General features: G+C 40.2%; 2 pseudogenes; one reads left to right on the top strand and one right to left on the bottom strand.

Moving 5' to 3' along the window:
- Nucleotides 1-33,444: 33,444 nt before the first annotated feature.
- LOC134363224 (synaptonemal complex central element protein 1-like) lies at nucleotides 33,445-42,078 on the bottom strand (annotated as a pseudogene).
- Nucleotides 42,079-42,799: 721 nt separating this feature from the next.
- On the top strand, nucleotides 42,800-43,784 carry LOC134362814 (branched-chain-amino-acid aminotransferase, cytosolic-like; annotated as a pseudogene).
- Nucleotides 43,785-72,089: the final 28,305 nt, after the last annotated feature.

The following is a 72,089-nucleotide window of genomic DNA, read 5'->3' as shown; positions in this document are numbered from 1 at the left end:
CAGCTATAAGGGACTGCCCATTAGAAAAACAGCAGACCTCTTTACAGAAATTCTACAACCGAGAAGAGAATGGGATGATATATTGAAAGTATTAAGAGAAAAGAACTTCCAGCCAAAAGTACTATAGCCAGCAAGGCTATACGTCAGGTATGAAGAAGAAATAGCATATTTCTGAAACAAACAAAATCTTTCAGAGTTCACCACCACATGATCAACCCTACAAGATATCCTCAAAGAAGTCCTACATCTGAAATCCAAAATAAAATGTAATCACTGCCATGAATACACAAGAAAGAACAAAACTCACTGGTAGAACAAAAATGCAAATGAGAAAGAGAAAGAAACTAAATCTTACCATGTCAAAAAACCAGCAAACACCGAAGACAAACAATAAAAGGGAAAGAAATAAAGAAGATATTTAAAACATCCAAATGAAAATCAATAAAATACTAGAAGAAAGACAGTACCTTTCGGTATCACCCCTAAATGTAAATAGACTAAATATCCCACTCAAAAGACACAGACTTGCTGATTGCACTAAAAAGCTAGATACAACTCTATGCTGTCTACAAGAGACTCTCCTCACCTGTAAAGACATACACACAGAAAAGGGATGGAAAATGATTTACCACACAAATTGAAATCAAAATCAAGCAAGAGTTTCTATTCTTATATCAGATAAAATAGGCTTCAAACCAAAAATTATAAAAAGAGACAAAGAAGGCCACTATATAATGATAAAAGGATCTGTCCACCAAGAAATCAACAATCATAAATATATATGCACCCAACATCAAAGTACCCAGATATATAAAGCAAACACTATTAGATCTAAGCAAAGACTTGGACCCAAGTATGATCAGAGTTAGGGTCCTCAACATCCCTCTCTCAATATTGGACAGATCATCTAGGCAGCAAACCAACAGAAAAAGAAAAGATTTATACCACTCGTTAGACCAATTGGACTTGGCATATATTGGCAGAACATTTCATCCAACACTCACAGAATATACATTCTTCTCATCGGGACATGAAACATTCACAAATGAAGTCTCAGCAAATTTTGAAAAATGGAAATCATTCCAAGAATCTTTTCCCAGCACAATGGATTAAAACTAGAAATAAATAACAAGCAAAACTCTGGAAACTATACAAATACATGGAAATTAAACAAGTTGATATTCCTGAACAACATATGGGTCCAAGAAGAAATTAAAAAGGTAATAAAAAAATTTCTTGTAACTAATGAAAATAAAGACACATCATACCAAAAGCTGTGAGATGCTGCAAAAGCAGTTTTAAGAGGGAAGATTATTGCACCAAATGCTTCTTTAAACGAATAGAAAGATTTTAAATAAACAACTCTAAGAATTAGAAAAACAAGAACAATCCAATACCAAAAGTAGTAGATGGAAAGAAATAATTAGATCATAGCAGAACTAAATGCAGTAGAAACCCCCAAAATGAAATAAAAGATCAATGAAACAAAAGGTTAGTTTTTTTGAGAAGATAAACAAAATAATTAGCTAGACTAATTTTTTAAAAAGAGACAAGACACAAATAATAAAAATTAGAAATGAAAATGAAGACTTTACAACCAATACCACAAAAATGCAAAACATCATTAGAGACTAGTGTAAACAAATATATGCCAACAAATTTGAAAACCTGGAGGAAATGCATAAATTTCTGGACACATACAAAGTACAAAGACTGAATCAAGAAGAAATAGAAAACCTGAACAGACCAATAACTAGCAAAAAGATTGAAGCAGTAATCAGCAATCTCACAACAAAGGAAAGCCCCAGACTAGATAGTTTACTGCTGAATTTTACCAAGAATTTAAAAATTAGTTAATATCAAGCATCCCAAAAATTGGAACAGAGGCCATTCTCCGAATTTCATTTTATGAGATCAGCATCTGATACCAAAACTAGACAAAGACATAACAAAAAATGAAAACTATAGGCCAATATCTTTGATGAACATTGACACAAAAATCCCCAATAAATTGTTAGCAAATAGAATACAGCAACACATGCAAAAAATTATACACCTCAATTAAGTGGGATTCATCCCAGGGATGTGAGGATGGTTCAACATACACAAGTCAATAAATGTGATACACCCCATCAATAAAATCAAGGACAAAAACCATATGATTTTCTCAACAAACAAAAACATTTGACAAAATTTGATATCCTTTCATGATAAAGTCTCTCAATGAATTAGGTATAGAAGGAAAATATCTCAACAAAATAAAAGTCATGTATGATAATCCCATTTCCAAGAACCCCCTGAATGGAAAATAAATAAATTAAAAATAAAGCTGGAGGCATAATACTAGCTCACCTCAAATTATACTACAAAGCTATAGCAATTAAAGCAGCATAGTACTGGTATAAAAACAGACACTCAGGACAATGGAAGAGAATAGAGAACCCAGGAAAACCAAGCCAAAAACTGACAGCCAACTGATCTTTGAAAAGGCAGGAAGAACATATATTAAGGAAAACACTGCCTCTAGGGTGTTTGAAAAACTGGACATCTATATGTAGAGGAATGAAGCTAGACTTGTACCTCTAACCATATACCCAAATCAACTCAAAATGGGTTAAAGACTTAATTTTAAGACCCCCAAACTATAAAGCTTCTAAAAGAAAGTATAAGGGAACTACTTGAGGATGTAGGACTGGGCAATGACTTTATGAATATGAGCCCCAAAGCACAGGCAACAAAAGGAAAAATAAACAAATGGGCTTTATCAAACTAAAAAGCTTCTGCATAGCAAAAGAAACAATTAACAAAGTGAAAAGACAACCTACAGAAAATATTTGCAAACTATGCATTCAACAAAGGATTAATATCCAGAATATACAAGGAACTCAGCATCATGGAAATGCAAAGCAAAACCACATTGTGATATAATGTCACCCCAGTTAGACTGGCTATTATCAAAAAGACAGATAATAACAGATGCTCAGAGGATGTGGGGAAAGGGAACCCACCTACACTGTTAGTGGGTCTGTAAATTGGTGCAGCCATTATGCAAAATGGTATGGAGATTCCACAAGCAAATACAGGTAGAACTGTCATACAATTGAGCAATTGCAGTGCTGGGTATATACCCAAAGAAATGGAAATGATTAGGTTGGAGGGGTAACTGTACCCCCATGTTTATCACAGTTTTATTTACAATAGCTATGAGTTGGAGCCAACCTAAATGTCCATCATTGGATGACTAGATAAGGAAAATATGGTATATATACACAATGGAGTACTACTTTGCCATAATAAACAATGAAACTGCCATTTGCAGTAACATGGATGAACTTAGAGAAAATTATGTTCAGTGAAATAAGCCAGGCACAGAAAGAGAAATACCTCTGTCCTCACTCATAAGAGGGAGCTAAAAATTAAACAAATAAATAGAAAAAGAAAGATACAACAATGACAATAATACATTGAACTATCAAAAGGAGAGAACAGAACTTAGATTACCACAGGTGGGAAATGGGGAGGAAGAAAAAAGGAAAGGCAGGATTCATAAAAGGCCATGAAAACAATTACATTGTATATTTTTGAATATACTTATTATCCTGATTTGAGCATCACGATCACATGCAGGTATTGATATGTAAAATATGTACAATCAACTATGTTAAAATAAAAAATAAAATCAGAAATGAAAAATAAGACAGTACAACTGATACCCTAGAAATACTAAGGACCTTAAGAAACTGCCACAAAAAATTATATATGAACAAACTAGAAAACCTAGAAGAAATGGATAAATTTCTGGGTGTATACAACTTACCAGCATTGAGTCATAAAGCACTAGGAAACATAAACAGACCAATAACAAGTAGTAAGATTGAAGTCCTAATAAAATGTCTCCCAACAACAAAAATAACACTAGAAAACCAGACAGCTTTACTGCCAAATTCTATCAAACATTAAAGAAGAAAGAATACCATTTCTTCTCAAACTCTTTCAAACATTAGAAGAGTAGAGAATACATTCAAACACATTCTATGAGGCCAGCATTGCCCTCATACCAAAAAGGGGGAAAAACTCAACAACAACAAGCAAACTACAGACCATACCCCTAATGAACGTACATGCAAAGATTCTCATCAAAATACTAGCAAACAAAATCAAACAACAGATTTAAAAGATCATTCACCATAACAAAGTGGGATTTATCCCAGAGATGAATAGATAGTTCAACATATGCAAATCAATAAATGTGGTACATCACATAAACAGAATGAGGGGAAAAAAACAACACTGAATGATAATTTCAATAGGTGCAGAAAAGGCATTTAATAAAATCCAAAAATGCTTTACGATAAAAACACTCAACAAATTAGGTATAGAAGAAATGTACCTAAACACAATAAAGGCCATAATATGACAAACCCACAGCTAATATCATACTGAATGGAACCTTTTTCTCTAAGATCTGAAACAAGGCAGGATGCCACTTTCCCCACTGTTATTCAATATAATACTGGAAGTTCTAGCCAGGGAAATAAGGCAAGAGAAAGCAATAAAGGGTCACCACATCAGAAAGAAGGAAGTAAAATTATGCCCATTTGCAGATGACAAAATCATATACATAGGAAACCCAAAAGACTCCCTCAAAAAATTACTAGAAATAATAAATGAATTCAGAAAAAGAGGCAGGATACAAAATCAGCACAAAAAAATCAACAGCCTTCCTATGTGCCAACAACAAAATATCTGAAGAAGAAACCAAGAAAGCAAACCCATTCATAATAGATACAAAAAATAAAATACCTAGGAGTAAATATAACCAAGGAGGTAAAAGATCTCTACAATGAAAATTATAAAACATTGGTGGGAAAAAAACTGAAAAGAACACAAATAAATTGAAAGATATCCTATGTTAATAGTTGGAAGAATGGATGTCATCAAACTGTCCATATTACCCAAAGTGACTGACACATTCAATGCAATCCCTATAAAATACCAATGACATTCTTAACAAAAATAGAAAAAATGATCTTAAAATTTGTATGAAACTACAAAAGAACCCATATAATTAAAGCAATCTTGAACAAAAAGAACAAAGCTCTTGAGATCACACTTTGACTTTAAAATATATTATAAAGCTGTAGTAACCAAACAGCATAGTGATGGCATAAAAAAGAAAAAAGATCAATAGACAAAAAGAACAGAATAGAGACCCCAGTAATAAAACCATGCATTTAAGCCAATATTCTTTAGAGAAAGCTTCCACGAATACACAATGGGAAAAGAACAGCCATTTCAATAAATTGTGATGGAAAAACTGGATATCAACATGCAGAAGATTGAAGCTAGTCCCATTTCTCACCATACACAAAAATCAGCTCAAGATAGATTCAGCACCTAAATTTAAGATCCCAAACTATGAAACTACTAGAAGAAAACATAGAGGAAACGCTGCACAAAATGGGAGAAGACAGCACTTTTTGATCAAGACTACAAGGGACAGACAACTAAAGCAAAAATACACAAATGGTACTACAGCAAACTAAATATTTTCTACTCAGTATAGGATACTGTCTACAAAGCAAAGAGACAACCTACAGAATGGGAAAATGTGTTTCCAAACTATGCACCAAACTTGGGGCTAATATCCAAAATACATAAGAAGCTCAAGCAAATTAACAGAAAAAAAAAATTAATTAATTAAAAAATGAGCAAAGAACCTGAGCAGGCATCTCTCCAAAGAAGACATACAAATGCCCAACAAGCACATTTTTAAAAATTCTCAAAATTACTAATCATCAGAGAGATAGAAATTCAAATCAAAATGAGATACTATCTTACCCCTGTTAGAATGGTTATTATTGACAAGACAGAAAATAACGAATTCTGGTGAGGATGAGGAGAAAAGGGAACTCCTATACACGGTTCTAGGTGTGTAAATTGGTACAGCCATTGTGGAAAACAGTATTAAGCTTCCTCAAAGATCTAAAAATAGAACTACCTTACAACCAGCTCTTCCCCTACTGGGTATATACCATCATGTTAAGTGAAGAAAATCAGGCACAGAAAGACTAGCGTTGCATGATCTCATCCATTCATATGTGATTTTTTCTTTTTAAAGCCATTCTTCTTGAAGTAAAGAGTAGAATAATGGTTACCATATGCTTGTAGGATGGGGGTGATGAGAGAGAAAAGGAGAAGTGATAGATTGGTACAATGGTACAAAATTATGCTCTCTACCCTAAGTAAATAATTGTTCAATATATGCATGTATTGAAATGACACACTGTACTATGAAAATATGTGCAAATAAATAAAATTAAATGAAAAAAATTGGAAAAAGTGAAGTTTTCCTCCATGAAATTTTATTTTGCTTTATTTTTTATTATATTTTATTTTATTAATATTATTTTTTTACAGTCTATGATGTGGTTGCAGAGCAGTTGGGAGGGAGGGGGAGAAGGGAAGGGGAAGGAAATGTGATGGAAGAAGGAGGAAAAAGGAGGGGCAAGATCAAGGCCTGTGGCATCCCACTCATTCCCACAGGGGAGACAGGGGGGCCTCCAGCAGTGGCTCAGTCATTACCGGGCTGGGTGCAGGTGTCAGGGGGTGTGTGGCAACAACCCTTACCCCCCACCTCCCCAGCTCAGGAACCCAGGGCGCTTATTGCTGCAGCTTGGTGGTCATCACTGGGCTGGCTGTGGGTGTTGGGGGTGTGTGACTGAGGCCCTCAGCCCCCAACTGCCCCAGCTCAGGAGAGCCTAGGGCACTTCCTGTGGTTGCTTGTTGATCACTTCTTGGCTGGCTATGGTTTGGGGGATGTGGCCAAGGCCCTCAGCCCACCACCACCCCAGCTCAGGAAAGCCCAGAGCACTTCCTGTATTGGCTCAATGGTCATTGCTGGGGTGGCTGTGCTTGTTGGAGTGGTGTGGCCAAGGCCCTTGGTCCCCACCCTTGGGACTGGTTCTGGGTGTCAGGGGGCATGGTAGAGGTTGCTGGCCCTCCCCCTTTTCTGGTTTGGTAGCCCAGGGGACTTTCAGTCCTTCTAAGTGTTATAGGCATTCATTGGTGAAATGAGAGCTTTACTAGTTAATATCAAACTTTGTCTCTGGTTGTGGGTACTTTGTTTTTTCTTTCAGTTCTGTGTTGGATTATTTGCTGTTCCCACCACTCAAATGCTGCACTGGAACTACTTTGTTGTCCTTTGCTTACTTCTAAAGTGGGAGAACTTCCTGTGGGAACCAGTACTTGAGCTGTGTGGTTGAGCTGAATTGCTGCTTTGCTGCTGATTCCCTAGGAAAGGCTTTTTGGGCAGCTCAGGTTTTAATGGTTGACTTTATAAGTACTTCCAGTTCTAGTAAAATCTGGTGCACCTGAGTTGTGTAGAAACACTGGTCTGGGCCTGAGCCTTTTCATCAAACTGCACCCATGCAATTCTATATTCCTGATCAGTCTCCTCTGAGTTGTCCTGTGCTGATTGGGGGGTAGATCAGCTGTCCTTGCTGTGCACCAGTGTTCCCCTGGTGGGCCTGTCTCCCCCATGGCCCATGCTCCAAACATTTCCTATAGGATGGGCCATGCTCTGGTCCCTTGTGATGACTCACAGGCCTCTGGGTGTCTCCTTCTTTTCAGTTGCTGTGACTCCTCGGTCCTTCGTGTGTCCATAGGAATCCTATTAGTGGTATTGCTGGCCTGGGGCCACCAAGGCCCTCTTTTCTTCTGCTACCTCCAAGCAACCTCATCTGAAAGGCACGGCTATCGCTTTTTGTCAGCTCCTGCTCTGTGCGCCCAGCAGCTCCAGCCTGGCAATGGCCAGGATTCAAAATGGTTGGAAGGGTTTTTTTTTTCTTTATCTCGTCATGGCTTCTCCCACCTTCATGCACTCCATAGGTCTCGCCTCCATTTCCCCTGAGCTCTAGCAGCCCCAGCTTGGCTGTTGTTGCTTTGTTATGGTTGTAAATTGGTTGATTTGTGGGAGGGGGTTATGCTAAGGACTATCTTCCACCATCTTGACTGGAAGTTGCAAAAAGTGAATTTTAATGTCTTATTCCTAACCTAATGTGACAAACATCCAGCTATTCAGGATTAAGTGTAATGTTTAGTTTTTCATAGGAGCTCTTTGTCAGATTGTGGAGGTTTTCATTAATTCTGAGTCTGTTTAGGGTTTCAATCACAAATAGGTGATTAATTTAATCATTATTTTTCAGTGTCAATTAAGATAATATCATGTTTTGTTTTGTTTTTAATGTTATGTTGCAATAATTGTTTTTTAGATCATAAACAAACTATGTATTTGTGGCATAAGCCCAAGTGCTTGATATATGTTATTCAATTAAATTTTTTAATATTATATTGAAGATTTTTTTTTTTTGTATTCAAGAAAGATATTGTTCTGTAGTTTCTTTTCTTGTGGATGCCATTCTGTGGTTTTTGTATTCTGGTAATCTTGGACAAATAGAATAAAATAGATGGTGTTTTCTTCTGTACTATTTCTTTGAAAGTGTTTTTGAAGCATTTGGCTTTATTTTTTCTTAAAAGTTGGTAGGATTTATCCCCAATACCATCTGTTTCTAAGATATTCTTTGCATAAATATTTTTAATTAATATAATCTGTTTACATGGCATAGGTCTATTAATATATTTTATCTATTCTAATCTGTTTTAATCACTTTGTCTTATATACATTTGATTACAATTTGTATTTCATGTTTCTAAATTGTCTTTGCAATGGATGTAAAAAAATAATATGAAAAATTAGGCTTTGAAGCAATCAATTTTTTATTACTGGTAAACAGAATACACATTATTTTCAAATACTAGAAAATAAAATCTTGAAAGTTTCAAGGTTTTAGGGTCTAAAAGTGTCAATAATGTCTTGAAAGCAGGAATCCTACAGATTGTATTTTCTATCAATGCTGAAGTAACAATTGAAACTACTAATTAAAGTGTAAACAGCAAGTATTTAGCCACATGCAAATTTTAAACAGCATAAAAGCTGGATTAAATGAAAAATCCAAATTAAGATCAATTTTAAGGGGTCAGGGCACTGCTAAGGAGAAGCATGGTAACTGAAGCCAAAACCTGAATCCAAGTAACTACATCAGGTAATTAATTCCACAAAACTATCTTAATATGACTGAAAAAATATTAATTCTAGCCATATTCAAGGACTCATCACTAAAATGAGGGTTAGAATTTCATAAATTTTTTCATAACAAAATTATTTATCAAATATTTAACGTTAAAAATAAGTTGCACCATATAAATCATTGTTTATTTCTTTTTTTTAACAATTTTTTAAAAAAATTTTATTTTTATTTTGTCGATATACATTGTGCCTGATTATTGTTCCCCATCACCAAAACCTCCCTCCCTCCCCCCTCCCCCTCCCTCCCCCCTCCCCCTCCCTCCCAACAATGTCCTTTCTGTTTGCTTGTCGTATCAACTTCAAGTAATTGTGGTTGTTATATCTTCTTCCCCCCCCCGGTTGTGTGTGTGTGTGTGTGTGTGTGTGTGTGTGTGTGTGTGTGTGTGTGTGTGAATTATATATTAATTTTTGGCTCCCACCAACAAGTGAGAACATGTGGTATTTCTCTTTCTGTGCCTGACTTGTTTCACTTAATATAATTCTCTCAAGGTCCATCCATGTTGTTGCAAATGGCAGTATTTCATTTGTTTTTATAGCTGAGTAGTATTCCATTGTGTAGATGTACCACATTTTCCGTATCCACTCATCTGATGATGGACATTTGAGCTGGTTCCAACTCTTGGCTATTGTAAAGAGTGCTGTGATGAACATTGGGGAACAGGTATACCTTCGACTTGATGATTTCCATTCCTCTGGGTATATTCCCAACAGTGGGATAGATGGGTCGTATGGTAGATCTATCTGCAATTGTTTGAGGAACCTCCATACCATTTTCCATAGAGGCTGCACCATTTTGCAGTCCCACCAACAATGTATGAGAGTTCCTTTTTCTCTGCAACCTCGCCAGCATTTATCGTTCAGGGTCTTTTGGATTTTAGCCATCCTAACTGGGGTTAGATGGTATCTCAGTGTGGTTTTGATTTGCATTTCCCGGATGCTGAGTGATATTGAGCATTTTTTCATATGTCTGTTGGCCATTTGTATATCTTCCTTAGAGAAATGCCTACTTAGCTCTTTTGCCCATTTTTTAATTGGGTTGCTTGTTTTCTTCTTGTACAGTTGTTTGAGTTCCTTATATATTCTGGATATTAATCCTTTGTCAGATGTATATTTTGCAAATATTTTCTCCCACTCTGTTGGTTGTCTTTTAACTCTGTTAATTGTTTCTTTTGCTGTGCAGAAGCTTTTTAGTTTGATATAATCCCATTTGTTTATTTTTCCTTTGGTTGCCCGTGCTTTTGGGGTCATATTCATGAAGTCTGTGTCCAGTCCTATTTCCTGAAGTGTTTCTCCTATGTTTTCTTTAAGAAGTTTTATTGTTTCAGGGTGTATATTTAAATCCTTAATCCATTTTGAGTTGATTTTAGTATATGGTGAGAGGTATGGATCTAGTTTCCTTCTCCTGTATATGGATATCCAGCTATCCCAGCACCATTTGCTGAAGAGGCAGTCCCTTCCCCAGTGAATAGGCTTGGTGCTTTTCTCAAAGATCAGATGGCAGTAAGTGTGTGGGTTGATTTCTTGATTCTCTATTCTATTCCATTGATCAGTGTGTCTGTTTCTATGCCAGTACCATACTGTTTTGGTTATTATAGCTTTGTAGTATAGCTTAAAGTCAGGTAGTGTTATGCCTCCAGCTTTATTTTTTTTTGCTCAGCATTGCTTTGGCTATGCGTGGTCTTTTATTATTTCATATAAATGTCTGGATAGTTCTTTCCATTTCTGAGAAAAATGTCTTTGGAATTTTGATGGGGATTGCATTGAATTTGTATATCACTTTGGGTAGTATGGACATTTTCACTATGTTGATTCTTCCAATCCAAGAGCATGGGATATCTTTCCATCTTCTTGTGTCCTCTTTAATTTCTCTCAGCAGTGGTTTGTAGTTCTCATTATAGAGATTTTTCACCTCCTTGGTTAACTCAATTCCTAAGTATTTTATTTTTTTGGTGGCTATTGTAAATGGGCAGGCTTTCTTGATTTCTCGTTCTGCATGTTCACTATTGGAGAAAAGAAATGCTACTGATTTTTGTGTGTTGATTTTGTATCTTGCTACTGTACTGAAATCATTTATCAATTCCAAGAGTTTTTTTGTAGAGGTTTTAGGCTGTTCGATATATAGGATCATGTCATCTGCAAACAGGGACAGTTTGACTTCATCTTTTCCAATCTGGATGCCCTTTATTTCCTTCTCTTCTCTGATTGCTCTGGCTAGTACTTCCAACACTATGTTGAATAGGAGTGGTGAGAGTGGGCATCCTTGTCTAGTTCCTCATCTTAAAGGAAAAGCTTTCAGCTTCTCCCAATTCAGGATGATATTGGCAGTGGGTTTGTCATATATGGCTTTAAATATATTGAGATACTTTCCCTCTATACCTAACTTATAGAGGGTCTTTGTCATGAAGGAGTGCTGAACTTTATCAAATGCTTTTTCAGCATCTATAGAGATGATCATATGGTCCTTGTGTTTGACTTTATTAATATGGTGTATCACATTTATTGATTTGCATATGTTGAACCAACCTTGCATCCCTGGGATGAATCCCACTTGATCGTGGTGAATAATTTTACGTATGTGTTGCTGTATTCTGTTTGCTAGTATTTTATTGAGGATTTTTGCATGTATATTCATCAAGGATATCGGCCTGTAGTTTTCTTTTTTGGTTATATCTTTACCTGGTTTTGGTATCAGGATGATGTTTGCTTCATAGAATGAGTTTGGGAGATTTGCGTCTGTTTCAATCTTTTGGAATAGTTTGTAAAGAATTGGTGTCAATTCCTCTTTGAATGTTTGGTAAAATTCTGCTGTGAATCCATTTGGCCCTGGGCTTTTCTTTGTTGGGAGCCTTCTGATAACAGCTTCAATCTCCTTTATTGTTATTGGTCTGTTCAGATTTTCTACGTCTTCATGGTTCAGTTTTGGGAGCTTGTGTGTGTCCAGAAATTTATCCATTTCCTCCAGATTTTCAAATTTGTTGGCGTATAGTTGTTTATAGTAGTCTCGAATGATTCCTTGTATTTCAGATGAATCAGTTGTAATATCGCCTTTTTCATTTCTAATTTTGGTTATTTGAGTCTTCTCTATTCTCTTTTTTGTTAGGGTTAGGGTTAGGGTTAGCCATGCCATGGCTTGCCAATTTTATTTATCTTTTAAAAAAACCAACTTTTTGATTCATTGATCTTTTGAATTGTTTTTTTAGTTTCAATTTCATTCAGTTCAGCTCTGATCTTAATGACTTCTTTCCATCTGCTAAGTTGAGGTTTGGATTGTTCTTATTTTTCCAGTTCTTTAAGGTGAAGTGTTAGGTTGTTCACTTGCCATCTTTCCATTCTTCTGAGGTGAGCATTTAATGCAATAAATGTACCCCTTAATACTGCTTTTGCAGTATCCCGCAGGTTTTGGTATGATATATCATTATTTTCATTAGTTTCAATAAATTTTTTGATTTCCTGCTTGATTTCTTCTTGGACCCATATGTCATTAAGTAGAATGCTGTTTAATTTCCATGTGTTTGTATAGTTTCCAGAGTTTCGTTTGTTATTAATTTCTAGTTTTAATCCATTGTGGTCTGAGAAAATACATGGGATAATTCCAATTTTTTTGAATTTATTGGGACTTGATTTGTGACCTAACATGTGATCTATCCTGGAGAATGATCCATGTGCTGATGAGAAGAATGAATATTCTGAGGTTGTTGGATGGAATGTTCTGTAGAAATCTGCGAATTCCAATTGGTCTAGAGTATTGTTTAGATCTTGTGTTTCTCTACTGATTCTTTGCCTGGATGATCTGTCTAATATTGACAGTGGGGTGTTCAGGTCCCCTGCTATTATGGTATTAGTGTCTATTTCCTTCTTTAGGTCTAATAGAGTTTGTTTTATAAATCTGGCTGCTCCAACATTGGGTGCATACATATTTATGATTGTTATGTCTTCTTGATGGATCAGTCCTTTTATCATTAAGTAGTGTCCCTCATTGTCTCTTTTTATGGTTTTTAGTTTAAAGTCTATTTTGTCAGATATAAGAATAGCTACTCCAGCTCGTTTTTCTTTTCTGTTTGCATGGTAAATCTTTTTCCATCCTTTCACTCTTAGTCTATGTGAATCTTTATGGGTGAGGTGGGTCTCTTGTAGGCAGCATATAGTTGGGTCCTGCTTTTTGATCCAGTCAGCCAGTCTGTGTCTTTTGATTGGGGAATTTAAGCCTTTTACATTAAGGGTTGTTATTGAAAGGTGTTGATTTATTCCTAGCATATTATTGGTTGGTTGTTTGTCTTAGGTGTCTTTTGTTCCTTGCTTTCTGATTTACTGTTTGGTTTCTGTGTTTGTTGGTTCCTTGGGTTGTAGATAGCGTTTTTGTTTGTTTGTTTTCTCTTCATGAATGCCATTTTTATTTTACTAGTGGGTTTTTATTTTTCTTGGGTTTTTATGGCAGTGGTAGTTATTTTTCAGGAACCAAACCCAGTACTCCCTTGAGGATTTCTTGTAAGGGTGGTCATGTGGTAGTGAACTCCCACAGTTTTTGTTTGTCTGAGAAATATACTATTTGCCCTTCATTTCGGAAGGATAGCCTTGCAGGGTAGAGTATTCTTGGCTGGCAATCTTTTTCTTTTAGTATTTTGAATATATCATCCCATTCCTTTCTAGCTTTTAGGGTTTGTGATGAAAAGTCTGATGTAAGCCTGATTGGGGCTCCCTTATATGTGATTTGACACTTCTCTCTTGCAGCTTTTAAGATTCTCTCTTTGTCTTTGAGTTTTGCCAATTTGACTACAACATGTCTTGGAGAAGACCTTTTTGGGTTGAATACGTTTGGAGATCGCTGAGCTTCCTGGATCTGAAGATCTGTGATTTTTCCTATACCTGGGAAGTTTTCTGTCACTATCTTGTTGAATATGTTTTCAATGGAATCTCCATTTTCCTCCCCTTCTGGAATACCCATGACTCAGATATTTGAGCGCTTAAAGTTGTCTGATATCTCTCTCCGATTTTCTTCAATGTCTTTGATTCTTTTTTCTTTCTTTTTGTCTGCTTGTGTTATTTCAAACAGCCCATCTTCAAGTTCAGAGGTTCTCTCTTCAACTTCGACAAGCCTGCTGGTTAAACTCTCTGTTGTGTTTTTTATTTCACTGAATAACTTCTCAGTTCAGCAAGTTCTGCTACATTTTTTTCCAGGACTTTGATTTCCTCGTACATTTCCTCTTTCAGGTCCTGTATACTTTTCCTCATTTCATCATGATGTCTAGCTGAGTTTTCTTGTATCTCATTCAGTTTCCTTAGAATTACCACTCGAAATTCCTTGTCATTCATTTCAAGGGCTTCTTGTTCTATAGGATCTAGAGTTTGAGATTTATTAACTTTTGGTGGTGTACTTTCTTGATTTTTTGTATTTCTGGTATCTTTTTTTTATGTTTATTCATTGTGGCAGGGGGTTTCACAGTCCACCGGTTTGAGACTATTGACTAAGATGTTGCTGTGGTTGCCAATTTCGTATGGCTCCCTCCATGACTGCTCAGTTAGCCTCTAGTGCCTTGTGTGTATGGTTGCCTCAGGTCTTGGGACTCTCCAGGGAGCCACCTCTCTGGTCAGCGTGGACTCTGCTGGGCTGCTGGATCACATACCACAGGGTGTGTGATCTCTGCTGAGCTTTCACTTCCTGTGCAGGACTTCTCCCTGTTCCGTGTGCTCTGGCCCGGGCTGTTGGATCATGCAGTGGCGACCCCACAGGGTGTGTGGTTTCTGTAGAGTCTCCGCCTCCCTAGCCGGATGTCTCCCCGCTCTGTGCGCACTGCGCTGGGTTTGGACGTGTCTTCTGCAACCCTCATCTATCAGCTGGGCCTTCAAGACCCTGCTCGGCACTGCCTCACCCAGGAAGTCTACCAGGTTTCTGCTAGGCACCGATGACCAGTCTAAAAACAATTTTAAAATTCTGTGTAGACAATCACTCCAAAGGTTGGTTGCCTTCTACTCCTGAGGTTTTAACTCGACGCCATTCTTTGCTCATTTGCTGTATCTCCTTATAACCTGGCCTGTTTCTTAGCTGCTATTCTTCCTTTCCAATCCACCCCATAAGCTGCTCCATTTGCCTTTCTAAACAACCTTGCTCATGCTGTACAGATGCAGGAGTCTGCGGAGAAGTCACAGAACTGCAGCTAAGCCTGCAGAGCTCCTCGGAGAAATGGGAAGATTTTGACATGAAGGCTTAGTTGTTTCTCAGGCTGGGAAATCTAAAGTCCATCTAGTGGTAGCGGCAACAGTGACCCAAGGGTCTCACACCGCAAGATAGTTGAAGTAGAGAGAGCCTAAATCATTGTTAATGTATAGTGTATATTATGGCAGGGGTCAGGGGATGTTTCAATATAAACTTGAGATTTCTTCCTGAGACAATACTGTATGCTACAAATGATCTGTGTAAAATATTTTACTCATGTGTGCATTGTAAATATTTTTGCTTATAGAAAATAATATACTACATACTTTCAAAACTTTTTTACTGCAAACTAAAAAAAGCAGGAAGTTTCAAGGATCCTTAAAATTCCCAAGATAGTTGAAAATATATGTGAGAACTCCCCAGAATCAAAAGTAAATCAAGAGAAGAATTCAGAGGAGCAACCAAACTGAGAGGAAGTGCTGTCCTCAGGACACTAGCTGATCCTATAATCTGCACGCTTTTATGACTACTCCAACCTGCCCCCAGATCAACTGGAATAAACCAAGAAATATACCAACTAGAAACTTTCCAAGTATTAAGGTATCCCAAAATTAAGAACCAAATTATAAACTATGAAACACTCAAGGAATGAAGTCACCACTGTAAAGGTTCAGAGAAATTAGATATCCCTCAAGCTTCAGATATTTCAATTATTTTTTAAATGTTCAAATAGCCCCAGACAGGCTCACTCACCACCTGAGTGGGAGCCCAGGTGAGTGCTGGTCCCACACACTGTCACCACCACCAGCAGCCCATGCCTGAACCCCCAGAAAGACCCACCCACTGCCTGAGCAGGAGACCAGGTGAATGCTGGTCCTGTGCACCAATGCTGCTGCCACTGCAGACCCACACCCAAGCCCCAGAGAGGCCTGCCCACCACCTGAGCAGGACCTGAGGCAGCTGACTGCACACTCAATTGCACTGATACGACAACAATCACAATCAAAACCTACAAATAGAGGAGAAAGTCTCTCCCCTCACAGCCCATGATGGAGTGTGGATGTATTGTCCTCCCAGAACCCATATGGAAATTTGATTCCCAATGTGGCAGTGTTGGAATCTGTTTGAGTCACAAGGGAGGATCCTTCATGAATGGATTAATGCTCTCCCTGGGGTGGGGGTTAGTGAGTGAGTTCTCACTCTATTAGTTCATGCGAGAGCAGGTTGTTTAAAAGACCCTGGCACCTCCCCTCTCACTCTCGCTTGCCTCCTCTCACCGTGTGATCTGCTTGTACCCAACAGCTGCCTGCCAGTTTCCACAATGAGTAGATGCAGCCTAAGGCCTATGCCAGATGCAGCTGTTGTGGAATAGTAAACCAAATAAACCTCTGCTCTTTACAAATTACCCAGTCTCAGGTATTCTGTTATGGCAACACGAAAACGGAATATTACAGCCCACTCTAGAGTAACAGAAGAAACAAATGCCATACCAGATGACCTAACATCAACAAAAAAAACTAGAACTACAAATAAACAAGAACATTTGACACCACCAAAGGAATATGATAATTCTCAAATACCAGAGCCCATACAGCAGGAAATCCCTGAAATATCTGAAAAGGAATTCTGAACACTGATCTTAAGAAAACTCAAAGAGATAAGTGAAGAATCAATTATATAACACAATGAAACTAGAAGAAAATATCCCGGATATAAAGTAGGAAATTTACAAAGAGATTAATACCTTAAAAAAGAAAGTAGCAAAACTCAAACTGAAGGACTCACCCAATGAAATGAAAAACAGAATAGAAAGCTTGAGCAGCAGGCTAGAGCAAGCAGAAGAAATGATTTCAGACCTCATAGATGATCTTTTTGAAATAATCCAGGCAGACAAAAAAAGAGGAAATAAGAATTTTTTAAAATGAAGAAAATCTAAGAGAGGTAGCAGACAACCTCAAGGAGATGAACATCTGAATCATGGGTATTCCAGAAGGAGAGGAGAAATGAAAAAGCATTGCAAACCTGTCCAAGGAAATATTAACTGAAAACTTCCCAGATATTGGGAGAAGATGCAGACCTTCAGATCCAAGAAGCCCAAAGATCCCTGAACAGATTCAATCCAAAAAGATCCTCTCCAAGACACATTATAGTCAAACTGGCAAAGTTCAAAGACAGAGAATTTTAAAAGCAGCAAGAGATAAGTGTCATGTCAACTATAAGGGAGCCTCCATCAGACTAACAACAGACTTCCCAACTGAAACCATAAATGCCAGAAGAAAATATGAAAATAAATTCAAAATACTAAAAGAAAAAAATTGCCAGCCAAGAATTCTATACCCAGCAAGATTATCCCTCATATATTAGGGAGAAATAATGTATTTCCTTGACAAACAAAAATTGTGGGAATTGACTACCACATGAGCAGCCCTGCAAGAAATCTTCAAAGGAGTCCTGTATCCAGGATCTGAAAAACAATGATAACTATCATGGATTCACAAGAAAGAGCAAAACCTGCTTCTAAAACCAAAATGCAAATAGAAAAGAAAAAGAAGCTAACTCATGTCACTTCAAAAATCCAACTAACATTGAAGATAAAAAATAAAAGGGGAAAAAAGCAATAAATGATATTTAAAAATCTTAACAAAAAGCAATATAATAACAAGAGTAAAGCAATATCTGTCAATAACAATCCTAAATGTAAATGGATTGAACTCCCCATTAGAAAGACACAAACTGAGTGAGTGGATTAAAATCTAGGCCCAACTACACGCTCTCTGCAAGAGATCAACTTTACCTATAAAGATTCAAACAGACTAAAAGTGAAAGGATGGAGAATGATACAGTATGCAAACAGAAAATAAAAACATCCAGGAGTAGCTATTCTTATATCAGATAAAATAGACTTTTAACAAAAAACCATAAAAAGAGACAAAGAAGTGCAGGGTATACTAACATTAATAAAGCAAATGTACTTCACGGGGCCTAGCTTCCAAAGCCGTGTAGTTCCAGGTGTAACCTAACTTTTTAAAATTACAGATAGAAATGTTAAGCTTGTGAAAGGCAGGAAACTTTTCCCAGGCTAAAGTCTCTGTTGTAGATAAAGAATTGTAACACAGCAAAGTTGCTGGCTCTAAGGGCAGATGTCCTTGGTGCAGCCAAACCTAATCATTGTTGCCATGACAATTATCTTACTGTTCTTTCGCAACCACCTATGTTCCTTTTCTGTAAATTTCTGGCCTGGAGAATAAATACTGATAGAAGACCCTAGTTCAATGTTCTTTTCTGAGGAATGCCGCTCTCTTGTGGGTTCCTGGAAAATTAAACCTTTCAGGGCTTCTCACTGTTCAGAAGAAATGGTCTTTGAGTAATCCTTTGTGTCTCTGTCATCCTGGGGGAGAGGTGGCAAAGAGGGCCATTATATAATGATAAAGGGATCTATCTAGTTAGAATTCACAATGATCATAAATATGTATTCACTCAACACTGGAGCACCCAGATATGTAAAGCAAACAACCTTAGACCTGAAAAATAGACCCTAAAATGATAATAGCAGGTGATCTGAACATCCCTCCCTCAGCATCACACAGATCTTCTAAGCAACAAGTCAACAAAGAGAAACAGGACTTAAACTACACCTTAGAACAATTGGACCTGGCAGACGTCTACAGAATGTTTCATCCAACCACTACAGAATACACATTTTTCCATCAACACATGAAACATTCTCCAGCATAGAACACATGTTAGGTAACAAATCAAGTCTCAGCAAATTTTTTAAAAATGGAAATATTTCCAAGTAACTTTTCAGAGTACAGTGGATTAAAACTGGAAATCAATAACAAGAAAAATTCTGGAAACTATGCAAGTGCATGGAAACTAAACAACAGACTCCAGAATGACCTATGGGTCCAAGAAGAAAATAAATAGGAAATCAAAAAATTTCCTGAAACTAATGAGAATGAAGATACATCACACCAAAACCTGTGGGATACTGCAAAGCAGTACAAAGAGGGAAGTTTATTGCCATAAATGTTTACATCAAAGGAATGGAAAGACTTCAAATGAATGATCTAACACTATGCCTCAAGAAATTGGAGAAAAAAACCACAATACAATTCTAAAAGTAGATGGAAATAAATAATTAAGATCAGAGCAAAACTAAATGAAATGGCAACCCCAAAATGATACAAAAGATCAATGAAACAAAAAGTTGGTTTTTGAGAAGATAAATAAAATAAACAAACTACTTTCTAGGTTAGCAACAAAAAAAAAAAAATTGAGAGAGAAAGCCACATAACAAAAATCAGAAATGAAAAGAGAGATATTATAAATACTACCACATAAATATGAAGAATAATTAGAGATTATTGTAAACAACTGTACACCAACAAATATGAAAACCTGGAGAAAGTGGATAAATTTCTGGGCACATACAAACCACCAAGAATGAATCAAGAAGGAATAGAAAACCTGAACAGACCAATAACCAGCAATGAGATTGAAGCAGTAATTAGCAATCTTCCAACAAAGAAAAGCCCAGGACCAGAAGACCTTACAGCTGAATTCTATGAAAATTTAAAGAATTAATACCACTTCTCTTCAAACTATTCCAGAAAATTGAAACAGAAGCCATTCTCCCAAACATTCTATGAGGTGAGTATCATCCTGATTCCAAAACCAGGTGAAGATACAAAAATAAAACAAAATTACAAGCCAATATCCTTGATGAACATAGATGCAAAATTCCTCAACAAAATAGCAGTCAGAATACAACAAAACATCAAAAAAATTATACACCATGATCAAGTGAGATTCATCCCAGGGATGTAAGGATGGTTCAACATATGCAAGACAATAAATTTCATACACACATCAACAAATTCAAAAAGAAAATTATGTGATTATCTCAATAAATGCAGAAAAAGCAATTAACAAAATTCAACATTGCTTCATAATAAAAACTCTCAGTAAATTAGGTATATAAGAAAATTATCTCAATGCAATAAATGCCATTTATGACATACCAATCTCCAATATCATCCTACATGGGGAAAAGACAGCTTCTCCCTTATGAACAGGAACAAGACATGGATGCCTAACCTCACCACTTGTATTTAACATAGTATTGGTTGTTCTAGCCAAAGCAATCAGGCAAGAGAAATAACTAAAGGGCATACAGATTGGAAAGGATGAAGTCAAATTGTCCCTCTTTGCAGATTACATGATCTTATATATAGGTACACCTAAATACTCTAGAAAGAAACTCTTAGAGCTGATTAACAATTTTAGTAACGTTACAGTATACAAAATCAACACTCAAAAATCACTATCATTTTTGTGCTCCAGTAATGAACTAGCAGAAAAAGAAATCAAAAAGGCAAGCCCATTTACAATAGTCATCAACAAAATAAAATACCTAGGTATAAATTTAACCAAGTGAGTGAAAGATCTCTACAATGAGAACTACAAAACACTACTGAAAGAATTTGAACAGGGCACAAAAGGTGGAAAAACACACCATGCTCTTGGATAGGAGGAACTAACATCATGAAATGTTCATTCTACCCAAAGCAATCAATAGGTTCAATACATTCCCCATCAAAATGCCAGTGACATTCTTCACAGAAATACAAAAAAGCAATTCAAACATTTGTATGGAACAACAAGAGACCTTAAAGAGCCAAAGCAATTCTAAGCAAAATAAATAAAGCCAGAGGCATAACACTACCTGACTTCAAATTATATTACAAAGCTATTGTAATCAAAACAGCATGATACTGGCATAAGAACAGACACTCAGATCAATGGAACAGAACAGAAAACACAGGAATCAGCCCACATACTTATAGCCAACTGATCTTTGACAAAGTCAACAAGAGCCTATATTGGGAGAAAGGACTGCATCTTCAGTAGATGGTGCTGAGAAAATTGGAAATCTATAAACAGAATAATAAAACTGGAGTTGTAACTCTCACCATATACAAAAATCAACTCAAAATGGATTAAAGACTTGAATATAAAACTCAAAACCATAAAATTAGTAAAGGAAACATAGGGGAAACACTCCAGGAAGGAGGACTGGACAAAGACTTTATGAATAAGTCCCCAAAAGCACAAATAACAGAAGAAAAAAATGAGGTTGTATCAAACTAAAGAGCGTCTTCATAGAAAAGGAAACAATTAGCAGAGCAAAAAAAGACCTATGGAATGGGAAGAAATATTTGCAAACTATACATCTGACAAGATATTACTATCCAGAGTATACAAAGAACTCAAATAACTATACAATAAAAAAAAGTAATACTACAATCAAAAAATGGGCAAAGGAACTAAATAGATATTTTTCAAAGGAAGACATAAAAATGGTCAACAGGCACATGAAAAAATGTTCAGCATCACTAGTCATCAGAGAAATGCAAATCAAAACCACATTGAGATATCATCTTACCCCAGGTAGACCGGCCATTATTAAAAAGACTGAGAATAACAAATGCTGGTGAGGATGCAGGGAAATTGGAACACTTCTACACTGTTGGTGGGACTGTAAGTTAGCACAGCCATTGTGGAAAACAGAATGGCAGTTTCTCAAACAACTACAGATAGAGCTAACATATCCAGCAATCCCACTACTGGGTATATATCCAAAGGAATGGAAATCATCATGTCAAAGGGATACCTGCACTCTCATGTTCATTGCAGCACTATTTACAATAGCCAAGATATGGAACCAACCTAAGTGTCCATTGATGGATGACTGGATAAAGAAAATGTAATATATATACACAATGGAATACTACTCGGCCTCAAAAAAGAAATTCTGTCATTTTCAACAACATGGATGAGTATGTAGAAAATTGTGTTAAGTGAAATAAGCCAAAGAAACAGAAATATCACATGATCTCACTCATAACTGGCTGCTAGGAAGAAAGGGAGAGAGGGATATGGGGAGGGAAGGAAGGAAGAATGAAGGAATGAAGGAAAGAAAGAAAAGACCACCAGAACACATTGAACTTTCAAAAGGAGAGAACAAACCTAAGGATACTAGAGATGGGGAGAGGGAGAGAAGGTGTTTAGGAAGTGATAGTCATGTAAAGGGCATTAAGAAATATCATGATTTGTAAGAATGAATATGCTAATAATAAGTAAAAATATTTTTTTAAGGGCCGAGCCCATGGTGCACTCGGGAGAGTGCGGCACTGGGAGTGTGGCGATGCTCCCACCGCGGGTTCGGATCCTATATAGGAATGGCCAGTGCACTCACTGGCTGAGTACCGGTCACAAAAAAGACAAAAAAACCCAAAAAACAAACAAAAAAACAAACAAACAAAAAAAATTTTTTTAATTTTTTGTCTTTTTTGTGACCGGCACTCAGCCAGTGAGTGCACCGACCGTTCCTATATAGGATCCGAACCCACGGCAGGAGCATCACTGCGCTCCCAACGCTGCACTCTCCTGAGTGCACCACGGGCTCGGCCCAAAAAAATTTTTTAAAAAAGTCTATACATCATAACCAAGTGAAATTTATTTCAGGGATGCAAGGCTGGTTCAGCATATGGAAATCAAATGTGATATAACACATCTCTAAAATGAAAAATAATACAAACAATTGAAACAAAACATAAAATAATTTTTGTGTTTTTTGTCTTTTCTAAACTTTTAAAAATTTTAGCTTAAGTTTTATGACTTGTTCTTGCAAGGTACAGTGGAGTTCTGTTGGTGGTTTTAAGTAATGTTGCTGTTTCCAACCAAAAGCAGCAGAAATCCATTGTCATTAAGCTTACACACACACGAATCTACTGATAGAAAAATAGAAAATCTAATATTATATTAGTTTTCAAATGATTCTGTAAAAATTACCACAATTACAGGTAGAAAAACAAAAAACAGAAATTTTTAATCTAGATTTCTAAAGATCAGAAGGCCAAAATTTATCGTAGTGGGCTGAAATCATGTTGTTTCTTTCTGGAGGCTCTGAAGGAAATCCCATTTTCTTACCTTTTCAGATTCCAGATGCTCCCACTGTCTTTCCTGCTAAGCCCCTTCCATCTTGAAAGCCTTTCTTGCTTTGCATTTTTCTTACACCTCATCTTCTGCTCCTTCTCCCACATTTAAGGACCCACAGATTGCACTGAGCCAATTAAAATAATCCACTATCCAGCATCATTGCCTCATTTTAAATCCAACTGATTAGCAAACTTAATTTTGTTTGTAAACTTAATTCAACTTTGTTATGTAATTTAATATATTCTTAGATTCTGAGTATCAGAACTTGGACATATTTATAGTGGAGAGCATTATTCTGCCTACCAGAAGTTTTTTCTTTTGTTTTGTTTGTTTTTTAACTGCATATTATGAAAATGGCCCTGAATTTCTCCCAGTTTAGTTTTTATCCCGTATACTCTCTTTATTTTAGAAAAACAATTAATAACATTCAGCTTTTAATCATCAAGAATATAAACACCACAATACTTCACTTTATGGTATGCATGCAGTCACATCAAAATGATCACATGGCATTCTTTTTCTTTGTAATTTTCTTAATAAAGGGATACTCTCTCATGCTTTGAAACATATTGAGGTCTCCAGCAGTAAACATAATTCTTTTCAAGTCTTTTTATGGATAGTTTCCATGTCAAAACCCAATGTAAGAAGAATTTTACTGAAGAATTTTGCAATTACTTTACCATGTTATTGCCTGATATGTATAAATAATTATATTATCTAATTGAACCCAGGAATTACAACAAAAATGGCAAACCACCATATTCTCTCCCTTTTCTGAGGTTGATGAGTGTGTGAATTTATTTTCAAAGCCACTTACAGCTCTGCATGTCATCAGTGTAAATACGTAAGAAAATGAAAAAATGTTTCTTGTCTCATATTTGGACATTAATGGCTAAGTCACAATTGAAATGTATGTCACACTAATTGAAATGTATGTTTATAATGGAGAAACTGTATGATTGATTATATGTTACTCTTTCACTGGAAGCCTAATGTGTTAAAGAAACACATTTATCTTAAGTGCCAGAGCTGCACAATCTGTTGTTTCACCAACACACATCTACACCCTCAGCACCATTGCGTTTTGCTCTCAGGTTAGACCCAGGACAAGCACTAGGATTATATTAATTAAAGTCGCAATTACAATGGTCACCACATTTTAAGATTTACTTTTCAGTACTGTCAAAATAGTAGTTGAGTATGGATCACTAACACATGTACAATTATGTAATAAATATGTATATGAATTATTTTATGAATATAATTTATGTATTGTGGTCCATAAACCAAAAAGAGATAGCAGACATTATTAGATAAAATATGACAGGTGAGAATTTAATTTTTTTAATTATGGTGATGTCACAGTTGTGGTGATGTCACAATGGTGGTGATGTCATTAGGGTAGTGATGTCACAATGGAAGAGATATCACAGAGGTGATGATGTCACAATGGTGGTGATGTCAGAATTGTGATATCAGTACTGAGATCAGATTGTTCATGACATAATGATGGTGATGTCATAATTGTAATCATATAAGAATTCTGGTGATGTCTGAATTGTGGTGATATCAGAATGTTGGAAATGTCACTATTGTGGTGATGTCACAATGGCAGTGATGTCACAGTTGTGGCGATGTCACAACTGTGGTGATGTCACAAAGGATGTGCTGTAACAATGGTGGGGATTTCACAATACTGTGGATGTCACAATGTTGGAAATGTCACAATGGTGGTGATGTCAGAATGGTGGTCGTGTCACCCAGGTTATGATGAAAAAATGATAGTGATGTCAAAATTGTAGGGAGGACAGTTTGTTGATGATATCATAATAGTGGCGGTGTCACCATTGTGAGCATATTAGAATCCTAGTTATGTCACAATAGTGATGATGTCACAATGGCAGTGATATCACTATTGTGGTGATGTTACAATGGAAGTGATGTCGCAAAGTTGGTATTGACATAATGGAGGTGATGTCACACACACAGCAATGTCACAATGGTGGTGATGTCACAATTGTGATGAGGGATTGTTGATGATATCATAATGGTGGTGATGCCACATTTGTGGACATATTCGAATTCTGGTGATGTGAGAATTGTGCTGATATCACAATGGTAGAGAAGACAATAGTGTGGAGATGTCACATTGCTGGTGATATAACAATGGAGGTGACATCACAAGAGCAGTGATGTCAAAATTGTTGTGATCTCACATTGGTGATGAAGTTGGAATTGTGGTGAGCTCCGAATGGTGGTGATGTCACAATGGTGGTGATGTCACAATGGCAGTGAGGTCACTATGGTGGCAATGTCACAGTGATGGTAATGTCACAATGGGGGTGATGTCACAATGTTGGTGATGTAACTATTGTGTTATTAGAATTATGGTGATATCAGAATGGCAGTGATATCACAGTTGTGGTGATGTCACAATGGTGCTGATGTCCCAAAGGACGTGCTGTAACAATGGTGGGATTTCACAATGATGTGGATGTCACCATGTTGGAAATGTCACAATGGTGATGATGTCAAAATGGTCATGGTGTCACCTAGGTTATGTCAAAACAATGGTAGTGATGTCAGAATTGTAGTGAGGACAGATTGTTGCTGATATCATAATAGTGGCAATGTCACAATTGTGACCATATTAGAATGGTAGTGATGTCACAATTGTGATGATGTCTCTTCCTCTTACAAGGACAGCAGTTTTGTAGGATTAGGGCCCCACCCTTATGATGTCATTTGACCTTAAGTGCCTCCTTAGAGTGCCTGTCTCCAAATACAGTCTCATTGGGTGATAGGGCTTCCACATGCAAATTTTGGGAGGACAAAACCATTTGGTTCATAATACCCACTGATTTGAAAAACTGTCTTCTTCATGTATTAAATTATTTGGACTGGCTGTTTTATTTTTTTGTTGTTGTTTTTGTTTGTTTGTTTTGTCTGCCTGACATTCCTCCTCCACATTATTCTAGTAAAAGGCCGGTGTGTGACCACGGGTGTCACATGGCCCGAATGTGCCAGCTAGAGTGCTGCATGTCCAGCCCTATGTGGTGAGTGTTTTGTCCAGGGTGGGGAGTGAGTCTCCCGTGATCTCTGTTATGGTGGGAATAGCAGACCTGTTTGTGTGAGGTCCTGGAGTTTCCTGAACTCTCAGGAGTCTGTGTGTATAGGGTGGAGAGAGTTTATGAGCAGAGTGTCCTGGTGGCCTAAAAGTGCAAGCAGTCTGGACACCTCTGAGGCCCACAAACATCCCTCTTCCCAGGATTGATACTGGACAGCACATTTTGTTGTTTTGTTTTGCTTACACTGTTGAGGTTGATTACTTCTATGTGTAGTTGAGTCCTGACGTGACTGAATTTATCTGGCCTGTGTTGGACCTATTTATTATTTCACTTAACTATTTGCAGATACTTGTGCATATACAACAATGTCTGAAATTATAGTAGCTTTACACTCTTTTTTTTAATATCTTGTAGAATGAATCTTTGTTTTTCATTATCCTCCCTTATGCTGATTCTTAGTTTTATTCAAAATTTGTGTCAGCTTCCTTTCCACATTCATAAAGCCCTTTCTGGAAAAAAAAAAGCTTAGGTCTCAGTGGATACCCACTGAGGATGGAACATTCACCCAGGTGGTGAGGGCCATTGCTAGATCAGGCTACAGGTGTGGTGATGGGGGTTCAGGCCACAGCTGCTCCTGTCCCACCTTCCATCCTGGCAATAGGCCTTCAAGTCTCCCCTGCCACCTCCACCACTGGCCCTGGTCCTGCCCCATGGGCATCTCCCAAATACTAATCACAAGATGCAGATCTCAAATACTGGTATGAATACAGATTTAAAGGGAAATAAGTTGTTATGGGTATTTCATGGAAAAACTAGCCAAAACAAAGCCAGAATAGCTATACTCATTCCAGACAGAGTTGACTGTAAGGCAAAGAGCATTTTTAGCAGTAGAGCAAAATATAGACGGACATAAGATTTAATCTTTCAGGGTGATACTTTAATTCTAAATGTCTGTACACCTCAGAATTCAGCTTTAGTGTATATAAAGTGACAATTAGAGTTGTAGACAAATTTATGATCATAGGGGAGGCTTGTCACTTGTCACCATTGGGTTCAGAAAGAGAGTGAGGTGTAGAAAATAAGAAACAGATGAAACAAGATTAAAGTAATAAATGGACATTGAAACCTCAGGATTATCAGGTTAGTAACATTGAAAGCAGAATGCCCCCAATACTGACTTTTCATTGGTGTTCACCAACCCAAGAAAATCTTGACCAACAGCATAGCAAACATCCCACAGGGTGAGAAAGGCTGAATTGTAGCTGGGGAAGGCATGGGGGCTTGTGCAAGCCCAGGCTCTGCTCCAAGTCCCAGAAGAGCTGCAGGGCCCATCCATCCTGCAGACCTAGCTGTGGCTCCAGAGCCTCTCTCCATCTGAGGAGCCTCCTGGAGTTTGTGGTGACCCCCTCAATGCCCTCCCGACACCCCCATGGGCAGGAGAAGACCCAGTCCCCAAGGAAGGGCAGAAGCAAGTAGAGCAGTTTGGGGTCCAGGAGAGAACCTGAGGGGTGTGGCTGGGCACACAGGTTGGGGGGTCTTGGCTGGCAGGGAGATCACTTCCCACCTGCTACCCTACTGCCCCTGGGTCTCTGATACCAGTGGGCAGGGAGCACCATGCTATCCTTTTCCACTCTAATTATATTATTTCCTTGTTTTGGGGGGGGCAGCAGGGGAGGGGGCATGGCAGGATAGCTTTCCCTTCTTACTCCAACTGGAGTTGGATGGCTAGCTAAAGTAGATGGCTAGCTTATGATTTACAGCTAAAAATGTCCTGCTAAGCCCTGTTTTAACTGCATCACATTAGTTTTGGTATGTTGTGTTTCTGTTTTCAATCATCTCAAAATATATTCTAATTCCCCTTGTGATTTCTTCTATGACCCACTGGCTGTGTGGGAGTATATTGTTTAATTTCCACATATTTTTGAACTTCTCAAATATCCTTGTTATTGATTTTCAGTTTAAATCCATTGTGGTTATGAAACATACTTTGTATTATTTCAGTCCTCTTTAATTTATTAAGGCTATTTTATGACCTAGCAAAAGGTTTCATCTGGTGAATGTTTCATGTGAATTTGAGCAGAACTGTCACCAGTGTCCAGGTCCCACTGCTCTCCACTCAGAAACAAAAGACTCACCAGTCCCAAATGTTGATGTGAGGCAGGAAATTTATTACCAGATGTCTGAGGAGACAGGCTAGAACTGCATCTCTGTCTTAGGTTTTGAGGGGGTTTATGTAAGACAAAAGAACAAAGGGAGAAGATAGTGAAAAATGCAACAGGGATTGTGTCGGTGACTATGCACACCAGCATGTCTTAATCTTTGTCCTTGGGCTCAGTCCTGTGAAGCCGGGAGTTAGACTTCTTGACTCTGGCTTTTATCTCCTTTGAAGAGCATCTACAACCTTAAACAAGACTGTTAGTTTTGCAAGTCACTTAGTTATGGTCTTGCTTTATTACGCCTAAAAACTGCAGTGATTTTGCACTGTTCAAACAGAGCTCTTTCCTCAGCATTAAGCTCTAACATGGCTGCCCATATGCTAAGCTAATATTTGTAGTGATCTATCAGAATGTGTATTCTATTGTTGGATGCCATGATACACACACACACACACACACACACACACACACACACACACACTTAAGTCAACTTGTTTTGTAATGTTCAAACCTTCTGTATGCTTGTCAGTCTTTTGCCTACCTGTTCTATACATCATTGAAAGGTGGATATTGACATCTCCAAATATTAATGAAGAACAGTTTACTTCTCCTTTAATTATTGGTTTTTTAAAGAATTTAATGTGGGGCTTTTTTATTAGATGCATATTTGTCTATAATTGTTATGTTGTCCTGATACATTGACCTTTTTATCATTAACAACTGTTCCTCTTTATCTCTAGTAACATTTTTGTTTAAAGTCTATTTTGTGTGATAGTAGTATGGCCAGCCAGTATAGCTGTCTTGTAGTTCTGTTTGCATGTATATATATTTTCATTGTTTAACTTTCAACTTGTTTTTATCTTTGAATTTAAAGTGTTTCTTCTGTATACAGTATATAGTTTGGTGTTTTTGTTTTTTTTTTTCTAAAACCCAATCTGACAGTCTCTATCTTTTGACTGGATTGTATAATCCTTTCACATTTAATATTATTCTTGATGTGGTTGGATTAACATGTGCCTCTCTATTACTCTTAAATATCACATTTAACAATTATTACCTCCATAAGTATCCATCTATGGATTTTGTGCACATTGTGGTGATTCCCTTATCTTTGTTTATCATTGCAATATTATAGTTTCATAGTATATGTTAGTGTCAGGTAATGTTAGTTACTCCCATTGTTCTAATAATTCAGAAGTTTTTTATTCATATATATTTATATATATACTTAATCTGCAGATCAATTTTAGAATTTTTTGTTTTGGTCCCTTCCATTAAAAAAAAAAGCATGTTGAAATTTTGATGGGATAACATTATATTTACAGATTAATTTTGGGAAAATGATCATTATGAGTTTTCTTACCTACAAACATGGTATGTGTAATCAAGTCCTTCTATGTCCCTCTCTAAATCTTTATTTTCTCATAGATTTTACATATTTCTTCTTTAAAATGTGCATGCATGTCATATATCATACACATGACATCTATGTAAAAGTTATATGTTGTTCATAGTAGTTGTTAAACTGGATGTGTAAGACTTAGAAGTTGGCTGGTTCCTGGAACTACTCCCCACACTTTCCCATTCATATCACCTCCTCTTGCCCCTTCCCCTTGGTTTCAGATGTTTGTGTGTTGACTTAGTTAGTAGTTGACCTCCAACTGTAGTTCATGATAGTTTAATTTTTGCACATCTGTACTGATACTGTTTAATTTTCTCCATCTGATGTGGTTTTAGTTTGCATTTCTATAATTGTAAAAGATGTTAAGCATGTTTCATATGCTTATTGAACATTTAGAAATCTCCTATAAGTGGCTGTTACTGTCTCTTGCCTACTTTTCTATTGGGGTCTCTTTTCTTAATAAAAAATGTTTGGTTACATGTGAGGCAACTATTTTCTCTCCATTGCTTCTCTTTGTGCCCTTTAATGATGTAATTTAATGAATAGAATTTTCATCTTAATGTAGTGATATTATATTTATAAATGTATTAATATTTATGAATATTTTCATTCTTAATATTGTTTTGTGTAAGGCTTTTAAAAGAAGAAATTCTCTTTCCTATAACAACTTCTGAGACTTTTACCATGTGCTTTTACATTTAGGTATTTATTACCTCTGAAAATGATTTATTGTGTGGTACAAAGAAAGGGTACAGTTTTTTGTTTGTTTTGCCACACAGATATATCATTGTCCTAGCAGCTTTCATTGGAAAAGGTGTCTTTTTTTCTACTTCTCTAAAGTTCAATACTTGTCATTATCAAGTGTGTAAAATGCAAGAGTCTCTTTAAGGGTTCTCTCTTTAGTTCCACTGGTCTATTCATTTTAGTTCCAGTTCTACACTGATTACTATAACTTTATAATACATGAGTGTGTGTGTTTGTTACAATTATATATATTCAATTTCATTATCAAAAAATATATTTGGCTTTGCTGATCCTCTCTATGGCATATATATTTTCAATATTTTTACACTTTGTTCTTTGCTTGTAAGTTTCTTTTTTTAAGATTTTCCTTTCCAACCTGAGATTGATGATTAGCTAATAAATTCTTTTTCTTTTTTATTTTACCTATTTAAGGCTGGATGTTTCATTTTAAGCTAGGCTTTAAATTCATCCAATTTTTAGCAGCTCTATTGAGGTAAAATTGACATACAATAAACTGCATATATTTAGGTATGTAATTTTATGATTTGACATTGGTACACACCCATGAGGCCATCACTACAATCAACATAATGAACATATCCATTACCCCCAAAAGTTTCCTCATTCCCCTGTCTAATCGCTCCTTTCTGCTCCTCTTCACCACCTTTTAATAAACTTGCTTATATTGACCAGAACATAACAGGAAAAACATCAAAACTATACCAGTCAATAACTGATCACAGAGGGAACACGCCGTGTAACCACCACCTAGGTCAAGAAATGACCTTCCTCTCAGCATCCCCTCCATTTTCCCTAGTGGTAACTGCTATTTTTATATTCCAACTATTATGATTAGAACTTTTAAATAAAATCTATATGTGTATTTCTGTTCCACCTAGGAGCAGAATTGCTGATTCATAGGGCATGCCTGAGTCATGCTACCAAACCATGGTCCAAAGTGACTACCACTGGACACTGTCTTTAGCAGTGATCAATTCCAGTTGTTCAACTTTGCCAATTCTTGAAACGTTAGTCTGTTTTTATTTATTTATTTATTTGCTTCTGTTACCATTGTTTTTGTCCTTTGGTGACTTTTAGTAGTTTCTGCTGGTCTTAATTTTTATTTCTCTAATGACTATTGAGTTTGTACACCTTTTCATATATTTGGCATTTGAATGTCTCCTTTATGAAGTGCTTATTGAAGTCTTGGCTGTGTTTTCTGTTGGGTTGTTTGGTTGTGCATACTGGCACAGCTCTGTAGAGAGGAACATTGGAGCCCATGCCTGGCCTTTCTTGACCACTCACTGTGAGGCAGCCTTTGGCTGAGATGAATATGTTCACTTAAACAGTAGATCCCTAAGCACTATCATATTGGGTACTGTGCATTAGTATCTAGACATAGAGTTGATTTTTCTTTATTGACTGCATTTAGCAAACTTTTATACTCATTTAGCCATTCTGTGGCTTATTTGTAGAATATTTTAGGTTTGTAAAGTACATAAATTCTTAAGCCTTTATTACCTGTTTTGCTGTCTACAACTTCCAGTATGATGGTCAATTGTATTTGACTATATCAGGCACACTTGAATTGTTCCCAACCTGAAATACTGTAAACATTTCATCAATAAATATAACAAAGTTACATTCTATTCCTAGTTTTTCATGTCTTTTAAAAATTATAAGCAGGTGTTGAGTTTTTTCAAAGGCCTTTTATCCATCAGTTGAACCGATCATTTGTTCTTTTTCTTATTGTGGTGAAACAACAGAAGCTGTAAAGTTCCTTCTAATCATCGGCTTAGCTGAATAGCAGCTTCTAAATGTCATGTCTTGTGATGGGATGATTGCCATTCAGTTCAATATATTTTCTAATCTCCGCTTGGTATGAGGGTTATTTTTGTTAGGGTATTGCCAGTTCATGTATAACACAGGTGTGATTAACCCCATCTCAGTTAGAAAACTATGTCGTTTTAGGCTTATTGCCTAAGGTCTCAGACTGACTGAAGAATTTCCTTACCCTGCCATGTTTTTCCATTCTCCTATGGAAAACCATAATGTCCATCCCCTGGGAGCCTGGGCAGGCCTCTCTCCAACCCACTGTGTCACTGGCCTACCTGGTGGGGGAGCCTGTCAAAAGAAGGAATCTCTTTGTCCTCAATTCAGTATATTTGGACCCAGGAGATGCAGAGTTTGATTTTCATCATTGGCCTTAATTGGGTCGATGCATTTTGGTGGATTTGAAACCTGTCTCAGGTGCACACACTTTAATTCCTTGTTGATGACTCCTTGCACACTGAGAATTTCTAACATATTAAGTTCCTGTAAACAACGGTCTTAATTATATGTTTTGTGTCCATGAGAGCTCAAACTACATGCAGCCTCAAATTACATTTCTTTTTCTCAGCTAACCAGTGGGGACTACAGCATGAACTGACTGGTTTGGGACCCTAGCTCATTGACCCTTCTATTTTTTTTTTTTAATGTTTTATTTGATCTTCCAAATTTATTTATTTATTTATTTTGATCCTTCTATTTTTTAAAAAAAATTTTGTCTGTGTAGTCCAAGCCTATATAATAGAATTGAAATCATCTCAGGGTGGGTTTCAGACCCTTTGGGCCCGTTGTGAAAGGGTCTCATCCCTGCATCCCTCTGCCTGGGGGCCTAGAACAGCTTGTCAGATCCTACAGATGAAAAGTTCAGAGACCGGGAGATTGGGGAAGAAACATTTATTGAGCGCCTGCAGTGCAACTCTGGCCCAGGCCATGAGTCAGAGTCAGGCCAAGGCATCAGGCAGTCTCAAAGGCCTGGGGATCTTGGACCTGACCCCTCCCCCTCCCCAGCACAGACTCAACTGAGGTGAGTTGTGCCAAAACAGCACCTTTATTTCCCAAAGCCCCTTGGGAGAAGGTTGTGGGTGGGGAGTGTCTTCCTGGCCTAAGAGGGAACCAGGTCCTATTCAGTACGCAGCAGCTCAGGGTCTTCCTCTTCATGGACTCCTAGGAACTTGGGACTGGCCTGTGGGTGGACAGGGTCCAAAGTAGGGATCTCCACACATCCCTGTGCCCACACCATTCCCTCCTGCCCCTCCTCCCCCACCATGCATCCATGCCTTTGCTTTGGCTGTGTGCCTTCCCCATAGACCATCCCAGAGGATTCCCAGATCCCTCCTTCCCCCAGCCTCCTCCAGGAGCTGTCTCTGCACCCTGCCACCTGAGTCCCACGCTCACTGCCTTTCTTGAGCTGGCCCCTTCCTCTTGCTTGCTCTGGGCTTCGGCAGGAACCTGCATCCCATGCTTTTCCAGTTCCTCCTTCAGCCTGGATGGGAAGGGGTGGGGTAGAAGGGTGAGATGGAGGAAGGAAGAGGGAGTGGTGGAGAGATAAAAGGGTGTGAAGAAACACAGAGACAGAAGGGAGAAGAGGTCCCCTCAGCCACCTTCCTGGGGAGGGGCTGGGGGGACAGGTATTCTGTGCCCACCTCTGTCGTGTCTGCTGCAGCTGCTGGCACTTCTGCTGCAGCTGCTGATGGTGCTCGGCAGCAGCTGCCAGAAGCTCCTCTGCCTTCTTGTTCTCCTCCTGGAACAGCTGCCTGGGGGCCCAGTGGCAGGGTCAGCATAGGCCACTCCTTCCCCCAGCCCCCTCCACCTCCACATCTTACACTGCTGCTGCCACCTCCTGGCTACGGAGAAAGAGCCCGTCAGCGATGGTGGAGGTGCCCTCAGCCCCGCACAGGGAGAACAGCCGATGCTTCACATCCTCCAGCTTCACTTCGAGCAGCTTCTCTGCAGCACGAGAGGATGAATGAGTAGGTGAGGGCAGGTAGGTCAAATAAGGGCCACCATCCTCCTCTGGCCTCACCTTCTTTGAGTAGCTGCTCCTTACTGCTGTCCAGGGCACAAATCTCCCTCACCAGCCGCTCTGGCTTCTAAGGGGGGCAGAAAGGAGGCCAGTCCACACCTCCAGGCTTCCCCCCATGGCTCAGAGAAGCCCGCCTGGATCCAGTCATTTACTCACTCACCATGCCTCACTTCCTACTTCTCTGCCCCTTGGTGCACCAAGCCACAGTCTAGACTCAGGGCCTTGGTACTGACCATTCCCTCTCCCTTATCCTCTCTCACCCCAGATACTGACAGTGCTGTACTGGGTAGGCTCATAGAATTATTAGTGTTCAGGGATTTTGCAAGCACTGAAATTGGCCATGGAGTGTTTGTAACAGAGAAACCTGCAAATTCTTCAAACCCGGGCTGTTGTCTGGAGAGTGACCAGCACAGCTGCAGCTTTTCCCTTCTGGTGGCCTCACTGACTCCTTTCCTGTTGACATTCATTCTCTCTTTTCTTGTTCGGTGCCTGGGTTCCCTTAGGGGCAAACACTGGATGCTTTGATCCGCACTTTCTCCCCTGTGCCTGTGATGATCCCAGATACCAATGGATGTCCTTAGTGGATGACTTGACCTTGGCTTTGTCAGGTTTCCTCCTGACCATTGAACAGACGGATCAGCAGGGGTTGGAGGACAGGACTGGCAATGAGGACACTGGGTGGCTATGAGAGCACAGACAAGGGACTGGATTCAGGGTGATGGTGCCATTAAGACCATCAGGGCTTGCTCAGGAACTGGGTGTGGCAGGTAAGAGGAAAAGGCCTGAGGATGACCCTGCAGTTGGGCCTCGTGCTGCAGGGAAGACGAAGGTGGGAGGAGTAGCTTTGAGTAACGCACATGGAATTCCCAGAGGTCCTTGTGCTGGGCCATCAGATCCTCCAGCTGCTCCTCAAAATCCAACCTAGGGGCCAACCACACAGGTATGAGGGGCCATGGGCTGAGACCTCCACCCCACAGCCTGGCTCAGGATGGGGTCTTCATGCATATACTTGGGGCTCTGTCCATGCTCTGCTGCACTGGGAGCACCTCCACCACCCTGACCCTCCTATGCTCAGCTCGGCCAGCTACTTCTCTAACGCCCATCCCTGGTAGTGCCACACCCACAGCCCACCTGAGCTCCCCAGGCCTCGGGTGCTGGGGTTACCTCAGCTGCCTCTGTTTATTCTTCTCTTCCTCAATCTTGGAGTTCAGGACAGAGATTCTCTCCTTGCACTCCTGCAACATGCTGTGCTTCCTGGGAAAGGGCAAGGCAGCCCTCTCAGCTGTGTTCTCTGAATGAGTCCCCAGGAGGGGAAGGGGTAGGACTTCTGGCTCCCTCTGTTGAGGGCCATTCTCTCCCTCTACACTGAGGTCCTTCTCTGTAGTATGTGTGTGTGCTGGGGGGGAGGTGGGGGGATGACATGAGCACGTGACCCCTGGAAGCATCCTTTTGAGGTTTAGGGAGATCAACATGGACATATTCAAGTGCACATGCACACATGTATTAATATCATCTGACCTTCCCAAATACTTCCAATCTTCTAGTCTTAGGGTGTGCCAAGGTTTGGGGCTGCTGGTCAAAACATGAGCTAGATAAGCCTTCAGGAAGCAGACAGATGGATGGGGGATGGAAGAATAAGGGATGGATGGAGAGAGAATGGACAGGTGGTCAGCTCGATGCCTAATGAACAGGCAGGTGAGTCAGCAAGGAGTCAGGTGACAAAGAATAAAAGACACAGGATAGACACTGGCTGAAGAAACTGAATTGAGAACAATGTGGCAAATCAGTGGTTATCCCAGTGAGTGAGTTACCCTCAGCACTACTGCCTAGGGAAGAAGACAGTCTTTGGCCTCTCAATGTACAGAGGAAAAGAATGGGAGCTCTGCGCTGAGACACATCTCCCTTCCTCTCTGCTGGGCCAGAATGAAGGGGCAGGCAAAGCCAGGCTTGGCTGCAAGCTCATACCTCTGTGCCTCACCCTCCTTCTCCTGGCAGTGCAGCCGCAGGATCCTTAGGGTCTCTGCAGGGAAAGAAACAGGGACCTGTGACTCCATCTAGCATCAGGTTTGGGCAGAGGGAACAGGACAAGATCATGTCCAGTCAGTGGACACCACCAGTCCAACAGAAGCCACAGGAGGGACTAAGCTGAGGCAGGTTTCAAAGATCTCAGCTGCTATAGGGAGAGTGGGCTTCTGCAGTGTGACACAGGCAAAAGCCTGGAGCCAGAGGAGCTGCCAGTACCTTGTTTTTTGCTCAAGATCTCCTTCAGGCGTACTTTCTCTCCATGCACTGGAAAACACAACACGTTCCAAGATCAGAGACTGCCCACTGAACCTGCAGGAATGGGGCTTGCCCATGGTCCCATGGAAGGCTGGGTATAGCCCTGCTGCCAACCACAATGTGGACCCCAAGAAGTGAGCCCCCTCCTCTCTGGTGCCCACTCCCTGAAAGCTCCAAAGGGCCCTGACATTTACAAAGTATGGCTGTGAAGATCCTGCGGATGCTCATGCTTTTACATAGAGGGGAAAGAAAAAATAAAGACACCACTTGAAATGGGATAAGGGCTGTGAAGAAATACATCAAGCAAGAAGGCGCATGTGACCAGGTGGGGGAGGGTGCCATCTTCAGATGGGATGACTGGGCACAGCCTCTGTGAGAAGGGGACATTCAAGCTCACAGCTGAATGATGACATGAGGCAAGAGGAACCCATGTTATCTGGGGGGAACACACAGCAGCCTTGCAGAGCCCCTGAGGTGGGAATGTGCTTGGAGGGTGTTTTCAGAACACTTCCACCAGCAGAGGAGACTGGTAGAACATGAGGCTGGAGAGGGCACAGGGCCCTTGGCCATTTCAAGGAATATTGGAGTACTGGGTTAGGGGATGCTACATGTCTGGAATACTGGGCTGGGGGAGGCTGGAGGCATGTGGGGTCCTCTGGGTGGCCCCTGGCCTGCTTACATGTGTCCAGTTCCTTCTGCAGGTCCTCCCAGACAGTCCGGGCCTCTCCCAGCTCTTCACTGGCTTTCCTTTTTGCTTCACCAAAGAGCAGAAGGACAGACATTGAGTAATCCTCCACCTACACTATTCCCTTGCAAACAATGACATTTCACATTTGTCTTCAAGCACAGATTTTACAGAACAGGAAATGAGGATTTCAGAGTTCAAGCCCTTCTTGCCAAGCTCAGCTGGTAGCAGAGCCAGGTTCATGGGCATACGACTATGGCAGTTTTATGAAGAAGGGTCCTGTACTTAACGCTCTGCTATTCCTGTGGTGAATATCTAGCAGTTCTTGCACCAGGGACCCTGTATTTTCATTTTGCACTGGGCCTGGCAAATCCTGTAGCTGGTTCTGGCTGGCAACCAGGGTACCTGAGCTCACCTTGCTGAACCTCATTAATCTGGTTAATCAGGACTTCAACCCGGGGCTCCAGGCTTCCTCCTACAGGGAGGAAAGGAGGTTGGTTGCTGACAAAGTAGGGTGGGTGCCAGCCTTGTGCCTCTGCTGCTTTTATTCAACACAAATCTACTGATCGCTCCCTGCTAGCAGGTGCTGTGTTGGGGCCCTCATGAAGCTCACATTCTGGTGGGGTCAGGGGGAGAAGGAACAGAAAAAAAGAGATGCAAAGTCAAGTTATGGTAACTTTGGTCAAGAGAAATAAAGAAGGGCAACGGGTTAAAGAGAGAAGGAGTGTTAGAATAAATAAGCTCTGGTGTGCCACTGCGGCAGAGAGGTGATTACAATTAACAACATTGTGTGGTATATTTCAAAAGAAGCTAGCAGAGAGGATTTTGAATTTTCTTACAACAAAGAAACAATAAATGTTTTAGATGATAGAAATGCTAAATACCCTGAATTATTACATACTGTGTATACATATGTTTCTAAACATCTCACTGTACCCCATAAATATGTACCGTTATCATATGTTAATTGAAAAAGAGAAAAAAAAAGAGTGAAGGAGTGGGAAGTGTGAAAGAGTGAAGATGTGGGAAGGCGTCTTGAGGGCCCCAAATCAAGTGAGGGGGCAGGCCCTGCAACTCTTTGGGTGGAGGAGGAAGGCAGTCAGTGCAGAGGTCTGCCCTGAGGGGGAACTGGCTGGGAGGAGCCTGGTAAACAAGTGGGGAGTAGCAGGAGGTGAGGTGGAAGGAAGGCAGGCGAAAGTGAAAACTTCTACATCTAACACAGTATAGTGGGAGCCAAATGGGTGACCAGCAAGGTACTCAGGACAGGGTTTTGGGAAAATATTTTGCTTTCTATATCCTTATACTTCTTTAATTTAGAACCATTTTTAGTTCAAGGAATTCCATTTTTAAAGAGGAAAAAATGTAATTTCCCGAGGTTGTGAATTGCGGGGCCTAGAACTGAACCTGCATCTGCCTGACCCAAAACCTCAGGCTAAGCCTCAGATACAGAGGAGACACATGACCTTTCTGCAACTTTTTCACCATTTCCACCAAGTCTTCAATTTTCTGTGAGGATGTGTCCGACCCTGAGGAGACAAAACCAAACATTTCAGAATCCAGTAGGGTGAGAGACCAGAGGAAGGATCTGACCGGCCTAGGCTGGGACTGAGGTGAGCTGAGGGCAGGTCTCCAGCCAGAGTGGTGCCCCAGCTCCTTGTCTTGAGGTGGACAGTGCACAAAAGCCAGGTTTCCCCTCCAGACTGAAATAGTAACATAGGTATTCCCTTCATAAAACTCAGGGTGAGGGCAGGGGTGTACTCTCACTACTAATGCTGTTCAAAGTTGGGTGGGTCAAAAGCTGGTAATCTAATAATGCAAGGAAAAAGAAGCGTATAAAAAACTGGAAATGAGGAGTCGGAAATCACTCTAACTGGCAGGTGGAATAATCAGTTATAAAGTTCTAGAGAATCTTACTTAAAACTGCAAGGACTAATAAGAAAATATAACATGTCTAGTTAAAATATATATAAATACATATGGCTTTCCTATATACAATCAATACTGGGTCTGAAGCCTCCCTGTAAAATAATATTACATGTGAATTTTTATAATCATTATAGTCACGTAATTTTACTATTTATGGCATTAACATCACAATAAATGTAACCAGATATCAGGAGCCACCTGATGTAAAAAGACAGTATCACCGATTATGTACTCTTGCCAAAAAAATGATACTAATACTCATTAAACCTCTAGATCTCATTACACATTCAGAGGAAATACAGGGATGGAGCAACATGTTCAGTGGCACATGAGGATGCAATTAGCAAAATCGACTGGAAAACTCCATGGGCAAAACAATCCATTTTGTTTAACAAATAAATTCCAAAGGTAATAAAAGATAGAAAGAAAGACCCTTACAGACTAAAAGGGCTTTAAGAGACATATCAACCAATCTCAATGAATGATCCATAATTGGTTCTTTTTTTTTTTTTTTTTTGTCGTTTTTTCGTGACCGGCACTCAGCCAGTGAGTGCACCGGTCGGTCCTATATAGGATCCGAACCCGCAGCGGGAGCGTCGCCGCGCTGCCGGCGCAGCACTCTACCGAGTGCGCCACGGGCTCGGCCCCATAATTGGTTCTTGATCAAACAAAAACACAGTAAAAAATATTGATGACAAATTCAGCAAAATTTGAAAATTAACTAAATATTTGATGAAGTAATTACTGTTGCTGTTATATAGATGTGACGATGGTATTTCTTTTCCAAAGAGTACTTATCTTCTAGAGATATACACGGAAATATTTATGGATGATATGTGAGATGCTTTAAAATGAAATAGTGGAGTGTGTAGTAGGGAGAGGTGACGATTAAAGAATAAGTAAGATTGTCCAAGAGTTGATCATTGTTAAAGCTGGAGACGGGTTCATGGAGTGATTATGTTTTGTTCCCTCCTTTTGTACATGCTTATACTTTTTCATAATGAAAAGTTTTTAAAAATCTTCCAATCACTAAATCAATATAGAGAAGGTAAACAATCTTTCATTACCATATAAGAGTTAAGAAAAGGAGAACAATTAATAGAAAATTACATAAATGGCCAATAAGTACTTGAAAATATGTACTACCTCAGTTATAATTAAAGAAATGCAAATTAACATATTGCACCTAGCAGACTGGTAACACTTGCTAAGTCTGATAATGCCCAGTGTTTGTGACAGTGTGCGGAAACAGGCCCTCATATCCGCTGATACTGAGGAAATCGATGCAGTTTTTTAGAAGGCAATTTGGCTATATCAGCATTTTGAAGACATAATTCCAATTCTAGAAATTTAACCAGATATCCTTGGTGAAGTATGCAAAAGGCATGTTTGAAGACGAAGCACCTACTATGAGCTCATCAATGTGTGCTTCCAAAATTCCTGTGCTGAAATCCTAACTCCTAGTGTGATGGTATTGGGGTCAGAGGCCTTTGGGAGGGGACTGAGCTTTGGGGGTAGAGCCCTCAGGAATGGGATCAGTGCCCTTACAAAGGAGAACCAGAGCGCTCCCTAGCGATTTCCACCGTGACAGGACACAGCGGGAGGATGAAAGTCTACGACCCAGAGAGCGACCCTCGCCGCTCACTCACTCTGCCAGCATCTGATCTTGGACGTCCTACCTCTGGAACCGTGAGAAATGAGCTTTTGCGGTTTATAAGCCACTCAGTGTACGGTCATTCCTTACAGAAACCCGCACTGACTCACGCATTGGTGAAGTCGATTAGGCTTATTTGAGGAACTTGAAGGTGGGACCCGAAAGCATGGCAGTGGCACTCAATGAAGGGGTATATACGCATCTTTGCGTTCACATCCTCTCTGTCCTTGGCCCAGGGCCACCACTGGTGGCCACACCCTGCTCCGAGCTCGCCTTTCCGTGCCGACCTGACTTTGGAACCTCCAGTGTTACAGATGCGCGGTGTGGATCCAGCCCGCGCTGACGTGGGCGGGTCTGCAGGATCCGGCGTCTTCGCGGAGGGCCTGGCCGCAGTCCCCGCCGTGTCGCTGGAGCCTGCAGACCCCTCGGCACCGCAGGAGCAGCCTGAGGGGAGGCGGCAGGGCGGCTGGCGTTTCTCCTCCGTGCCGGCTGCGGTCCTGGACCTGTGACCCCGCGTCAGGCCGCCCGTCCTCCCCGGCGATGGCGGGGAGGGAGCCCCCGCCGCGGGCCTCGCAGCGGGCCGGGCGCCCGGGCGCATCGGGGGGTCCAGCTCGGACCGCGGACCAGCCCGGTCCCACCACGGACGTGAGGGGTCACTACGGTCCTCAGCTCTGGGAGCGCCGGGAAAACGTTCTGTTCTGTTTAAGAGGCGCGTGTGGGCGTTCTCGGGAAGGAAACGGAATGACCGACACCGACAGGACGTGGGGCAAATCAGGCGCGACAGAAACGCGCGACAGGGTGAACCATGCGGCGGGTGGGACCGTCACGACCTCGTCCCTGCGACAAACCCTCAACCCACCTTCCCGCCTCGCCCCGCCCTGCCCGCCGGGAGAGCTCCGCCCCGTCCCGCCTGTCCTCGCCACCCTCCCGCCGCTACCTCCGGCCGCCTCGTCCTGGTCCCCGGCTCCCGCGGGCTCCGCATTCGAGGGGGCTGCTTTCCCCGCCATTTCCTCTCAGCTGTAAGGGCCGCAGCCTGTGGCGCCTCCACAGCTGATTGGACCAAAACTCGCTGGGGGCGGGACGCTGCGCGCCTGCGCACTGCTCTCTCGCCTGTATGGGTGGAGGCGAGCAACGTTTCTGAGGCCGCGCAGGGAGGCCGGCGCCCCTGTCTGGCAGCTAGTGCGCATGCTTAAAGCTGCCCGGCAGGCTAATCCCGACGAGAAGGCAACGGTCACGTGCGGCCTTCCAAGCTTGCGATTGGCCGGTTGAGCGGTCACCTGCGCATGTGTAAAGGCTGCCAAGGGGCGCCCCTAGTGACGTAGCCGGGGGTGGCGGCAAGTGTGCATGTGCTGGGCTGTGGGGACCGCTGTTCGATTCCTGCCTCTGCCGTTATCCTGACTTCGCTCCGTAAGAATGTCCCCGCCTCCGGGAGCAGCGATTGGGAGCTCGGCCATCGCTGACTGAAGCTGAGTGACCTGTGGGCCGCGCCGGCAGGAGCTCGCCAACCCCACCCGATTCATGAGAATCATGAGAACCCTAGGGTTAGGGTTAGAGTCAGGGTCAGGGTCACAGAGTCAGAGTAAGGGTTAGAGTTAGAGGGTCAGGGTCAGGATCAGTGTTAGGGTTAGGGTTACGGCTTGACAGGGGTTAGGGTTAGAGTTAGGGTTGGGGTTAGGGTTAGGGTTAGACCCAAATACGATGGTTTTCAGAACAGTGTTCACGGATCACATGTTGACATATCAGTGGTCTTCAGAGTTTGGGTGGGAGAAAACTCATATCAAGTCTCTAAAATCTCGTTGCATCCTGGGCTTTCCATTACTCAGTGGAATGATCTAAAGATTGAAGTCATTTGGAGGTGTAGATAGTAGAATTTGACTGTTGCAGTCCAACCTCAAATGTATAGAAAGCACTAATCTTTTGTGTGGGCAACTTTGCTGGTATTTTACAAGGAAGAATTTTTAGAGTGTATTCAACAGCTCGTGGAAATGAATCAAGAGTGGGTCCCATATTTAATGCCTGCTCGTCTATGCATTTGTCCTACATTCATTTGAACTGAACCTTCTCTTTAGTCAATAAGCCTACCAAACAAAGCCTGCTCTTTCTCCTCTTGAACCCAGTGGAGCCTTATTTTTCGAGGGGAACCTTTAATCTAGTGTCCCCAAGGGCCAAACCAAATAATGTAAGAGCCCGGGAAGGTGTAACTGCGGACTGCAAGATGAAAGGTAATTGCAGCTCATTTCTTTTGCCCAATGTGAAGCACTGGACAATGGGTGTCAGCAGGTTCTGTGGCTCTGTAGGAAGGATAACCAGCTAACTGAAGTTAGAACTATAAATCTTTTTCTTTACTAGACATGTAAAGACGGAGAAGAGAAACTGGCACCTCCCCCATGAGATGGCATCATCCTTCCAGGAGTGAAGGCAGTGCATTTAGGACCTGGCACACAAGTGGGTGAATCTAAGGTTTTAGAGAAGCACCTTACCATGGATGACCTGACAACTGCCCTGGAGAGGAGCAGAGTGAGGGAGATGTACAGAGTGAGGCTCTGGTACAGCCTGTGTTGTTCATCTAGTTTCTGATATACTGGATAAGGGTGAGAAGATACATATTCCAAGTATGGAGAATGGTCTTAAGCTTGCAAGCTGTATCCTGGGCAAATTGACTGATATACCATACAGAAGAGGAGAAATTGACTAGACAATTGTATTAGCTTGAATAAAAAATACAGGATATGAACTATATGCTGTTGGGACAGGTTATTGCATTTGAATTGCAATAGATTTTTTTGGCTACCTGTTACTAGTTGTGCATAATGCAGTTTGTATTATCAGTGTGTTGCAAGGGTCACTGTTTCCTCATGCCAAAGAAAATGAATTGCAATCATCAGATAAAATAAAGTCTCTTGAAATTCCTCTCTTTGTGGTCATATACCAACCACTTATGTAGATAGGTTCATTTGTTTCCACTTGCTTTTATTTATCTATTTTTAACTTTATTTATTTATGTATTTTTTATTCATTGAAATGTAATTGATTGTACATATCTGTGGTACAATGGTGAATATCAATACCTGTGTACAATATGTAATGCTTAAATCAGAATAATTCATGTATTCAGCATTACACAATGTAAGGGTGAGAGTTAGGGTATAGGGTTAGGGTCAGGGTTAGGGGTTAATGGTTAGGGTTAGGGGCTAGTGGTTAGGGTTGGTGTTTGGCTTAGGGGTTATGGGTTTGGGGGTCTGGATTAGGGATTAAGGGTTAGTGGTGAGGGGTTAGGGGGTTAGGTGAAAAAAATTGAGGATCAAATAAATGGAATCATATTCCATGTTCATGGGTTGGCAGAACTAACATCATCAAAATGCCCATTTTACCCAAAGCAATCTACACATTCAATGCAATCCCTATCAAAATGCCAATGGCATTCTTCACAGAAATAGAATAAACAATCTTAAAATGTGTATGGGAGCATAGAAGATCTCATGTTGCTAAAGCAGCACTGAACCAAAAGAAAAAAATTGGAGGCATCTCTATTCCTGACTTCAAAATATTCTATAAAGCTATACTAACCAAAACAGCATGGTACTGGCCTAAACACAGACAAATAGACCAATGGAACAGAATAGAGAGTCCAGAAGTAAACCCAAGCTCTCATAGCCAACTTATTTTCAACAATGGTTTCAAGAATATACACTGGGGAAAGGACAGTCTCTTCAGTAAATGGTGCTGGGAAAACTGGATATTGAGATGTAGAATATGGAAACTAGACCCCTATCTCTCACCGTACATAAAAATCAACTCAAAATTGACTGAAGACCTGAATTTAAGACCTGAAACTATGAAACTACTAGAAGAAAACAGTGGGAAAACAGTAATAGGAATGGGAGTGGGCAGCGGGGTTTTGGGTGAGCCTATGAAGTCACAGGCAACTAAGCAAAATACACAAAAGGGACTACATCAAACTGAAGAGCTTCTGCACAGCAAGGGATACTATCAACAAACTAAAGAGACAACCTACAGATTGGGAGAAAGTATTTGCAAACTACACATTAGAGAAGGGACTACTATCCAGACTATATAAAGAACTTAACAGCAAAACAATAATAATAATAATAGCAATAACCCAATTGAAAAATGGCCAAAGGACATGAAAAAACATTTCTCAAAAGAAGACATACAAATGGCCAAAAAGCACATGAAAAAAATTTAATGCAAATGAAAACCACGAGATTTCATCTCACCCCACTTATAATGGCTGCTATGAACAAGACAGAAAATAAATGCTGGAAAGAATGCAGAGAAAAGGGAACTCTTTTACACTATTGATGGGAGTGTAAATTGGCACAGTCGTTGTGGAAAACAGAATGGAGATTCCTCAGAGAACTAAAACTAGATCTGCCTTATGGTCCAGCTATCTCACTGCTGGGTTTATACTTGAAGGAAATGCAATCAATGTATCAAACAGACACCTGCACTCCTATGTTCACTGCAGTGCTATTCACAATAGCCAAGAGATGGAATCAGCCTAAGTGCCCATCGACAGATAAATGGATTAAAAAAAACTGTGGTATATATACACAATAGAATACTATTCAGCTATTAAAAGAAATGATATCCTATCATTTGCAGCAACATGGAGAACAGGAAACCATCATGTTAGGTGAAGTAAGTCAGACACAGAATGCCACATAATCTCACTTATATGTGGAATCTAAAAACAAACAAACAAACAAACAAACAAACAAAAGAGTCATTCTCATAGAAGTAGAGAGAAGAATAATGATTATTAGAGGCCAGGAGAGGAAAGGGTTGGATGGAGAAGTGGTAGACTAATGGGCACGGAACCATGCTAAATACCCTAAGTGAATCATTGTGTGTTGTATGCATGTATTGAAACAACACACTGTACCCCACAAATATGTACAAGTAAATGTTAAAATAAAAGAAAAAAACATTGTTCCTATGATATACAAGATAAATATTAAGTAAAAGTAAAAATATTCATCACCACTACAGAAAGCTTCTGGAAACACTAATGCAAATAAAGAATTCTCTTTAAGCACAGGGAAAAAAGGAGATGATATAAGCAGAAATCATGACGAGCTGGTCAGACAGCCCACGTGATTTCTGTGAACAAATAATAGTAAAATCTACTCTTAAGTAGAAATGTATACTATGTTGTACTTATTATTTACTCATTCATTTGTTTATGTATAACATTATACTTATATATTTTGCATTAATATATTAAAACAAAAGTGAATATCAAAAAAAATGTAAAATTTACCTATCCTTGGTTATGTAAATCAAATCTTACTTTCTGAATGGCAAACCAATTCCTTATAATCAAGAAGGATTTGGAGAAACTTCTATTAAATAAATTTTTTAAAGAGGGTCAGCCATAAAATGAGCATTTAATTAAAATAAACACAGGCACGCACTTTCTTTAACCTACTGAAATGTCAACTCTTTAATTCCCCATTAGGAAAATCAAAACCCTGATTATATGCCTTCAAATCATTTGAAGATGTGAAAACACCGTCTGCATTTCAGCCTAGTTCAAAGACAGCAAAGAAATAATTTCTTCTTCCAACTCAAAGTATGTTTAGGAGAAGGACACCTAATAGAAGTGGTGATGCCAATCTAACCAATGTAAAAATACAAAGTGCTTCTAGCAATATTTGCGTACATATAATTTGGCAAGAAAGTTTTATAAACCTAAGATTTGAAAAATAGAACCTATAAGCTCCAACAAAAAAGCTTCATTTGTAACTGAAAAAAAAATTGTAAGAAAATGTCCTTCCAAAAAGAGACAAAAATGACTTTTATTTCCCAAGAGAACTAATAAATAAATTTGTACAACAAAATTACAGTCACTACAAATTGCATTCAACAATTCCATTACTTCTTCATTTCACCAGCTGAAAATCAGAATTCTTTCCGGTTATAAATATAACTTTTTATAACTCTGTTATTACTTACTGTGAATGGAGAAAGGAGGCCAATCTTGTGGCCACAGTGTCGAACAGCCTCTCTGATGTGGCAGGGCTGGATGGCTTGGCTGGGAGAATAATAACCCAAATAAACCTCTGTTCTCTATAAATTACCCATTTTCAGGTACTTTGTTATAGCAACACAAAATGGACTAATACGTGGGGAACTTCCTGTGGGGACCAGCACTTGAGCTCTGTGGTTGAGCTAAATTGCTGCTTTGTTGCTGATTCCGTAGGGAAAGCTTTTTGTGCAGCTCAGGTTTAATGGTTGACTTTATAGGTACTTCTAGCTCTTGAGAGATCCGGTGCACCTGGGTTGTGTAGAAACTCTGGTCTAGGCCTGATTGTTCTCATCAAACTACACCCCATGCAATTCTATATTACTGACCAGTCTCCTCTGAGTGGTCCTACACTGATTGGAGTGCAGGTCTGCTGCCATTGCTGTGTCCCAGTGTTGTCCCCATGAGCTTGTCTGCCCCACTGCACATGCTGCAAACACTTCACATGGGATGGTCTGTGCACCAGTCCCTTGCAATGACTCACTGGCCTCTGAGTGGCTCCTTTTTTTCCAGTGGTTGTGGCTCTTTGCTCTTATGTGAGTCCACAGGAGCACTGTTGGTGGTCTTGCTGGCCTGGGGACCACCAAGGACCTCTCCTCCCCTGCCACCTCCAAGCCACTTCATCTGAAGGGCACAGCTGTGGCTTTTGCTGGCTTTCTCCGAGCACTCAGCAGCTCCAGCCTGGAAGTGGCTGGGGCTTGAAATGGTCTCAGTGGTTTTTTCTTTCTCTCATCGTGGCTTCTCCCACCTTCATGCACTCCATAGGTCTCTCCTCCTCTTCCCCTGAGCTCTAGCATCCCCAGCTTGGCTGTCATTGCTTTTTAATAGTTTTCAATTGGTTAATTTGGGGGAAGAGTGACACTGGGGACCATCTATTCTGCTATCTTGACCAGAAGCCAACAATCAGTTCTGAGAGCAGAACCTAATTGAGACTCTAAAGCCGGGGAAGGGAGAGAAGCCTTGTTAATGGGACACTCTATTAAAGGGAATGAGGGAGGGGAGTAGACCTCTTGTTAACTGGATTAAGTTGTGTAAGGCCCAGAAGAGAATTCATCTGACTTTTGGAAAGGCCAAGAACATGCCTACGGGATTACACATCCTGGGATCCTGAGGCACAGGGAAGTCAGGTAGTTCTCAGCACCTATTTTATATCTCGGTGCCCCAGATATTTGTAGGACTCCAAAAACCGTCCATAGGCCATGACATCAATTCCTCTCAGCTGGTGGAGCTGGCCGTTAAGGTTTTGAACAACAGACATGTGGCAGAAGAAGAAAGGAAATAGAAGAAGATGAAGAAGGAGGTGACCCTTCTGGCCATTGCCAACCAGTCCATTCCAGGTAATGCAGAAGGAAGGAGAAAGCCAGTTCAGGTGAGTGACCCCAGCCCCCAGCATAGGACCAAATCTAGGCCACCAGAGAAAATGAGACCTAATCATTGTACTTACTGCAAAGAAGAGGAACCTTGAAAATGGGAATGCGCCAGCCATCCCCAGACAGGGAAGACAAGGAATCAGCCCAATATCTACCAGCTCCCCTTGACAGAAGAGGAGGACTAAAGGTGTCCTGGGGCCTCCTGATTGGCTCCTCAAGATAAGATCTCCATCACCCCAGAAGAGTCCTGGGTTACCTTGGAAATAGACGGAGAGCCAATCAAACTGTTACTTGACACTGAAGCCATATTCTCTGTGTTGGTTACCAAAGGAGAGCCTTTTACCAAGAGTGAATGCAATATAAGGAGAGTGTCAAAAAAAAAAGAAGTTCCAAGCAGTTTCTGGAGTCTTTGCTCTGTGACGTGGGTTCTAAAACACTGATGCATTCTTTCTTGTATATCCCTGGGTGCCCTATTCCCTTACTGGGAGGGGATTTATTGACCACAGTTGGGGCCACTGTCTGCCTAAACAAGGACAGATTAGAGATAGAAGTCCCTAGGGCACATGGAGCTGCCTTCCCTGCCCTTCTCCACAAGGGCTCCTGACCTCCTGGAGAAATTCCAGATAACATTCTAACACAGGTCAACCCGGAGTCTATATGGTCACAAGAAAAAGTGGGGAGAGCCATAACAGCAGAGCCAGTGGAGGTGGTGTTAAAACAAGAAAGCCAAGGGCCAAGAGTAAGTCTGTATGTTCTAAAACCCAAACCTGTGGGGTGGTGGGGGTGGGGATTCAGCCAGCATTAGAAGTTCTTTTGCAACAGAGATTCATTAGGCCCTGCCAGTCCCCATGCAAAACTCCCATTCTGCCCATAATAAGACCAGGAACTGGAGAATATAGATTTGTACAAGACTTCCAGGCAGTAAACAATTCCACCTAAGACATATATCTTATAGCCCTTAGTCCGTATACCTTACTAGTTAACCTCCCTGGAATAGCCAACTATTACACTGTGCTAGACCTTAAGGATGCCCTTTTATGTATGCCCTTCAGCCCCCCATCCCAGAAATTGTTTGCTTTTTAATGGAAAGACCCTAAAAACCCACCAGAGGCAGCAGTATTGTTGAGCAGTTCTTCCCCAAGACTTCAAGAACTCCCTGCCCATCTTCAGGGGCGTGCTAAATCAATATTTACAGAGTTTACAGTTGAAATAGGGCACTGTTTTACAGTATGTGGATGGTATCCTCATTGCCAGTCCCAGTAAAGGGGATTCTGATCAAAGCACCATCCAGACATTAAACTTTTTAACTGAAAGGAGATATAAGGTGTCATAGAAAACGGTCCAGATTTCCAAGGACTCTGTCCAATATTTGAGGTATGTCCTCTCCCAGGACAATATAAATTTCCTCAAGATAGGAAATTGGCTAATTGCTGATGTCAGAGTCGTGCTGATGTCAGGATAGGGCTAATGACAGAGCAGTGCTTATGTCAGAACAGTACTGATGTCAGAAGAGTGCTGATGAAAGAACTGTGCTAAAAGAGCCACTTGGTTCTTCCTTACATCCACAGGCAGCCACATGGATTCTTAGGGATAACAGGGTTCTGTTGTTTCTGGATCCCAAACTTTGGGCTCATAGCCAAATTCCTTTATAAAGAACTCCATAGGGATGAGTCCGGCCCTTTTGAATGGGAGAGATAATGTGACAAGGCCTTTTTGAAGCTCAAAAAGCTGTTAATAAAAGCACCTGCTCTATGGCTGCCAGATCTTACTAAGCCTTTTGATATCTATGTTCATGAAAGACAGAGTATCACTACTGAGGTACTGTATTAGTCCATTTCTGTGGCTTATAAAAGAATGCCTGAAGCTGAATAATTTATAAAGAAATAGAATTTATTTCTTACAGTTTTTGAGGCTGGGAAGTTCAAAGTTTAGTAAGTCTTCTGTTGAGGACCTTGTTCTGGGTGTTGACTCTCCACAGCAATGCAGGGTATCACATGGCAAGTGGCTGAGCAAGAGCGAGCTAACCTCCTCACTTGCTGTTTTTTAAGAATCCATCAGAATCATGCCCATGATCATCCATCAAACCATCAATGGATTAATCCATTCACAAGGATACAGTCCTCACAATCTAATCACCTCATAAAGGCCTCACCTTTCAATGACTGTAATAGGATTTCCCACTCTTTTAACATTGTTACAGTGGGGATTAAGTTTTCAACACATGAACCTTTGGGGGACACATTTAACCGATAACATGCACCAATTCAAATGCTAAGGCCCCTTAGAAGAGTAATGGCCTATTATTTCTCTAAACAATTTGATGGTGTTGCAAGGACATGGCCTCCTTGCCTTAGGGTAGTGTCTGCCACATGCCTGCTTACCAAGAGGCAAAAACAACTCATGATGGGCCAAAATTTAACCGTATGATTTCCTGTAGTGGATTGAATTATGTGCCCCCAAACTCACTGAAGCTTGAATTGTGTCCCCCCAGTTTTATGTATTAGAAAGTTGGCCTCCACTGTGCCTGTTAAGAGGGTGGGAAATCCTAATATCATCATTGAAAGGTGGGACATGGAATAGGTGATTGGACTGTAGGACCATGGCATAGTAAATGGATTAAAAAATGGTGGTCAGGAGCGTGGCTCTGAGAGCTTTAAAAGAAGAGACAGGAGAGTCTGTCTCTCTACCTCTTGCTCTCTCTCTGCTCTCTCTGCTTCCATCACCACCACCAGATGGACTTTGGACTTCCCAGCTTCAGAAACTGTAAGCAATAAATTTTATTTTCTTTAAAAATTACCCAGTTCCAGGTATTTTGTTAAAAGCAACAGAAATGGACTAATACATTTCCCCATGAAGTGACAAGCATAGTAGGGGCAGAAAGATATCACTGATTAGCCAGTGGCAGAATGTTACAATACCAGACCCTGCTGGTAGATACCCTCAACATCTGTGTGAGCACCTGCCAAACTCTCAGTCCTTCCATCTTGATTCTGATCTCCCTAGATCCCATGTCCCATGATTACTCTGCCACCATAAAAGAAGTATGCTCCAGCAGAAAGGACCTACAGGGTGAACCCCTCCTCAATGCTCAGGAGGATGGGAGCAGTTTTGTGGATGAGGGCCAGAGGACAGCAAGATATGCAGCCTTGTCCCTGCATAGAATCATCAAGGCCAAAGGCTTCCAGTATTTGTTTCTGTTGCTTATAACAAAATACCCAGAACTGGGTGATTTATAAGAAACCAAAATTTATTGCTTACAGTTTCAGATGCTGGGAAGTCCAAAGTCCAGGAACACATATGGTGAAGGCCTTGGTAGTGTTGACAGTGACCCAGGGGTCTCATATGTCAGAAAACAGTGGAGCAGAGAAATAGCTGCTCATGCATTCTCCTTTTAAAGTCCTCAGAACGATGCCCATGACCACCATTTTTATTCCATTCACTAGGCATTGTCCTACAATCTAATCACCTCTTTAAGGCCCCACCTTTCAATGATCATGATAGGATTTTCCACCTTCTTAACAGCCATAGTGGGGATCAAGCTACTAATGCATGAAATTTGGGGGACACAATCTATATCACCTCCCCACAGGGACTTCAGCCCCAAAAGTGAAATAATAGCCCTAACCAGGGCCATGATGCTGGGGAAAGACAAGGTCCTGACTGTACATACAGACTCCAGGTATCCCTTCCCCATGGTTCACACCCACAGTGCAATCTAGAAGGAGAGAATACTTTTAAGTGCTAATAGTAAGGAAATGAAATATGCTTCAGAAATACTGACACTGTTACAGGTGGTAGAAATGTCTTAGATTTCTGTACTGCATTGCTGGGGCATCAGGAAGGGGTCTCAGAAGTGATAAAGGGAAGCAATCTAGCAGCCACAGCTGCAAAGAGGGCTTCACAAGACAGGGAAGTCCTTTAACTACCTTGGCTCCCTTTGACACCTCTCTATGAGTTTGAACCAAAGTATTCCCCTACAGAACTTCAAGAGGTGAGGCAAGATGGGTGTCAACAAAGCTCTATCTCAGGGGCACGGGTTATGAACAAAATGAGGAGGATACAGTTGCATGAACACTTGACATGGACAATTGCCAAGCATGGCCATAACTCCTCTCATTATGGCAAAGAAGCCACACACAACTGGCTCCTCAGGATAATAAAAATCCCATGGCTAAGGGAAATAATAAACAAGCTATCCAATCAATGTGTTTACTGTCAAAAAACTCCAATGCTCCAACCGGGCCTCTGGTACCTTCTCTGGCAGCGGCAGCACAATTAAGGGGAATTTTGCCAGGGGAAGCCTGGTAGATTGACTTCACTGGTATGCCCTCAGGCCCTGGAGGATTTAAGTATCTCCTAATGTTGTAGACACATTCACAGGGTGCAAAGAAGCTTTCCCCCGTCAGACTGAAAAAGCAGGGAAGGTCATAAAGGCCTTACTAAAAGAAATCATTCCCTGGTTTGGCCTGCCCAGGACCATTTAGAGTGATAACAAATCAGCCTTTGTCTCCAACATGGTAACAAAAATGTCCGAGGTGATGGGTGTACAATAGAGGCAACACTCTGCCTGGAGATCTCGGAATTCAGGGATGAGCGAAAGGGCTAATAAGACTCTCAAGGTGATCCTTGCTAAGCTGTGCCAGGAAACTAGGAGAACTGGTTGAAACTTCTCTCTGAAGCCTCATCTCATGTCTGAGCAGCACCAAAGGGAAAGTTGGGGCTCAGACCCTTTGCGATGCTGTATGGAAGGCCTCACCCTGGCAGGCTCAATTCTGTATCCCACCCAGATGGGGAAATAGAAAAGACAGTAAAACATATAATTTGTCTGGAAACTAATATCTGCACTTAATAGTTATGCCAGCTTCAGACTCCCCATTTCCACCAAGGTGAAGCTGCACCCATTACAACCCAGGAATTGGGTGTATCCAAAAACCTGAAAAACTGGATCCCCAAAGGATCAGCTCCTTTCGATGTGGAGTAGGCCCCACCTGGTATTGCTCACTATGTACTCTTCTTTCAAACTGCAAGATGTGACTCCCTGGACACATCACACCTGAGTAAATGAACCCAACCACTGGTGGATTTCACCATAACTGAGAAAAGATGCACCAGTGAGGTTCTGTCAGGGTTAAAGTATCTGTTTATAAGACAGACACACAAAGATAAGTTACATGGGCCTGTTGTTTCTTCTACATTGTTTTTCTCCTTTGGTCCCACCAGCCAATGGCCTCTGAGCAACAAATGCAGTGGTAAAACTCTCCCATATTGTAACCCAAGGACAAAACCTATCACATGTGGGATATGCCATCAACATCCTCTTGCTAGACATCCATGGCCCGTTGCCTACCCCACCCAAGGAACTTATAATATTAACTTCTTGGCCTTGCAGTCTACAACAAAGGCTATGCCTATTGCTGTCCAGCTAGACTCCATGCAATCCATACAGTGTACAAACTTCACACCTCTACTCAACAATGCCTTGAAGAAGGAGTTTTGATATCTGAACTGCTCCACTAAAGACAACATGCTGTGCCTGTACCCAGGCTAGAGGCAATAGAAACAGGTCTTCTATTTACCCCATAACTTTTAGCCTCAATTCTTACCACAGTCCACATAAGACCCACTGGTACCCCCCAAAAGTATACTATAGGATGGTCCCCCTTTACACCCCCTAAATAACTGCAGCCTGTGGGTAGGTTTTGGCAAATTAGCTGAAGGCTTGCTGTCTCCACTCTGCAATACTACTGATCTTCCAAGCTGGGCACCACAACTGATTAGGAAATTCATATAACCCTTTCTAAGAGGGCTTCTGCCCCACAGCGGTATGTCTTCTTATGTGGAGCTAATTCAAATATGCCCCCCGATCATCAATTTCCTAAGGGAAAGTTTTCCTCCTGTCTCCTATCAATGGCACGTCCTTGTATAGACAATGTGGTATTTATAGGACAATGCACACTTGGCAGCCTGGCTCCTGATAGAATAACCTTCCACAATGTAACCCAGAAACCAAAAGGAGCAATTGGCCTAACCCTGGCAGGCATCAGTGTGACCCTCAGATTGAGGGCTCCCTGTGGAGGTTTTGCATATCATGAGGCCACTCTGAGAATTTAACTTATACCCTTGAGTCCCTGCCAACTAGTAGGCAAAGCTCTTGAAAATCTGCAGGCTTCTCTAATTCTCTAGCTAAAATGGTACTAAATAACTGCCATGTCTTAGGTTATATTTTGTCAAAACAGTGAGTATATGTGTCATCACTAACTCTTCTTGCTGTATATGGGTAAATCCTTCAGGAGAAATAGACATCATTATCAAGCAAATTTATGAACAAGCTTCTTGGTTAAGAGTCTTTTAACCAACAATACAATACAGCTGACTTCATCCGGGAAGCTGTCAAGCCTGCAATACCTAGAATCACTTGTTTGTTGCCCTCAAGGACCACTGGTATTGCTGCTTCTATTATTACTGTTTAGACAACACATTTTCAACTTGCTTGTAAAATTCAACATCTCTTGCCTGCAGTAATTCAAGCTTCAGATGACAGTAATGCAACAGTATCAGCCACCACAGAGTTCTGATAGTGACCCCAGGACATAGCTTGGCAGCCTGAGAGTTTGGCTCTTTTAACCAGAGAAGGCCTGACACCCACAGCCAGTAGGGAAAAGTTACAGAAGAATGACCACCATCCCTGACCTCTCAAGAATCAGGACTGGAATACCTCAGGGGGAGATTTGTAACCCAGGGTCCAGGATCCCCTAAATGTGCAGGTAATCACTACCACTAAAATGTCCAAAACGGAAGATGAACTGGTCATAACTCTTTGTTCTGAGTTTCTATTGCTGCAAGAGGTGGCAGAAAGTCATGAACCATTAAATACTAGACTGTTCTCAAAATATACCAGGTGAAAATGGCATACAGACCCCAGAGATGAACTTTGGTGAACTTGCCTCACTTGAATGCAAAAATCTCTGCCATGGAGGAGCCAGGACTTCCACAACTTACCTGGCCCTGTTTCTTTCGTCATGGGTCAACCACAACAGGGAAGTCTCAATTTGCCACCTATGAACTGTAACCTGTACTAGATGGGGGCTCAAAGTTTAGCCCATGGGACTACTTCCTGAAGTCCCACTGTTACCCAAAGTTTACACTCCTTCCCAGGCCCAAATGCAAATTTATCTTCAGAACTGACCACTGAACTATGTCCCATAGTCAGCCAACACAAATAGAACAAGCTTGTATCCTCCATTTACATAAGAGGACCTCAATGAAAACTTGAGTGTACAGCTAGGCAAAAACTTTGGCTGGATAAGACAACCTCTTTACTTTCTCAGGGAGACACTTCTTTGGGAGCAGTCCCCAGTGTTTTCCTTACTTGCAAGTAATACAGCCTTTCCCTCCTGTCTTGGTCTTGGCAGTTTCGCACTCTCTGAGAGAGACAGATCCCCCCCACCACAGTGTGGTAACACTTCTCACATGTGGGAAGGTGTCTTGAGGGCCCCAAATAAAGTGAGGGGGCTGGTCTTTGCTCTCCAGGTGGCGTAAAGAGCAGTCAGTGCAAAAGCTCACCTTGAGAGGGAGCCTGGCTGGAAGGAGCCTGGTGAGCAACTGGGGAGTAGAGGAAAGTGGGGTGGAAAGTGTGAGGTGAGGGTGGAAACTTCTGGATCTAATGGAGAGCAGTGGGGGCCAAATGGGTAACCAAGAAGGGGCTTGGGAACAGGTTTTGAGAAAACATTTTACTTTCTATCTCTTATACTTCTTTAATTATAAGTCACAGGACCCTATTTTTAGTTTAAGGAATTAAATTTTAAAAGAAAGAGAAAGCAAATGGAATAATTTCCCAAGGTTAAGAATTATGGAGCCTGGGATTTAAGCCACATCTTCTTGACTCAGAACCTCAGGCTGAGCCTCAGACACAAAGATACATGACCGTTCTCCAGCTTTTTACACTATTTTCATCAAATCTTCAATCTTCTGTGAGGACATGGCCTGGCTTTTGGGGACAAAACCACATATTTCAGACTCCAATAGGATGAGAGTCCAGAAGAAGGATCCAACAGTCCTGGGCTAGAACAGAGGTGGGCTGAGGACAAGTCTACAGCCAGGGTGGTTTCCCTGATCCTTTTCCTGAAGTGGACAGTGCACAAGAGATCAGTCAGGTCCCTCCATGGTCAGATTTTCCCTTCAAGGTGAAACAACTCCACAGATATCTCCTTGTTAAATCTCAGGGTGAGGGCAGGGTGCGCTCTCACTGCTGACGCTGTTCAAAACGGGGTCAAAGCTCAAGATGTAATAATGCCAGAAGAAAAAGGAGGGTATAAAAAACTGGAAACAAAGTGTCCAAAATAGCTGTAAGTGGTAGATGGCATAATTAATTAGAAAGTTCTAGGAATCTTGTGCAAAACCACAAAGATTAGTAAGAAAATGTAATAAGATGTTTGGTTAAAACATATGTACATACAAGTAGCTTTTCTATGTACAATCAGTATGGATTATAATACTTCCCTGCAAAATAATATTATATATTTATTTGTTTATAATCAGTATGGCACCCATATTTAACTCCCTAATTAATTAGTATATCTAGGAAATTACTATTTATGACATTAATATCACAAAAAATGTAATCAGACATCATGAGCCATGTGATGTAAAACCACAGTATCACCTATTAAGGACACTTGCCAAGAAAAAAAAAGCTGATGCTGATACTTAAAGCCATAGATCTAAATACCAATTCAGAGGAAATACAGGAATAGGACAACCTGTTCAGTGGTGCGTGGGGACACAATTAGTAACATAAAGACTAAAAGTCTTTACAAAAAAAAAAATTCACCCAGTTTGTTTAACAAATACATTTTGAGGGGGAAAGAGGGAGAATGAAAGACTCTTAAATAGTAAAATGGCCTTGAGTGACACACCAACCATGTCAATACATGGTCTCCAACTGTATCTTAATTCAAACAAGCACAGTGAAATAAAATTGCTGACATAATCAGGGAAATTTGAAAACTGAATAGATGTTTGATGAAGTAAAGAAATTATTGCTATTATTTAGATGTGACTTAGGTACTATTTTTCTGAAGATTACTTATCTTTTACAGATATAAAAAACTATGGATGATACACTATGATGCGTGGGATGCTTTACAAAAAGATAGTGGAGTGAGTGGCAGAGAGCAGGTAAGGATAAAGAGAAAACAAGATTGGCCAAGACATGATCATTGTTAATGCTGGAAGATAGGTATATAGGGTAATTATACTTTGTTTCTAAGTTTGTATGTGCTTTAATTTTTCTATAATAGAGTTTTAAAAGTAGTCAGTATACTAATCAATATAGAAAAAGTAAATAATCATGTCTAAAGAAGAGTAGAAAATGGGGGGAAAGGCTAATAGAAAACTACACAAAGGGCCAATAAATATTTTTAAAGTATGTTTTACCTTTGTAATAATTAAATAAATTCAAATTAACATATTTTACCTAGAAGTTGGGCAAAGATAAGTAAGTCTAACAATGTCCAGTGTTTGTGATGATGTGTAGAAACAGGCACTGATCTCTGCTGATGCAGCCATTTGGAAGGTGGTTTGGCTACACCAACATTTTGCAAACATAATTCCTCTTTTATGCATTTATCTGTCAGATGTCCTTGATGAGGTATGCAAAAGGTATGTTCAATGATGTCACAGCAATATTAGTCAAAGAAAAAGCAGAAAGGAACTTGAGTGCCCATCAGTAGAGGACTTACGGTTAACCCACAGGACAGAATACTGTGAAGCCATTGGACAGGAGGTAGATTCATGTGTTAATGTGGAAAGACATCCTAGATATGTTAAAGGAAAGAAAGTGCAAAACAGAGTATTGCAGTATTTTATGTGGCTCTGAAAAGAGGTGAAAGACATGCCTGTCAGTCCACAAATACATGGTTAACATGTCTGCATAATTTTGGGCCAGAATGACGAAAACAAAGCTCAAAGTGTCTGCAGTGGTTACCTGTGGAGGGTACGACTGGCTGGTGAGGGACAGAAAGGAGAGCGTTTAGTACTCAGTACATAGACATCTGCACATTGTTTTAATTAAGAAGTTAGTATTACACACAATTTTATGCCATGTTAAAACTCTTGAACGTCAATGAGAAAAGGTCAAATCTCAGCGCTAATTTTATTCCAAAGAAAAATGAGCAGAGTGCACTGAAAGGAAGCTGGCAAAAGACACGACGGCATGAAGAAGGTGCAGCACTGTGTCCCCAAGTAGTTCACAGTGAGTCACCTCCCTCCTACACCAGCCCCCCGGTCACCACCCCTGGAAATCATTAAAACCAGCTATTTGTGAGTCCTGTTTAAAATAATGTCATTCATAGACAAGCCTGTGCCTGCTTCCCCCTCATCCATCCCTGGCTCTTTTTCTACAGGAATGGGGGCAAACTAGAGATGACATCTTACACCTTAATGTTTTCATGTAAAATTATGTTTGGGTTTTTTTGGTTAGTATGTTGTAAATTCTTTACACTTTTAAGAGGCCATATAGTGGTTTGTGGTATGGATGGACTATAGTTTAACTGTGCTCCCCAATCGATGGACATTCAGGTGCTTTCACATATTTCACTGTTACACACACTGCTCTGAAGAGCGTTCTTGTACATTCATCTTTGCACCCATATGGGAGTCTGAAAGTTGTGAGAACCAAATTGGAGTCACTTTTGCTAAAACAAGCAAAACAAACAAAACCCTGACAAATAGAGCTGAGGAAAGCCTATGAATGGAGGGTACTTATGTACAAATTCCTAATAAAAATGATCACATTGGACCCTGCAAAACCACAACGTTGCACAAAGGCCATCACCACCTTACACAAAGATCCTTCTGTGAGCACATCTGCCTAACAACTGTCCAACACTGCACTGGCATCACTATTGTGACTGATCCTTGTGGCAAGGATAATTATTCCAAAACAATCATGTAATCTTTTATCATTTTTTTCTTTAAAATCTTTTGTCTTCCTTTAACTCCCTGAATACACATAGTTTGCTATGGCAGGTGTGTTTCCATCACAATTCCCTATGCCCAAATAAACTCTATATATTTGGCCTGTTTTGCTTATTTTAGGTCAACATTCCTGCTGATGAGGACGGCATCCCAAGCAACTCCCTTGACCACCCCGAGTTTCTCTTGAGTTTAGCACTAGGTATCAGCAAAGGGCCCCTCAACTCATGGCTCCAGAAGCTTCACTGAGTTCAAAGACTTTGACTCTCCCTTTGAACTCAGTGAAGCTTCTACAGCCAGATGACTTGAGGGGCCCTCTGCTGGTAAAAATGTTCATGACATAGTAAGCAAAAAATAAGGGCCACAGGGACATGGGAATTCTCTGTACTTTCCACTTTTTTTCCTGTAAACCTAAAGCTGCTTGAAAAAAATAAAGTTTATTAATTTCTTTAAAAAAAAACAACAACTAAAAAACCAAAGGGAGAGTCTATTCAGAATTTCAGACCCCCCTTGTTTTGGTTGAGGTCTACTGTACTTTATTTGGGCTGTTCTGACCCTCTTGTTCTTTTAAGAGTGAGGGTGTATCTACAGGGCACTCAGGTGAAGGTAACTGACAGGTCCGCTTCTGCTGTGGTGGGAGACGAAGATTAGGGGTTTGGCTCCATCTGCGTCCTTGGGTAGGAGTTATGAAATTCCTCTCAAATTCCTTCTTTTCTGCTGCTCCACCCCCTCTACACAGCAGGAAGTTCAGGTGACAGGTACCAGAAGTTAAAGAAGGGTTGTTGTTGTTGTTGTTGTAGTTGCTGTTTTTCTCTCCTCCTCTGCTGCACAGCAGGAGGTTTGGGGTTTCTGGCTGAGAATTACATGGCATGCTTTAAAACCACAGCTGTTTCTCCATTAAGGGGCAACCCTGTTGTTGGGCTGGATCACAGATCCCTCTGCCCCATCCTGTGCAGGTCGTGAGTCAGGTGGATGAATAAAACATGCTGCTGGCCGATAGCAGGGTAGACATGCTTGATTCTGATGTGAGCTCCACCAGAGCCACTGCCTTTTATATCAAAAGTACGCAATAGTGGCAATAAGCCAAGGAGTACATGGGCGCACATGTGCAGTCAAACTACTCTTATATAACTTGTTTACAATGGATGTGCTGAATCGTACCCAGCCAGATATGAGGTGAGGGGGCCTGACCATACTGACCCTATTTTCCTCACATCCCACCCCTTCAGGGTCCCTCACATTACAATCTACACATCTGAGATCTTCCATGATGCTTCCCTAGTGAGAATGGCTGACACTTGCCTCCATATAACCTCCGTACTTATTGTACGTTCAATAAACCTTTAGGCTTGTCTCCATAGCTCTATCCTTTCAACTATTAGCCAACAAAATCCCCAGCCACACACATGTCTGATTATTAGTCATCATTGGGGTGATTTTCCACAGGAATCCTGCAGCCACCCGGGTAGGAAACTCGGTGCATATTCAGCAAGCTGACACATTGTCCACATGAACATATGTATGTTTCCAGTCAGCTCTGGTGCCTGCAGCCACAGTACATGAGCAAAAAGACAAAAAGGTTATTGGTACCAATAGAGGGAGATCTCATCCCTCTGGCAGAACACATGCCAGCTCACCATCCTGGAGAGAATGGTCACAGGAACAGGTGCTGTGGCTCTACACAACAGAGCCTCCACTGCCCTTGCAGGTCTCTCATTCAGGGTCCTGACTGTCAGCTAACTGCTGTGTCCACCCTTCAGGGATGGGGGTTGGGAAGATAGCCTTAGTCACTTTTCCAGACCATTCAACTGTTCAATCACTCCTGCTGCCCAGGGATGATATGGCACGTGTAACTTCCCCTGAATAGACAACTGAGAAGCCCACTTCTGTACTTCATGTCCAGTAAAGTGGGTTCCGTTATCACTTTCTATGACCAGGGACCAGCCATACATGGCTATAATGCTATTTAATGCCTAATAGTGCTTACCTGGTCTGGGGCCTTGCAGGGCCATACAAACAGGAGTCCTGTAGCCATATCAATGGCTATAAAGATATACCTGAAATTCTCTGACCTGGGCAGTGGTCCCAAAAAATCCACTTGCCATCAAATCAGGGGCACCTTTCCATGGATTATTTGCCCATTTGTATGTGGCATCTGCTGGGCATGTGGACTCTCTTGAGCACACATCAGACAAATGCAACATGCATTTACTACATCTTCCCATTTTATGGGCAGCTTCCACTTCTGAGCCATTGACTACATGGTCTTGCAGTCAGCATGCTACATTCATCAATGTAGCCAGTGGGCCACATCAGCTCCAGCCATCTTACCTGAGCCAATGCATCAGCTTCACCATTGCCTGGACTGCTAAGGGGGAGTGTCCTGTGACATGGAAAAGAGTTACTCCATTCTCATGTCCCAATTCCCATAATTCTTGCCACATGGCTTGTCCCCACAGGGGTCAGTGGCCTACTATCCATGTTAGTATTTCCAAGTAGAGATCCAAAGGGTAAGACCCTTATATTTGACCCACTCACATTGTTCCAAATTGCCTACCAGCTGTGGAGCCACCTTGGTTAAATCTGCAAGAGAATCAGACGTTAGTAAGACATCATCTATGTAATGAAACATTATAACCATGCAGGGCCTAGTCCACTTAGGCAAGGTCCCCAGCCCTAAGCCATGACAGATGGTTGGTCTATGCAGGTATCCTTGGGTCAACACTTGAAAAGTCCAGTGCCTTCCTTCCCAGGTAAATGCAAGTTGATCTTGACCATCAGCTAAGATTGGGATAGAGAAAAAACATTTGCAGGGTCCAGTACATAATGATAAGTTCCTAGCTGAGTCATCAGCCGGTTCATTAAATCATGAACCAAAGTCTCAGCCATGTGCAAAGGAAGCACTACTTTGTTCAGTTCTTGATAGTCCACTGTCATACTCCAGGTATCATCAGGCTTTTTCACTGGCCATACAGGGGCATTGAAGGGGCTATGTGTGGGATGAGTGATGCCAACTTTTTCTCACTCTAGTATAGTGGCACCTATCTCTGCATGTCCTACTGGCAGTGATATTGTTTCACATTGACTGCACATCTTGGCTTGGGTAATAACTGTGGGTCATGTTTAGCATGTCCCCATAACACAGTCCTCACTGTCTGGATCTGCAGCTGGGATTCTCCAACCATCATTTGCAGGTGTAACCCTTAAAGTCTATCTGTACCCAAGATGTATTCAGCTACTAGAGATACATACACAGTATATTCACGGGGGCCATCATCCTATGCCAAGTGGCAAAGACACAGCTTTGACTTTTAATAGTATGTCCTCCATAGTCATCTACATGAACTGTGGCCCCTGGACACTTATCTAGAGGTTGCCATGTATCAGGCTAAATTCTGTGCTGGTGTCCAGTGCTAACACTCACTGTACATTTGTCTCTGACCAATGTATTGCCAGTTCAAGATGAGGCCCCCAGTCCTTGTCTGCCCCCAAAAGATGAGCACCTTGGCCAACTCCCTAATCAAAACCATCCATCTCCTTCTGTGGAAGTAACCAAAAAATCTTTTAAATTTACTGGGCATACCTTGCCACCTGTTTCTGGATGAAAAGCTGTTCAGGGCACAGTTGTTGCCACAAGGCAAAGAAGACCACATTTGGCTGCCAGTTGATTTTTTCCATATCAACTGCTGCCATAAGCAAGTCAAACCACATCTGCATTTGGCTGGTTCCTTTGGGGCAACAGGCTGAGCATGTTGGGGGGACTTAGTCTTCACCACCTTTTGGACCCCCTTTGTTTGTCTCCTCCCTTTGGCCTCACCCAGACTGGCCATCATGGCCATCACTTCATGTATAGGATGACCAATGTATGGAGCCAGTATGGCCATCAGTGACCCAAAGGACATTGGTGGAGCATTTTGCAGCACTATGTCTCTCATGCTGCCTGTAAAATGCTCATGGTCTGGGCTGTGGGTGTTCACATTAAACATAGACTGTGGCATCCCTAGCTCCCAAATTATTTGAAACCGCTTGGCATACACTTGCCACCTACTCACAGTTCCAGGCAGTTCTCCAGTGTTCATCCACACAGTCAGGATGGCTACGTTCACCCATCCCATCAAGGAGTGGTTCTCCTGTCCCAGTGCATATCTGTGGCTGTTTTATAGCCACTGCCGCAGGGACAGGTGCATGGTGATAGAGGCTAACTTTTCCATCTCGTCACCAGAGCACAGCACACTATCCACCCCTAGGTCCCACAGGCACAGGAGCCAAGCAGCTAGGGGTTCACCCTGTTACTGCCAAACTGTTTCCCCAAGTCAACCAACTCAGCTTGAGTGAAGGGGACATAATTAGTAAATTGGGTCACTTGTGGGTTGCCTACCACTTGTCTACTTTGTCCCATGGGCTGTTTATGTTTCAGTTTCTGATGTACAACAGGTCATGCCAGGGGACACACAGTCTCCCCCAACTCATCATCAGGTTCATCATTGTCCTTAGTGTTGAAAGCAGGGATGACCCATTGCTGCACTTTAGCCTCCAGGACAAATACCTGTGCTTCCAGCAAGTCTGCTTTCTGCTGCAAATCTCAGAGCCTCTCTGCTTCATGGAGGACCTGGTCCATATTGACTCATAGTACAGTGGGCAACAGCCAGACCCTCGTCAACAGGAAAGTGGCTGCCAGGAACCACATACTCGAGGGCAGCCACAGTTCTTCCCCTGCCAAGGGGCTAGTGGCTCCCTTACCTACTCGGAATCCTGATGACAACTATGCCAATTGTTGGCCTTTTTATAAACTATCTTTAAGTACTATCTTATGACTAAAATTCCAAAATAAAAGCTATAAGGTCTTTATTTGTGTCTACGTATATGTGTTTAAGTGTGTTTACACATATGTACATGTATTATGTTGTATGTTATGTCTACATCGTAAACTGTGGCATAATTTCCTCAAGGAATTTTTAGTGAACATAGATAAACTAGCATTCGATAAATATTTTGGTAAATTATATAGTAATTAAACCAAATGCCTTTTTAGTTCACATGACTTAAGTGAATCTATAATAAATAAACTGATTTAAACTTTTTTGATAAAATAAAAACAAATATCTTCAAATTTGTCAACACACGTTTTTGCCTGTGTATACTGGTCAGACAGGACTATATTTGTCTCTGTTAGAAGTTTTAATGTCATAAAATTATGAAGCCAGTCTAGAACAAAATAATTTCTGATTATGTAATCATTTCATCAATAAGACTAATTTAATATTGGTTTAATAAAAATGGCTGTATCTTCTGAGTTATCAGCAAAATGCCCATATGTTCAACTTTAGGTGAACACCTGATATTCACAGGCTATAAAGTGGTCAACAACAGCAATAAAAAGCTTAGAATGATAACTAGCCTTATCTAATATCTCAGTTTTTTATAAGTAATTTAAGTTTAATTGTTAAAATACATACATAAATTAGGTAAATGTAAATGAGGTAAATATTTATAAATAATTTTTTATGTAATTTAAAATCTTAAAGTTATCTTAACTGAAAGATACTCATTAAATTTCCAAATAAGACATAAAAACTAAAGTATAAGTGAACTTAACAAATATAAGTGTGTTCTTAGCTTTAGATTTTATAAGAAAGCTAAATACATTTGGGTGTATTGATATACATTAAACTTAAAGTTATTCCAAAAATTAAGATTTGGGAAAATATGTTTCTAAACTTATAAAATGGTTCTCATTTAAAAAATGTTGACATGTAACAAACAGTTCAAAATTGATTGCTTCCTGGGTTTTCACAAAAAAATAAAGTTCAATTGTTAGTAGTCTAATCAATACACATAATTTTGTTTACAAAGTGTACCCCCCAAAAAAGATGTGCATTTGATTTTAAAAATTATTTAAAAGCATAAAATTGTGTTCTTTATTTTTAAATAATAGTTCTATCCAAATTCAGAGGCTATTAGATGTTGTTTCAAAAAGTAAATTCAAAACTAAAAACAAAAACATGGTAAAGAAAGACCAATCTGAAAAAGGGAAAAATGAAGAAAGTCATGACTATAAAGATGTATTTTTGGTAAGGAAAGTTAAAAAAGAAGAGAATTTTGTATAAGAAAATATTGCATAGTAAATTTTTATCTTAAAGTAAACTTACTATTTAAGAAAAAGGAGGACTAGAAAGTCTAAAGCATGTCATGGAAATGTATGACTAAGGTGTAATAATGGTTCCTGAAGGGTGAATTTATAAAAAGGATTTTGCGTGTGGTTACATTGGACATAATTAGAATGAAATTACAAGTCTTTCTAAAGATTGAACTTTGACATTAAAAATAAACTGATGCAAAACTGAATTTTCTCCCTGTACGTTAGAACAGAAAGGTTCTCTTGAGGTATTGATCTGCTCTTAGTAAAATGACAAATTTTTAAAAAATTTTTTTAATCTGTTTCATTAATAGCCATCTTCTAAACTATAGTTATTTCTTCCTGAGATTCATTTAATATCCCTGTTTCCAGGTTGGAAATGCTGTCTTCTTTATTTAGAATGATTTTCATTTCTTGAGGTAGAATCTTTCTCTTAAAGCTTCTTAGATTCATGTCTCAGGACTTCAAATTATACTGTATCTTGCTGCATGTAACTTGCAGGCCCTACATCACAGTCTGCAGCTCTTTCTTTTTCTCTCCTTGAGAAGGTCTTGTATTATTAACTCTCTTTAACCTGCTTATTGGATGACTCAGCAGCTATCTGATGCTAAAATCTCCTGTCTTGAAGGATGAGAAAAACAATGTTTTTCTCCAGTATATTTTGATTCTGTACTCCTGGCTTGTCCGATTTTTTTTTTTTTTTTTTTTTTGTGGCTGTCTGGTAAGGACATCTGAATCCTAGATTTTGGGGTTATAACACCATGCTCTAACCAACTGAGCAAGTCAGCCAACCCCAAAATGTTTTAACTGGCTTTATTGCAATTCTAGAATTAGGCAACACATCATTTTAGGCAATAGAATAAATGCTTCCTTTGTTTTTCTTGATGTATTTAAATTGTCATTCTCATTACCTTGGATATATTCTTTCTGTGCTCAATTAAGTTTATACCTTTTCATCAGGTTCAACCTTCCATTTATTATCCAAGGCAGCTTCCCATAAGAAGGCGCAATCACACTACAGGAAGTTTATTTTTACCTTTTTGATGACTGGCCTTTAAAAAAATCTTAAGATTTTGTGTTTCTTTTTTTCTCTCATGGCTGGCCAGTATGGGGATTTGAACCCTTGGCTTAGGTGTTATCAGCACCACACTCTACTGAGTGAGCTAACTGGCCAGCCCTAAAGATTTTGTGTTTTATTAAGATAATTTCCTGTGTTATCTTTATTATGCTTTTAATTACTTGGCATAACTGATCATTAAAAGGGTAGTGGTTTTTATATCCTTGTATCTTTTTGAGTTGTTTTTAAAGTCTTTTGGGCCTGGATTGTTAACTCAGTTGGTTAGAGTGCTGTGTTGGTAAGACCCAGGTCAAGGGTTTGGAGCCACATACTGTCTAGATGCCAAAAAAAAAAAGTCATTAGGGCATTACCCTGGTTAAATAAATAGTTATTATTTTACAGTGGCCTGTGATCCTGTTATGACAAGTGTTTTCAACATTTTGGCATGTTTATTGTGCTTCCCCAATATCAAAATTCTAAAGCAAGTTGTTGAGATTTTCTACTTGGGCCTCTGAATACTCTTAAATGGCTTCTTTCTCATCTGTTTGAGATATTAAATGATTTAGCATTATTTGACAAACTATGTGGGATGAATTGTCTGGTGACATAAAATACCAGATCTTTATAAGTTTATATTTATGGGTATGTTGTTAACATAATTATCACAAAATTACATAAAATTCTTAAAACCTCATATATTATCAGTCATATTTTGGTATTTTGTTAAATCTTCATTAAGGGCATATACAGAACCATGACCTTGTGCAAAGGTCATCACAAATTTACACAAAAATACTTTGAAGACCTCTGCTTAACAACTGTCTCTCAGACCCCAAACTGGCTTCATCCTTGTTATTAATTCTTGTGCCCCAAATAATAAAAGTTATTCCCAAACAATTATGTAATTCCTCATCATTTTTCTTTTAAAACCCTTTGTCTTTCTCTATCTCCCTGAACACACACACAGTTTACTTTGACATGTGTATTCTCACTATAATGCCCTAGGCCCAGGAAAACTCTCTATATATGGCCACACTTTTTTTTAGGTTAGCAGGAGAATCTATAAAATAAATTCTGAGAAGTTTACCTGCTATATCAAAGGGCAAGTAAATTAATAGTTGTCATATAGATAAAATATTTTGACACTTGTTAAAATAGTAAGGAAGATTTTTGCAACAGGAACTAACTCTATTGAAGTAGGGGAGAGAGCAGGACATCAACTCCCAATACTACAGGGATAAGAGGAAATTTATAGCCAATGGCAACATGAGGGGGTCAGTGTGTAGAAAATTACGGGGAGATGATATCCAGAGTGGGAGGATTCTTGTCAAACTGACTTATAAAACAAAACAAAACACCAGGGTCCACAGTATGATTCCTAAACCAGCCAGCCATCATAACAAAAACAAAAACAAAAAATACAAAAAATCCCAACAACCTGACAGCAGAATTTTTGCTAAAGGCAGGCCAAGGTCAAGACCAAGTTAAGAAGAGCGATCAGAGGAGCCTGACTAATGTCTGCTCAAAAAGAGACTCTTTGCCACACTTTTGATGGACATTATCAACTGCCCACTGAAAATTTTGTGCATCTACTATGAGCCTAGCAGTATGTACAAGATGTCCCATTTTCCACTGCTACCAACCACTTGTTTTCAAACATCTTCATCCCTGTCAGCCACATATGCACAAGTAGTGTCACCTTACAAACTTTCTGGTAGTAAATATCAAAAGACTTAAGTGAGTGCTTCACCCTTTCTAGAAGTGTATCCTAAGAAAATAATGAAACATGATGTTCACCAATGCATTGTTTATAATTGTAAAAAACTAAAAGCAGCCAAAAAAATGCCTGAGAGGATTTGTTAAATTAGTTATAGCACATCCACAGGATAAAGTTCCTTCAGCCATTAAAACTTATGCATAAAAATTGTATGATAAGCAGGTTTCAAGTTTACCTTTTTTTAACCTTTATGTTGTTCTCACCTGAAATCTCATACAAATTCGATAGTATTTATAAACTTTTGCATTAAATTTTTAAATTATTCAGGTAATTAACATAGAAATAAAAACAAGGAACAAAAATGAAACACCAACACGTGTTTCATCATCATCATCATCATTATTATTATTATTAATTATTTTAAAATAATAGAAATAACTACAGCCCGTTTGGTAAAGACAAGCAGACTTTTTCCTAAGATGTATTTTATGCAGTGCTTTAAGTTTTACTTTTTCACTCAAGTGATAAGTAAATGCTGTCTTAAAATGTGCAAACAACACAAAATTATGTGGTTTAAACTTCCCTGTTATCTTTTGTCCCTAAATCTTTCTGCTTCTTCAGAGCAAACCACCGTGAACAGGCTGATATGTCTCCTCCTCAATCTCTTTTTAAAAGTCAAATATACTCTAATAATATACGTGTGTTTATTTTCTCTTTAATTTTTATTATGGAAAATTTATACGTATGTTGTTACAAAGGATACTGTTGTAAAACCATTTACTCTTCACCTAAATGTGAAAACTGCCTTATTTACTTTAAATATTATTTTTCCTGTCTTTTAAAACAAGTCCAAGGTTTTCTGATATTTCACACTAAATACTTCAGCATGCCTCTCTAAAAATAATTTTTAAAAATTCTCATATAATCCAATTCCAAAATTACACCTATCAAGATAAGCAATGACTGCATAAAATTATTTGGCATGCAAACCATATTTAAGTTTCTTCCAATAACCCCTAAATGACCTTTGCAGTTTGTTTGGGCAAACATTTTTCTGGACATTATTACTAATAGATGAGGCAACGAGCTGCACCTCTGTGTTTATTGTCTGTTGTATGACTAGTGTTTGTCATAGGCAAGACAGAGAGTGGAAAAGCAGAAAATATCTGTCAATGAGACAATTAATATCTTATTAACAAAAAATCCAGGATACAACACAGCCTGTACAGTATGAGCACCTTCCTTTTCACTTTTTAAATTTTTTTATTTTTTAAAACTTACTTTTTATTAGCACATAATAATTGCACACATTTGTGGAGTATGGTGTGATGTCTCACTACATGTGCACAATGTATAGCAGTCAAGTTAGGATCACTGACATATTTTAGAATAATGTCAAATTTACATAAAAGTTACAGAAATTGGACCCAAACACCCCACATGCCCTTCACCAGGTTCCCCACCTGCTGACATGTCTGAGGCTTGAGAGTGGATCGCAAACTCAATGCTCGTTGTCATCCCAGTGTAAAGTTCTGAAGAACAAAGACACTGTCCTATGTGGTGACCACTTACAACAGTCAAAACAAAGTGAACGACAGTGATAGATGTTAAATCCGATCCTCAGATGTCATGAAAATGTTTCTGCACCTCTGCATGTGCCTCAAAATCCAAATATCCTCCCCAGAGTCACAAAGGAAAAAAGCAGCCTCCAGAACCTGTTCTGTGCATCCTACACAATGTTACAATTGATATAATTATCCCAACCTGCTTTTCTCTCATACAAATGTCTCTTGAATATCATGCAGTGTCAGTTAAATATATCTAATAGTTAAAAAGTTGACTTTAGTTAATTTAGTTGTAACTGAATTTTAAATGTTTCTTCTTCATTTTAGAAATCCATTGCACAGGTATTTGCAGTGTGCACCGGCACAGCTTGATTTTGCCATTTTCTCCCCATGTTTTGCTACCACAGTTGGGGGTTCCAGTGACTGAACTCAGACCACATGTGTTTTGTAAGTTCCCCTAGGAAAATAAGTCAGAAAGGGAAAATGCAATTTAAATGCTAACCTTCTGCCACATGGGCTACTGCAAAGCTTTTACCAACTGGTCTTCTTTCCGGCTTAGTACAGAAAGTCTGAGCCTGTGTGTCACTGTCACTGGACAGCACACCTGTCCTTCTTTTGAAACAATCTAATGGACTGAAAATAAAATCTCATGTTTTTAAATTTTCACCTATTGCTGGTGAAGTGAATTAAATGTTAATCTAAATATACCAGCTTATATGAGGAAACTGAAACTGAGATGCCTGCTCAGCACAGTGGTGGCCACAGCAGGTGCTCAATAAAGAGGACACATGAGCATCTGTCCATTTACTTCCTTTTTCTTCTTATCTGAGGACTTTCACTGGGTGCCACACCCTGCTCCAAGCAAGCAATCTGTGCTGATCTCATTTTAGTTTTCAATCTTGCATATTGTAGAATCACCACAGAGCACCTGCTGTATGCCAAGTCTGCATTAATGTAGGAAGTTCAGCAGTTCACTTCTTTCTGCCCAGGTAAATCCTTTCTCAGGTCCAACTTACTTGTTTTTGGCAGCAGCTCCCTGTTGACTTTTTTCAGAATCTGGTTGGGTTAAGGTGTCTAAATAAATAAGTAAATACCCACATCCCCTTTAAGACTGTAAAAGACTTTGTTCTTTCTGGGCAAATCTTGTTAGATACAAAACTTGGTAAGTCTTTGGTAAGTGCACTTTCGATTTCAGCTTTATACTGAAAGGATCGCACACACTCATACTCTTGTTATTCTTTTTCTTTTCTGTTTCTGAACATCTAAAAACAAATTACTTTCTTAAAAGGGTGTGGACAAGACAACGTTTTAAAAGTCATTAAGGTGGTCACCACGTTTGTAGGAGGACCTCAGACTAAGAGAAAAACTGTTAGTGTCTATACAGACAGCAGGTACGCTTTTGTAGTTGCTCATGATTTGGGGATATTGTGGAAGCTGAGAGGTTTCCTCACTTCTGGTAAAGACAAAATAATGAATGAGACATATGCCAAAAAAATTATTAAATACAATACAGTTTTATGCTGTTCTAGCTATTATCAGCCTTTTTCTACTTGGTACCCTACTTGGAGTAGACCCCTCAACATCTGTAGTGACCAAGAAACCCATTTTACTGGACAAGCATAAAACACGTGGGTGCCGTATGGCCAGTCTGGCAGCATTTCCATTGGGCTTCCCATCCCTAGTCCTCTGGACTACTGCAACAAATAAACAGCACTTATAAGACCCAGCTGGAAAAGTTTATGGAAACTTTCCAATTGCGATGGCCAAAAGCCCTGCCTCTAGTGCTTCTGAATGTAAGAGCTACTCCCTGGAGATCACACAAGCTCTCACCTTTCAAGATAATTGCTGGGGCCCCCATGCATTTGATCCCAACTTCTTTTTGACTCAAAATTAATAAAAGGTTGAACTGCTTATTATAAAGATAATATCAAAATTATAAATAAAAATTATGCTCTGACAGAACAATTTTTTCACAGTACACTCCTGGGAGACAAAGACTTTAAGCACCATAACTTACAACCAGGAGATTCTGTCAATTGAAAAAGACATTTGTAAAAAGATTTTCTCCAACCACACTAGAAAGAGCCATACCAGGTTCTTCTGACTAATGCCTGCACTGCCAAATTTAATGGAATGGATTTCTGTATCTC

The sequence above is a fragment of the Cynocephalus volans genome, chromosome 14 (assembly GCF_027409185.1).
Source record: "Cynocephalus volans isolate mCynVol1 chromosome 14, mCynVol1.pri, whole genome shotgun sequence".
Classification (NCBI taxonomy): Eukaryota; Metazoa; Chordata; class Mammalia; order Dermoptera; family Cynocephalidae; genus Cynocephalus; species Cynocephalus volans.
The sequence above is the reverse complement of the archived record's forward strand: the minus strand, read 5'-3'. Positions and strand labels throughout refer to the sequence as shown.